The sequence below is a fragment of the Lactuca sativa genome, chromosome 3 (assembly GCF_002870075.4).
Source record: "Lactuca sativa cultivar Salinas chromosome 3, Lsat_Salinas_v11, whole genome shotgun sequence".
Lineage (NCBI taxonomy): Eukaryota > Viridiplantae > Streptophyta > Magnoliopsida > Asterales > Asteraceae > Lactuca > Lactuca sativa.
In genome coordinates this window covers 22,947,221-23,019,309 of record NC_056625.2, presented here as the reverse complement: position 1 = coordinate 23,019,309, position 72,089 = coordinate 22,947,221, and the positions used below count along the sequence as shown (strand labels likewise).

General features: G+C 37.1%; 1 protein-coding gene and 1 long non-coding RNA gene across 4 annotated transcripts; one reads left to right on the top strand and one right to left on the bottom strand.

The window, feature by feature from the left end:
* Nucleotides 1-32,287: 32,287 nt before the first annotated feature.
* LOC111907360 (uncharacterized) lies at nucleotides 32,288-34,263 on the top strand. The gene is made up of 4 exons (XM_023903132.3): nucleotides 32,288-32,446; nucleotides 33,206-33,361; nucleotides 33,495-33,605; nucleotides 33,702-34,263. Exons 2-4 carry the CDS (start codon nucleotides 33,245-33,247, stop codon nucleotides 33,933-33,935), a joined length of 462 nt encoding a protein of 153 aa, XP_023758900.1. The 5' UTR covers nucleotides 32,288-32,446; nucleotides 33,206-33,244; the 3' UTR covers nucleotides 33,936-34,263.
* On the bottom strand, nucleotides 32,307-33,206 carry LOC128132580 (uncharacterized). 3 transcript variants are annotated; one of them, XR_008230664.1, is made up of 2 exons: nucleotides 32,589-33,206; nucleotides 32,307-32,515 (listed from the first exon to the last, which is right to left on the bottom strand). It is a non-coding gene; the product is annotated as an uncharacterized LOC128132580 (long non-coding RNA). The 3 variants fall into 3 exon arrangements; XR_008230666.1 differs by having other exon boundaries at nucleotides 32,307-32,506; XR_008230665.1 differs by having other exon boundaries at nucleotides 32,307-32,478.
* Nucleotides 34,264-72,089: the final 37,826 nt, after the last annotated feature.

Sequence of the window (72,089 nt, the reverse complement as noted above, 5' to 3'; positions counted from 1 at the left end):
GCCATAAACTCCTCTTCATGGAGAGTAAACTCAAGTTTGTGTGTTAAAAATGCCCTTAAACACACCATTGGCCTTGGAAAAATACCTTGAAGCAATACCACCATTGTAGAAGCCTTAAACTTCAATAAAACTAGGGGAGTAGGAGTTCACGGCCGTGAACTCCCATAGGGGTGGTTAATGGGCCGTAAACTCCCATTTAATGCCCAATTGGTACCCTAAACTCCCTATTTGACTTGGAAAAATGCTTAGGAAATTACCCTCTACCACTTAAGCCCTTAAAACACCAAAAGAAAGAGTGTATAGGAGCTTACGGCCGTAAGCTCCCTTGCTTAGGGCTGTAAACTCCTCAAAGGGTCCTATTGATGCTTTAAACCCATTCACACATTTGATATTTGAGTCTAGCAAAATTCCATAATTGATATGAAGCCTTTAAGCACCCTAGAACACCCTCACCATGAGTTTACGGACGTAAACTCATGGGGAGTAGTCCCAGGGCCGTAAAAACCCTATGGAGAGTTTACTCTTGGAGAGTAAACTCCATTCCTAAGTCATTCAAGCCCTTAAATGTTACCCGGGACACCCCAAACACTTAACCAAAGTGTTTTCCGCTCCTTAGGGTGCGTATACTTGTTTAATTAGTACTATATATACTAATTGTATGTGAAAATATGTTATCATATGTTAAATAGGTCACTAAGTGTGTTCAAGTCTTTATTTGACACCGAGCACCCAACCGGCGCCTTCGTCGGATCCACTTACACCAGGTGAGTTCATACCCCTGAATGAACATTTTAAATGTTTTTACATGTTTTATAGGGGGAATACAAGTTAAACATGCCAGTTATCATATCAATCACACGTGATTGATAACCCGCATGCACAAGGATTTACCACACTATAAACTGTTTTACCGAGTAGGATACTATAAATGGCTTTCCAAAAGGTTTTCACTTGTACAAAACTCTTACTTATACTGTTTTATCAAAGTTCATTTTAAACTGGTTTATGAAAAGTTTCCAAAGAATTTCTAAAGGTTTTCAAACTTATTTTTACCAAAGAACACCAAGTTGTGATTTTCTCAAATATAAAGGTTTTCTTCCATGTTTTAATACTCCTTCCTAGTTAAAGTTCCTACTTGATAACGCTTTCACTTTGTGATGCGCCTATACCTGTTATTACCTATACTTTGCTTATACTTGTGATAGCTTATACCTGTTAGACGCTCTTACTTCACTTGTTGTCGCTTCCACTTCGTGATACACTTAGACCAGTTAACACTTATACTTCACGATCCGGTTATTCCACACTGTACGGTTATACATCACGATTTGGTTATTCCACACTGTTCGGTTATACATCACGAGTCGGTTATTCACACTGTACGCTTATACTTCACAATTCGGATAATCCACATTGTACTCTTATACATCATGATTCGGTCATTCCATACGATTTGATTATACTTCACGATATGATTCCACTTGTTACACACTCAAGCGTAGTTAGATGTATGTATGTGCTTGTTTAGATGCATATAAGTAATGATTGAAGGACTTAGGAAGGCTTGTCCGCCCTATTTCCTTTTCTTCGTTGAGATGTGGTCTGGTGGGATCGGATGTCCATCCGAAGGTCGTTTGATTCATTAGTTATATATTATGTACACAAGCATAGACATATGGGTTTACTTTAGTTAGTTCAGTTATGAGTCTCTACCCCTAGTTCAACACTGTATTGGAAACACACTACCCACTATTTGGGATGCATCTTCGGGACACGACCTTCTCCGTCGTCTAGTTGGTAACCAGAGGCTCCTGTAGGGAGAGCGGACATTGTGTGTATAGATCTATACGGGATTGACACCCCCGGACCCTGACTGCTATCTACAGTCCACGGCCTACCAAGCCAATGGGTGACAAATGTCATATTCTCTAGACGCTTGTAGGGCGTCAGGTACTCTAGTGTCGGTTAGTATGGTTACGAGTATCCCAGGTTACCTTATAATTCATGGCCTTAAGGTAATGGTTTTTCACCAGCAATTTACACTGTATGCTAGAACCCACTCTCGGAGTCACACTGTTTTAGACCTTGCTAGACGTATCATTCATTTGATACTGTCTGGGGTCTGTATTCACTGTATTCACTGTTTTAGACCTTGCTAGACGTATCATTCAGTTGATACTGTCTGGGGTCTGTGTTCACTGTTTTAGACCTTACTAGCTGTACCTTTCATTTGGTACCGTCTGGGGTCTGTGTCTCTTTCTGTCAGACTGAGCCAGGCGTGTCGTTCATTCGATACTCTCCTGGAGTCTATGATTCATTTGCCTTAGTCAACAGTCCTCACTGCTGAGGCATATGTTATTTCCCTGAATTCTCATGCTTTCTTAATAATCAAATTCTGTATTTTGATAATGATAGAGATTAAGGGAAAACTACCTTTTTACCACATAACTCCGTCCAGTCTTGGTAGAAGACTGCTTTTATTAAAGAAAATATAGGATTTTCTGAAAAAGACACTAATGTAATGGATACACTGAAACTACCACTTTTATTAAAGTTATTTGAATAAAATGTCACTAAATGCTTATGAACTCACCAATATTTGTAAAAATGCTGATACTCGCTTTTCAAATAACTTGTATTCTCAGGTCAGCATTAGACATGTACAATCCAGGAGCTTCTGTTGAAGACTATTTTGTGCCAAGCTGCACTTATATTATTACTTGTATTACCTTTATGTATTATAAAGTAAACTATGTAAAATTATTACTATTAATGCAATGTTTTGTTGTACTTTGATTACTATAATGCCTGTGTTGTGATACTTGACATGACGTCATCCACCCCAGAACGTTTCCGCCGTTCCGGTTTTGGGGTGTGACATATTTAATTTTCCATCTTTAACGCTTTATATTTAGTTTAATTTATTTATTTAAATTGAAAACCTAATTAGCCAGTTGTTAAATTGTTATGGTACGGGTAATATTAGGTTTAAATCTCTAATTATGAATTTTAAATATTTAATTGTGCTCGTAGGGATTAATTGCAGATTTTAATGATTTAGAAAAGGTGTATTTTGATGGTTAACTGAAAACCTATTATACTCTTCTTCATTGATGATGAAAAATTTGGTAATTCGAAGGACATTACATACCTTTCTTGTTTAACGGTGGAAACCGAAAAACAACATTCTTTTCCTTTGGTTTATAAGTTATTAAAGTTGACTATTGTTTTTCCCGCCGCAACGACAACCATTAAAAGATGTTTTTCCGCAATGAAGCTCTTGAAAACTGATTGCGTAATAAAATATGTGATGACTTTATGAACGATGCTTTGATTTGTAGTGTAGAAAAAAAACATTTCGGATGTTAAGATCGAACACGTGATGTAACGCTTTTAAAAATGGGTGAACGAAGATGTCAACTTTGAAATGGAAGACTTTTGCGGTAGTTATAACTTAATGGAAGACTTTTACGGAAGTTATAATTTCTATTGAAATTGTAATTCAAAAGAAAAAACATCTTATTGTCATTTATCGGAATTTTTTTGTACAACCCCTTGAAAAAAAATTTGTTCTGCCGTAGTACATTGTTTAAGGTAACGTTGTTGCTCTTAAAATATGCACTAAAAATCAATGATGGGGTTATGGTGTTTTTTGTGTGTTGGGGACGTTGATCTGGGGCAACTGACTTGCCTCCTTCATACCCTAAAACATGATTTAGTTTAGACCAAGCTGCTTGCTGTTGAAATTTGAAAGCAATTTTTTGATACACATCAACTGTTCGATGAAATTCTTGAACCAGGTTTATGGATTTTCTTTCCAAAGTAGGTTTTCACATTTATTGTAGACTAACTTACTGAAAAATATACATTAAGAATTATATTGTTTGATTGAATAGTAATTTATTCTAAAATATGTAGGATGGCATCATTAAGACCATATTCACAATGATTGAGATGACATTAGGATTATTTGAAAGAGGCTTCCTCTTAACAGGAAATTTCTTTAGCCATCTACAAGTATGATCAGTATATTTCATAATATTCCACGTAACATTAAAGTTTTTTGGAAAAATATTACAATTTCATTAATACTCTTTTATCAGGTAGTGTTGGTTTATCGCCATCGGAGGTAACCATATTTTTTCCTCACTTTTTGATGGAAATTCCCTTTGTAGACCTCAAACTCCTATGTTATAGCACCTACCTGTCCAAATCAATGTGGTTTTTCCATGGGAAAATCCATAACTCTTTAAGGTTTTATGTGGCTTTGGATACTCCTTTATTTTTTGATGTACTTTATATACGTTATGCTTTAACATGGGACTTTGATCAACTATTTGTATGAATGATAGGGAATATGGCGAGTTAGTTCAAGAATTAACCATTTGCATTGCTTTTGTACCAGGGAATATGTATTGATCGAATAAAAAAGAAGAATGTTCCACAAACGCGGTGAAGAAGAATGACACTGATCGTAACGTAATTGGCTTGGAGAAAAGTCGATTGGAAGAGAGAAAGATCAGTAACGGCAGTGCAACCTGTGATTGCGTGACATAGACGATTGAGGGATAACAATTGCCAACCTTTAAAATTATGTGGCAAAAGTGTAAACCCCATAAGAGAGGAAGGACTAAAAGCGGCGATCTCTACAAAAAGGTGTGCCATTTGACAAATTTTAATGAGTTTTCCACCCACAAACTTCTATGTCTCTAAATTTGCAATGCAGTTGTTGTGGCATGCTACCTTAACGCGACGCATGTCATTCCAAATTTTCATTTCCATAGCATTTGGAGTGATCCCAGGTTTGTAAACGTGCTCTTTTACTAATTACTATAATTGCTTAATGTTATATATACATATATTTGAAAGTATTTATGTGTTTTTTGTTGTATTGCAGTTAGTTTAGTGACATATATGATGAAGAAATTTTCGTTAAAACATTGGAAAATGACGTACGAATAGTTGACACTGTACCTGGATACATGGGTGGAGCTTTATTAGGGTAGGGGGTAGTGCCCCCACCTGATTTTTTTTGTTACAAATAGCCCCCTGTACTTTCATTTAATACATATTAGACAAAAAAATATAAAAATTTGACGGTGGCCCCCCTGTTCTCCGATTTTTATACATATTATATTTTCGCCCCCCCCAAAATAATATGTTGAAGTTCCGCCCCTGGATACCTAATGGAAAGGTTTGACTACATTTGACCAATGTTTTCAACTTCAAAATAAAGGTTTAGGCACCTATACAGTACTACAACAAGGACACAGTTATTCCAAGCCTTCTAGAAGAAAAGTAAGTTTTTATTTATTTATTTATTATTATTACTATTTTTAATTACGTTATTATTTACCATCTAATCATATTTTAATGTGTTAAATGGGCCTTAGGTTTATAAGAATTTTACCATTTGCAATCCGCTTATCATTTGATGCACCTCCTGATGTTCGACGCATTCCATGTTTGACAAATTATGTAGCTTTAAGATTTTCAAGCCCTTTATTGACAATGGGTCAAACTTTAGTTCCAAGAATGAAAGACCGCAGTAAAATCACATCTACGCTTTCAGGACGTCTCTACTCTTTATCTTTTTATATATTTTATATAAGTTCATTGTTTCTAGAATAATTTAAAAAAATAGTCCCTATGGTATATGCTTTTTAGCGGATTTAGTTTGAAACTGAAACGTTTTGCAATTTTTCTTTTCATAGCAAGGTTCTATATTGATTTGTTTACTGTGTTGTTAACTTCATCTTCTTTTTTGGTCCAATCACTGAAGGGTGTATCGTTATCCTCCAAGATTCTCAAACCACCACCATCCACAACACAAATACCCCTCACAAAACGAAAATGAAACCACAACAAATGGAAACCATCCTTAATACCCTCATTGCCCATCAAGAAGTCGGGAAACTGTCACTGACGAAGATGGAGGAGAAAGCTTCAGAACATCAAAACTACAGAAAGGAAGAAAGGAATTGATGGAGCATGTGATAACCCGAAACTTTTTCCGTTATCTTCAACCAAGTTCCGTTAATAAAATTTGAATTTTATTGGATTTCCGTCAAATTCCTTGGTGTGGAAAAATTATTACGAATTATATAATTAAAATTATATGCGAGTCGGAACCAAAAATCACGCGAAAAACCAAATAGTTTTCGGCCTGAGCGAGTTTACGGTCGTAAACCTGTGTACGGCCGTAAACCCATATGCGGTTGGTGTCAGGTGGACCCCACCACCGACCATACCCCCAGCCTATATATACTAGACCCCCACCTTCGTTTTAACCTTTCTTGGCCGAAAACTCTTTCCTTCTCTCTCTCAACTCTTGATTGTAAACACCAAAAACACCATTTTTCTTCTGAAAATCATCGAGAATCGTCATTGGGAGTTGATTTGAAGCATCTAGAACATGTTTTTCATCGAATTCAGCATCCTTGTTCTTGAGTGTACGGTTGTACACCCTTCAAATCTACAAATCTTTATTGACCGTAAAAGAGTTCATGGTCGTACATACTTCAAACCTTCAAAGGCCGTAAACCCTCTTCACGACCGTAAACTGTCTTTACGGCCATAAACTCATTTACACCGTGAATCTTGACTGTAAACCCACTTTTCCTATTCAGTCAAGTCCCGGTAACACATCTTAACCGAAAACAAGTGTTTTTCTAACACTTTATCTAACGAAATCGCTAATTTAGATACATATATGTATTTAATTGTTATTAGGATTCCGTTAAGTGCCACATACAACAACTCGAGGGTCTTCATTTCCATTTCGTTGATTCGACGCTTGCACACAACTAATTGTGAGTTCATACCCCTATATTTTTGAGTTTCAATGTTTTCGGGGGGGGGGGGGGGGGGATACAAGTAAAAGCACAATTAATCTTGTGTTTAAAAATATAATTTGGTTTATTATATTTTCCTATCATTAGTATACATCAAACATAGAACTTACTAAACATGATGAACATAGTTGCTACTAGATTTACGGACAGTTTATAAACATGTTAAGATACAAACATTGCAAATACAGTTTTCAGAACAAAGGAAACAAACTTATGAATTATAAGATAAATGATATTATGTTATAAGGTTTCATGTTAATAACAAAAAGGGTTTTCTTAGTATTATTCGTGGATTCATTGAGAGAACTACAGTGTGAGACGCCTTGTAACCAGAGTCTTCTGAAGGGAGAGCGTGAGTTTGTGTATAGATCTATACGGGAGTGACAATCCCGCACCCTGACAATTAGCTACAGTCAACCTAGGGTGAAAAACGTCATTTTCACGACGTACGTCCGAGTACGTCGTAATGTTGATCGTCCATAGTATAGTTATAAGAATCCACAGGCGAAACAACGACTCGTTCACGTAATAATATACCTAACAAACAGTCAACAGGGTTAGTAACTATGTGATGACTTAGTATGTACATTAGGGTAATATGAAATTAACATCCGACTTGCAGTGGGATGTGTGATCTCCGCCTTATTTCCTGTTCCTTGTTTGGTTGTGGGCTTAGGGCAGAATCACCCAATCGACTGTTTGTTCGATCTAGATTTCTATAACTCGTATGTACTGAGTGATCATAGGAGGGTATTAACAAAACTTTTAGGATACAAGACACTACATTTTCAACTAGTTTTATTTATGTAATAAGACTAATATACATTACTGGTGGTAGCGAGGGTTTCATACAAAGGTTTTCAAACAGAACAATACATAAACAACATAAGTATGGTAGATACTTGTACTCTACGATTTGGAACAGATAATTAAATAACGTACACTTAGGGAAAATATAGGATTTTCCAGGATAAACATCAGTACTCTAAAAACGAATGGTTCATTATTCAACTAACGAATATTCATTATTAATTCCATGACTCCTTAGTTTATGCATTACGGTTACGTATGAAGAATACCTGATAGGCTGTGGAATGTGTGGTTTCCATCTCATTCCCTGTTCCTTGTTTGGCTGTGGGTTTAGGGCAGATCCACACAATTAACTGTCTATCCGATATTCTTTTATACGTAACTAGTATAAGCTACGAAGTCCTAAAAGGAATGGGTCAATCATACTTTACATAAGAAAATATTGGATTTTCTTAAGGAACACTTTCAACAGATATCAAAGGACCAATACAATTAACTTTGTAAGTATCTAGTGAATACTTCAGGATTATGTACATGAGGATCCGAAAACCACTAGAATGTGTGGCATGCGCCTCATTCCCTGTTCCTTGTTTTGGTCTGGGCTTGGGGCAGAACCATATAATCGATTGTTTGTTCGATCTAGATCGTATATGATTTGTATACACTAAATACTCGCAGGAAGAACTAGTAAGAATCATTTTTACTTAACATTTATTACATTAGAAAATGTAAGGTTTTCTGGAGAAACATAACATACATTCAAAACCTACTTTTATTCTCAGGACACTAGTAGACAGGTACACACACTAGTGTCAAGAAGATGGGGCATAGTAGCTTTAAGCCCTGACTTGTTATTTACTTTTGGAGTCAATCGTGTATGATTCAAATACAATGTAAACATTATACTATTAATACAATGATTGTTGTTGCTTTGATTGCTGTTATTCAATTGTTGTGATACTACACATGATGTCCTCCGCCGTTTCGGTTTGGGTGTGTGACAAAGCAGATGGACGCCAAACCATCATACGAAAACTGTAACGACCAAAAATTTCAACCAAATTAAAACATTTTAATTCATTCAAAAACCGTTACGATCATACATCCTGTTTTCAAAATAGTTTAACCATTAGAGTATTTTCCCCATAATCATATTACATAAAGCATAAACATAAGGAGCAGTACGATCACGCCTTTGCCTTGCCACGATCTCCTGAAGCACCTGAAACAATAAACCATGACTGTAAGCCCGAAAGCTTAGTGAGTTCCTCCAAAGTACTCATACACACATAATCATACGCATACAGCAAGAACAACATACTTCGGGTCCAATCAACCTTCTGGTTGGAATACCCCCGACCCTTAACCATCGGGTTGGAATGCCTACATAACACGAGCCCAATCATCCTACCGGGATGGAATACTCTCGGCCCACAACCATTTGGTTGGAATGCCCATACACCTATACGTACAACAATAAATACTATGGGTCCAATCATCCCTTGGGATGGAATACCCCAGGTGATGGGTTTTAGCCATATGAACATCCCTGTGTGCACATGTAACCCTAATGCTTGGATCTAGGTTTCTCTAATTGATCATACATTGAATCCAAGACTTCTAATGGCTAATATACAATAATAACAATATGAAATCAAAGATTAGAAGTTTACCTTGAATCACTTGCTTGATCTTGTTGTCCTTGAGGCTTTAGAGTCACAATTGTCACTCCTCTAATGGCTTACAAACACCAACTAGCAAGAAGATGATTTAGGAGAGAGGAGAAGGGAGGAAGAATTCGGCCAGGGTTTCCTTAGAGACAAGTGTGTCGAATTCCCTCAGCCCAGAGGGTCTATTTATACTAGTAAGACTCCTAGGGTTTCACCCTTAAACCCTAATTGGATAACTTAAGCCCTAAGCAATCCAAATCCTTTCCATGATAAGCCTTGGACGAAATCTAACCCTATCCAAAGCCCTAGAATTCGTTCCCCCTTATCCCTAAAGGATTTATAGCCCAAAGTACAACTATCAAACAATTGACAGTTTATACCCCTTTATTTAATTAATCTCTTTAAGTCACCAAATTAATTCCAAATTAATTTATGACTTATGTTAATCAAATAACAATATTATTATTACTTATATTATTCTTATAATATATTAATAATATTCCTTCTCTCATTATAAATCATCCTGTCAAGTTGCTATGGTGAAGGCAACCCAAAATGACCATGCTTAACCGGGTCAAATACTTGCCTAATATAGTTGTAGCCTTAGACACTATTCCAACAGTCTCCCACTTGGATAAGTCTAGTAACTATATGTACAAGTATATTCCGATTAGCAATCGTAGCTCTCAAAGACGCTGTCAAACTCTGATCTAATCAATCTTGTCCTTTAGATAAGGGATCGTACAGTCCTCTGTATAGACATCATGCTGACAATTCTATGGAACAATTTGTCTAGCATTTGGTTTCTCGATCTCCGATTTATTTGACATAGAACTTAATCGAACACATCAATTCAGTTCTGATCGGGCCCGACACATAAGTCAAATCAAATCATCGAGCGGCCGAGATATCGCTTTTACCCTCTTGAGATAAAAGTAACATATAAACTTTGACTTATATGCATTTACTTATTCATTAATCAACTACACACAATAATGCGTTTTATAACATCAAGTTACTAATGCGGTTTCGCATTATCAATGTACAACCAATTAACAAATAACAAACCATATATCTAGGTTTTAAGACTATATGATATTATTGTCTTGCGATCACCCTTTTATCATATTTCATAAGGTGATTCCAGCAAGCGCGGGTTTGTTCCAATGCTCAAAACTAGTTCATAAGCACTCATGAATGTTGCAGCAAACTTTTGCTATGTCTAATACCATTCAGAGAATCTACACACCAATTCATGACAATCTTCATTCATATCTACTTCCAACATATGAACGATTGTGGATAATTTGAATAATTCGATTATTCTTAATAAACTCAATTATTCTGGAAGTCAAAACATGCAAAATGAAACAATAGTTAAACAATTAACATAAGACAGTAACATTACTCATAAATAATACTCTTTTATTTAATCATCAAATGTTAATTACATTTATCTATTACACGTTTCTACTACTATCTAATCTATACTAATATCATCCTTCAGTCCGATACTCCAAGCATGCTGCAAGTGCTTAACCCTACTCAGTCCCTTCGTAAGCGGATCTGCTGGGTTATCTTCTGATGATATCCTCTTCACTACGAGTTGTCCTTCTTCTACACGATGTCTAATAAAGTGATATTTTCTGTCGATATGCCGAGATCTACCATGATCCCTTGGTTCCTTGGTCAAGGCAACCACTCCTTCATTATCACAGAAAATCTCCATGGACTCCTTTATTGCAGGTACAACTCCAAGATCACCGATGAAGTTCTTTAACCATATTGCCTCCTTCGACGCTTCGCTCGCTGCAATGTACTCTGATTCGCACGTTGAATCAGCTACAGTTTCCTGCTTGGAACTTTTCCAAGTCACTACTCCTCCATTCAAGGTAAAGACCCAGCCCGACTGCGAACGATAATTGTCCCTGTCGGTCTAAAAGCTGGCGTCACTATACCCTCGCACCTTCAAGTCATCACTCCCTCCGAGGACTAAGAACCATTCCTTCGTCCTCCGAAGGTACTTAAGGATATTCTTAACCGCAATCCAATGGGCTCTGCCAGGGTTCCCTTGATATCTGCTAACCATGCTCAAAGCAAAGGCTACATCAGGGCGAGTACAAGTCATAGCATACATGATTGAGCCAACTGCGGAAGCGTCTGGTACTCGGCTCATTTCTGCTATTTCAGCTTCGGTACTCGGACTTTGAGTCTTACTTAACTTGGCATTACTTTGTATCAGTAATTCTCCCTTCTTCGAGTTTTCCATACTAAAACGTTTTAGTACCTTATCTAAGTAAGTGTTCTGACTAAGTCCTATTAGTCTCTTACTTCTCTCTCTTACTATCCTTATTCCCAAAATATAGGAAGCCTCTCCGAGGTCCTTCATAGCGAAGCACTTCCCGAGCCAGGACATAACCTCCTGCAGAGTCGGGACGTCGTTTCCTATGAGTAGTATGTCGTCGACATTCAGAACGAGGAAGCTTACTATACTCCCACTGGCTTTGACATATACACACGATTCATCTTCGCTTCATACAAATCCAAACTCTTTGACTTTCTCATCGAAGCAAAGATTCCATCTGCGAGACGCTTGCTTAAGTCCATAAATGGACTTCTCAAGCTTACACACTCTATTCGGATGCTTTGGATCGACAAAACCCTCTGGCTGATCCATGTAAACATCCTCGGCCAACTTTCCATTAAGGAAAGCGGTTTTGACATCCATTTGCCAAATCTCATAATCATGAAATGCGGCAATAGCTAGCATCACTCTAATAGATTTTATCTTCGCAACTGGTGAGAAAGTCTCATCATAGTAAACTCCGGGAGTTTGAGTAAAGCCCAACCAATCACGCTTTATATGTGTGTACGTTTCCATCCACGCCGGTCTTCTTCTTGAAGATCCATTTGCACCCAACGGTCTTACGTCTGGGCACATTATCAACCAAATTCCAAACTTGGTTGTCATACATGGATTGGATCTCGCTGTCCATCGCCTCCTTCCATTTTACAGACTCCGGGCCTGCCATGGCTTCCTTATAGCTATTAGGTTCATCTAGATTTATTAGTGTACCATCACTAATATACGTGTCCCCTTCGGTAGTAATATGAAAACCATAAAACTGGTGTTGAACTCTAACTCTTTCAGAACGTCTAAGAGGTAAGGACTCGTCAATTGGTTCAACCGGAGTTTCCTCCTCGGGTTGATTGCCAGCGGTAGAGGTTCCTTCATCTATCGACTCTTGAATCTCTTCAAGCTCGATTTGCCTCCCACTGTCTCCTTGGCTTATGAGTTCTCGTTCTCGGAAAACTCCTCTCCTCGCAACAAAGACAACATTGTCCTTTGGTCTATAGCAGAGATATCCAAAGGATTTCTGCGGGTAGCCGATGAAAATACATCGCTCACTACGAGGTTCGAGCTTGTCGTGAGTATCTCGTCTTACGAAAGCCTCGCAACCCCAAACCTTGATATGTGTCAACGAGGGAGCTTTCCCTGTCCACATCTCGTGAGGTGTTTTGGCAACCTTCTTAGTAGGGATTTGGTTAAGGATATGGGCGGTAGTCTCTAAGGCATACCCCCAAAAAGAGATAGGCAGTGAAGCACGACTCATCATAGAGCGAACCATGTCCAACAAGGTTCGATTACGCCTTTCTTCCACACCATTCAACTGCGGTGTTCTAGGTGGCGTCAATTGTGAAACTATTCCACACTCCTTGAGATAATCGTGGAATTCAAGACTTAGGTACTCTCCTCCTCGATTGGATCGAAGCATCTTGATTTTCCTACCCAATTGATTCTCCACTTCATTCTTGAACTCTTTGAACTTTTCAAAAGTTTCTGACTTTTGCTTGATTAAGTAAATATACCCATATCTACTATAGTCATCGGTAAAAGTGACATAGAAGCGGTTCCCATCCTTTGTGGTTGATCTAAACGGTCCACATACATCGGTATGTATTAGGTCCAATAGACCCTCACCCCTTTCACACGTATTTGTGAAGGGTGACTTAGTCATCTTTCCAAGCAAACAAGACTCGCATGTGTCATCTTCCCTAAGGTCGAATGACTCCAACACTTCATCTTTTTGGAGTTGGGCTATGCGCTTCTTGTTGACATGTCCAAGACGACAATGCCACAAGGATGCTCTATCCATACCATTGGAAGAATCCATGCATAAAACATCATTTCCTAAGTTATCTACAATCATAACGGTTTCATAAATTCCATTACATGGTATAGCTTCAAAATATAAGACACCATTTAGATAAGCAAGAATAGAACCATTCTCATTATTAAAAGAAAATCTAAAACCTTGTCTAAACAAACCATGAAATGAAATGATGTTTCTAGCCATTTCTGGCGAATAGCAACAATTGTTAAAATCTAAAGATAAACCATTCCTAAGCACTAAAGAATACACTCCAATCTTGGTCACAGGCGACGATCTTCTGTTCCCCATGATTAAATTTATTCTTCCATGCTCCACATCCCTATTTCTTCTTAGTCCCTGCAAATCGGAACAAATATGGTAACCACAACCGGTATCAAGGACCCAAGAATTAGCATGAGATGAATCATTAGATTTAATTGTATAAATACCTGCGAAAGATGGCTTGATCTTTCCTTCCCTTATGTCTTGCGGGTAGTCTGGGCAGATTCTCTTCCAATGCCCTATTTTATGGCAATGATGGCACTCTGCCTCCTTAGGGTTAGGTCAGGGTTTAGCAGGATCAACTTTGGTCCCACTAGAAGAGGAACCATATCGGGACTTTCCGTTGCGGTGGCTCTTAGACAGAGCCTTCCTCTTCTTACCTCTTCCTTGCCCAATGGCCAAAACAGGAGCAGCGGGTGGATTGGGAGTGGGTGCAACAGACTTGTCCTTTAGGTTGTTTTCAGCAACCCTAAGGAGACCTTGGAGCTTGCTTAGGGTGACCTCTTCCTTGTTCATGTGGTAGGACATCCTAAATTGATTGTAACACGGGGGCAAAGAGTGAAGCACCATGTCGATCGCCAAGTCTTCCCCAAAGTCAACATTCAACTTGCGAAGACGATCGACATACCTTTGCATCTTTTGCAGGTGCACGGTAAGAGATTCTCCATGACCCATTTTAGCGGAAATCATGTTTGTGAAAAATCTCATAACGTTCTTGCCTCGCGTTCTGGTGGTATCTCTCCAACAAGTCTTGGTGCATTTCGTATGGATACATGTCCTCATAGGACTTTTGGAATTCGGCATTCATGGTGGCAATCATGATGCAATGTACCTTCATTGCATCATGCTCGTGAGTTTCAAAAACGGTCATTTCAGCCGGAGTAGCGATTTCAGGGTTGATCTTCTCGAGCTTCTCATCGAGGACATACTCCTTGTCCTCATAGCGAGCAATCGTGCGAATGTATCTTATCCATTCGCTAAAGTTCGTCCCATCGAAAGTCACCTTTTGACAAAGGCTCATCAATGTGAATGAACTAGCAGCAGCGTTGTTTGCGTTTGACATCTACAAATAGAAAGGACAAAGATAGACTAGAATATGAATCCCTAATTATCACCCAATAAGAAAATTAGGGCTAGGATCCAACAAAAATATTTACATATTAGAAAAGGGATGTCGTAATCTAACATGCAAACAAATTGAAGGTAAGTGAATGACGATTCACTAATTCTCCACCACAAAACATAACTATAAGTTCTAAATGTATTGAGAATTCCTAGGTTTGGATGAGATTCATTGAAACTTTTCAATGGCATGTTTAAATCTCGATATGCCCCTCTCGTTTGTGACTGGGATACCGAGGATCACAAAGTGGGTGTGAGTTACCATGCAAATTTACATGGTGCCTTCATTGTAACGATCACCTATTCGATGTGTCGGTAAACCACACACGCTCCATCGAACTATGATAAACAATGAATCACCCTTTGCCACCTTTGCTTATAACCAATTAGTGTGCCGGTAAACCACACGTGCTCCACTAACTTCTTAGCAATGGTGCAAAGTGTAATTTCATGGGATTGCATCAATTCACTTTTCCTAAAGTAAATAAGATTGGGAAATTTTGAAAAACATGTAGTTACTTTGCATTTCGTATTATACTTTTAATGAAGAGATGAGGTTGCCCTATCCTACCCGTTCGGCTAACGACCCTCCACCGATCAAGCAAGCGGTGGGTGTGAGTGTACACCCATTAAGCGCCATTTTATAGGCAGCAACCTTATACCCACCTTATAGACCGACTTCGTGAATGAGGCCTACTAACGGTAAGACTAGCATTTTAATTATACATACATATATATATATATATATATATATATATATATATATATATATATATATATATTAATCTTGTAATATTATATTAGTATAGGGTTGGATTTTAAACTTGTAAAATTCTAGGGTTTGAAATTTAAATTGTCTAAATTAAACTTTTAATCACAAAACATAAATTTCAAAACTTGAGGGCATATTTTAAACTTTTAAAACATAGAGGATCAAATAACAAATAATCTTAATTAACAATTAATTCCATAATTATCCATATTTTATTTATTTAATGATTTCTTGCAAAATAATTTACCAATTCAATTAAATTAATTAATCAATTATCACATAAGGAAACAAATATTTAATTAATTGATAAATATCTTCAATTAGGTCAAGAATATACTCATATATATCATAAAATCGGATTTATATTGATCTAATATGATTAAGGCAAGTATCTCAAAGATAAACAGCAAGAAATCCTGAAGTTTCCTTTTTCTGACGCTCGAACTCGCCGAGTACCCAGATGGACTCGCCGAGTTGAGCCTACTCGCCGAGTACCACCATGGGACTCGCCGAGTTCATCAGCCAGAGGACAGAAAAAACGATTTTTTTTTCAGCAACAAACAAGCAATCAGAGTATGAATTCAATAAAAACCAATCTAGGCTCTGATACCACTGATGGGTTTTTGCCATATGAACATCCCTATGTGCACATGCAACCCTAATGCTTGGATCTAGGTTTCTCTAATTGATCATACATTGAATCCAAGACTTCTAATGGCTAATATACAATAATAACAATATGAAATCAAAGATTAGAAGTTTACCTTGAATCACTTGCTTGATCTTGTTGTCCTTGAGGCTTTAGAGTCATAATTGTCACTCCTCTAATGGCCTACAAACACCAACTAGCAAGAAGATGATTTAGGAGAGAGGAGAGGGGAGGAAGAATTCGGCCAGGGTTTCCTTAGAGACAAGTGTGTCGAATTCCCTCAACCCATAGGGTCTATTTATACTGGTAAGGCTCCTAGGGTTTCACCCTTAAACCCTAATTGGATAACTTAAGCCCTAAGCAATCCAAATCCTTTCCATGATAAGCCTTGGACGAAATCTAACCCTATCCAAAGCCCTAGAATTCGTTCCCCCTTATCCCTAAAGGATTTATAGCCCAAAGTACAACTATCAAACAATTGACAGTTTATACCCCTTTATTTAATTAATCTCTTTAAGTCACCAAATTAATTCCAAATTAATTTATGACTTATATTAATCAAATAACAATATTATTATTCCTTATATTATTCTTATAATATATTAATAATATTCCGTCTCTCATTATAAATCATCCTGTCAAGTTGCTATGGTGAAGGCAACCGAAAAGGACCATGCTCAACCGGGTCAAATACTTGCCTAATATAGTTGTAGCCTTAGACACTATTCCAACACCAGGCCCCTCAACCATCAGGTTGGAATGCCAACCTACTATGAGTCCAATCATCCTACCGGGATGAAATACTCCTGGCTCACAACCATCGGGTTGGAATGCCCCACTTCCTATACATACAGTAACTGCTACTACTACTACTACTACTACTACTACTACTATGGGTCCAATCATCCCTCGTGATGGAATACCCCAGGACCCACAACCATCGGGTTGGAATGCCAACATACTACGAGTCCAATCATCCTACATGGATCGAATACTCCTGTCCCACAACCATCGGGTTGGAATGCCAACATACTAGCAAACATGCACACATAACAGGCAACCACATAACGCTCTACAAAACCAACACACTAGGGCCCTATCATCCTACCGGGATGGAATACCCTCTACTACTGCTCAACATACATAACCCGCAGGTATCCTCCTACCAGCGTACATAAGGCAAGACCAACTACCCGTCTATAAATAATCACTACCCAACTACCAGGGCGATGATCCAACAAAACTAGCCGTCATACAACTATCCATTTCTCTAGGATACTAAGCTAACAAGCATATCCTCATAACACCATCCTGTCTACCAGGATACTACCAAGCATATCATCACATAACATAACGACTCTATCAACAATTTAAAAGGGTCGACCTTGGTGCCTTAGACCCCTGAGTACACTGAGGAAGACTCACCTTGCAACTGCTGGAATCCTGCAAATCTTTGATTGCTGTCTCACCGAAAAATCCCAACTATCATATGAAAATCATCACATAAGAAACCATCACAACTTGCTAGACCAAGGGCCCACAATATTCATTAAGTCCATCATCCTCTCATTGGGCCAAGACCCAAAGTCAAATCCTCTTGCAAAGCTCAATATTGGCCCAATTTACTAAATTGGGCCTACCTCACCAAATGGGACTAGATCCAAGGTCCATAATAATTATTGAGCCCAAAATACTCCATCCATAATATTCAGTCACGGCCCAAGCCCTATTAACCTAATAACAGCCCAACCACTTAAGGCCTAAAGTCACAACCCAACAGAAGGAGTACGTGGGGCGTACCCTCTTGGTACGCTGGACGTACACCAATGTTCGCGGATTGGAATCGGGACACAGACCCACTACGCTGGGCGTACTACCATTTATGTTGGGCATAACCTCGCTGAACTACAATCCTCCATAAGTTCTTAATGACTTAAGCTCTTAACCCCAAACTTCAGATCCATAGACCAAATATGCCTAGGATTCATAAAGTCTCAAACTTTATTACTTGGGACGCCCATAAAGTCCTTAACCCAAGGTCTTAACCCATTAAGACCCTCCTACTTCTTACATGGGACAACCAAAACCATTGGGACCTCATTTTTCTCACTTAAGACCTCTCCTAAGGTTTGGAAGGACAACTAATCTCGACCAACTCACATCATGCATCAAGATGAGGTTTTTGGGACAAGAATGGTGTCAAAACTCCACAACACATAGATCTACACAATATGATTGTCAAGCTAGAGACTTTATAGCTTAAAAGGGCTCCAAAAGATGATGCCTTTCCAGATCTACGAGCTCCAGCCATCTCACTCCTTCCTTGACAACTTCCTCCTTCTTCTTCTAGGCTCTCCTTTGCCAAACCAAGCTTTCCAAGGGCAAATACCCACAACAATGGAGAAATAACGGCTTCTTAGGGTTTCTGAAGGTAAGAGGGCAGATATGGAGGTTGGGGTTGGAGCCATAAGGTTCCTTATATAGTGGATGGCCCTAAAATTAGGGTTTCTAGATACTAGACGTATGTTGGGCGTACATCCTGTACGCTGGGCGTACGCCCCCCAACACCCACGTTCATTTAATCACTCTACGCTGGGCATACCCACGCATGTCCCTTGCATGCATGGCCTTTCCTTGCCAACTCCTTCTAATAAGTGCCATAAGTGGCAATACCTTCAAAGTGCCATAGCTCTTTTATTCTAAGTCCGTTTCTGACGAACTTTATATCCATGAAAAGGTGGCGAGAAGCCCTACACTTCTAGCAACACACCCTGACCCGAAACCTTCTCGAAGAAAAAACCCATTGCCCATAAAAGACCGAAACGCCCTTACTCTTTTGATCTCGGGGAACAATAATTAACTACTCTTAGAACGATGCGTTACAAAAACTACCTAAAGATGCAGCAACTCGTCTTTGACAACAATTATGAAAGCACAAAACTGCTCAAGACCACGAACGAGATGCAAAAGAAATATTAAGCCCTTATTGAAAATCTCAAAAAAGAAGTCAAAAACCTCCCTGACGACAAACATCCCTACTTCTAATATGTTTGTATGTTTAATGCATTTTGGTTTAAATAATCTTTTGTTGTGTTAAACCATCTTCATTTTCTAAATATAATGTAGTGCTTTCTATGTAAGTCGTATGAAGACCCCTTCTGTATATGTAATATGTTTTCATTAATATTATAGTATGTTCTATCATTTGGTACAACTTGAAATAAGGAAAAAAACAAACACAATGCCAAAGGCGCATGCAATTCCCCTCTAGTTTCTTTATGGATTTATATAAACGGAAGCAACCACATCAAATGGTAACACCTACCTTATGTTGGATTTTATATAGGCAGTTGGAAACTATTTTATCAATTTCCATTAATATAAGAGATTGTTGGAAAAAAGATGACTGATAAATTAGTAACCAAAGTTGAGGGGTTGAATGGTGTATAATCAAAAATTGTTGTTTATTTTTCGGTTACAATTTGTAATTAAGAACAATATTAAATATAATGTCGATTATGAACTGTGTTTTAATGTCAATCTAATTATAGGTTATGGTTATATTGTACAAGTACAACTTTTCTACCACAATTTAAAAACACCAAAAAAGTGATACTCAAGGTAACATCCAGGCCTAGAAAGGTTCGGGTGATCTTAAAGAACCGCTTGTAGCTGTTGTATTATGGGAAACAAACGTTCAATTGCTGACAAACTTATTTTAAGGACATTATGTTAAACAAATACATTAGCTTTTTGTATTTTTCTGTTTCATTTTTGTTTATCTCGTTTATAGTTTCTTACAATATACCCATCACACCTCGACCCCCCCCCCCCCCCCTAAATATTTGCGACATAAAATATTATGAATTAACTTTCTAAAAAATATTACTAATGATAATTAATTAAAGTTAATTATAATCCGTAATAAATTAATTACAAGAAACCTGTTGAATTCATCAAAGTTGGGTATCAAAGCCAAATACTCCTTTATAACATACTGTTTAGCCAACCGCCCATTGAAACCCTTCTCTAACAGATATAAGACACGAATCACATCCTCGTCTGATAAGTCATTAAGTGAATGCTCAAACACATTCTTCACATCGTCTAATTTGACGACAACATTCCTCGCAGCCATAGGAAACACACAGGAATGTAAGGCGGCGTCGGAACCGGACGCAGGAAAATAATCTCCAAAATGGAAGACGATGACAAGACAATTTTTTTTCAGAAAGACAGATCGTAACCTCCAATCTCAAAAACCAATTTCTTCGCTTCACTTCGGGGGTCCATGATAACTTTGTGGTAAAATACATATTGTAGAAGCAAATGATCCACATCTACATTGTGAATGTCAAACCACCTCCTAAAACATGAATTTCGGAACACAGTCTCGCATGTCGGTCTGTCTGTCACTGCTACAAGAATTTCCCTTTCGATTTTGGGTTTTCAGTATAGTGTAATGGATGCATCAAAAACCTTGTCTTGCTGCACAAATAAAAAAGTTGTTATAACCCAACTCTGGAACGAAAACTGACCAATATTCCGAACCAATATTTCAGACTAGTTCGTCGTGTTCCAAACCAAATTTTCACATTTCGGAATGTTCCATAACGAAATTTTATATTTCGGAACACTACATTTCGATGTTAACTAACACTATCTAAACATCTAGACTACTTTTGGGTTGGTTCTACTTCAATGACATCTTTAATTAAAAACTTCAGAACGTTTTTAGTTCATTCTGGAGGTGTTCTACACACTCCAGAACAGTAGTTCTTGGTGAATATTCACGTTATACAAACAAGCAAACTAGGTTTTTGGAGTGAAGAACTTATCCATAAAATAACCATGTCATAGTGGTCATCTTCCATATCGGAGTTATGTGTCGGAGATCGGAATCGAAATTGAAATTCTGTGTCAGAATCGCATTAGAATGTCGGAGCAAGATCCAGGTTGAAGTCGAGAAGTCGAGGGTCCGAATGTTTTCAAAATATATATCGTATTTTGAAATTCAAATTTACGATCCGGAACACGTGCGTAAACTCTGAAATGGGCATTCCGGAAGCAATGAAATGGGCTGACCCACCTGAAAATGAGTTTGAAATACGTTCCGAAACAACCTATTATGGAGAATGTGGTTATTTTGAAAAGAATGAGTTATATTTTTAAAAAATACGCAAAAAGTGGTTAGTTTACTCAATTTCCCTTTTTTTTATGTCTCAATATCATTTACGAAAGGAGGAAAAAAATTGAGGTCTATTTTTTCCGATTCCTGTGATCATCTCCTGCCTATGCCTTCTTCACGACAACTTTTTTGTTGGTAATTTGATTTCTTCTCACACTTGGTCGCTTGCTCGATTACAGACTCATCATGAAACATATATTATTTAATTTTCCATCTTTAACGCTTTATATTTTAGTTTAATTTATTTATTCAAACTGAAAACCTAATTAGCCCGTTGTTAAATTGTTATGTTGTGGGTGATATTAGGTTTAAATCTCTAATTATGAATTTTAAATCTTTAATTGTGCTTGTAGGGATTAAATGCAGATTTTAATGATTTAGAAAAGGTGTATTTTGATGGTTAACTTAAAACCTATTATACTCTTTCATTGATGATGATAAATTTGGTAATTCAAAGGACATTACATACGTTTCTTGTTTAACGGTGGAAACCGAAAAACAACGTTCTTTTCCTTTGGTTTATAAGTTATTAAAGTTGACTATTGTTTTTCCCGCCGCAACGACAACCATTGAAAGATGTTTTTCCGCAATGAAGCTCTTGAAAACTGACTTGCGTAATAAAATATGTGATGATTTTATGAACGATGCTTTGATTTGTAGTGTAGAAAAAAAAACACTTTGGGTGTTAAGATCGAACAGGTGATGTAACGCTTTTAAAAATGGGTGAACGAAGATGTCAACTTTGAAATGGAAGACTTTTGCGGCAGTTATAATTTAATGGAAGAATTTTGCGGCAATTATAATTTCTATTGAAATTGTAATTCAAAAGAAAAAACATCTTATTATTGTTTATTGGAATTTTTTTGTACAACCCCTTGAAAAAAAATTGGTTCCGCCGTAGTAAAAGAAAAATGTTAATTATACAATGTCAGTAGATACATAATCGAAAATTAAGTAACCAAAATTGAGAAGTTAAATAATTTATTTAAAACCAGTGTAGCTACCCATGCTTCACATGGGTGAATGTATTCCATTTTTTGTTCTCTTGTTTCTATATGGTAGTGTAAGTTGGGTTTGAAGATAAACGTTCTTAATATTAGAACGTCTGCAAACTGGTGTTGGTATAGGAACATTGCAAAAACCATCTAACACATGGAAAACATTGAAAAAAGAAGACAGAAGTGAGTTTATGTTCTTATGTCTCCTCTTGTATGACTTCCTGCATCTCTTCATACATTTTGATTTCTTTTTTGGTGAGTAGGATTGACATACGGATGCACCTCAAACCCTCTATACCTGCACTTCGTAAAGTCGATAGGTGTTGTAGTGTGAGAGATTGGGAGATTAATGAGAGTTGGCATGACATGCTGTTTGTTGTTTTACCTTTTCTTTGGAGTTGTTGATAGATCTTTGCGTAAGTAATTTCTAATATGTTTTTGGTTTGTTGATGTTGCTGAATGAGATTTTCTATTGAAATTCTCATGTTTTCCTTGGCTGGAGCTTCTGGTTTCTTCGTGATGGTTCACCCCATCCCCATCCCAAACTTCACCAACTTCACCCCATCCTCATGTCATGACCAATATGTCGCTGCATCCAAAACTAATAAAAAAGGATTAGTTTACTTTTTGCACATTTCTTATACCCAAATTTGACCAATATGTCGTTGCATCCAAAACTGATAAAAAAGAATTAGTTTACTTTTTGCACATTTCTTATACCCAAATTTAAATCATGCACTACTATTGATACATCCACATATATTAACTTTACAAATATTAGACAAAATGTAAACATAAACTAAGGAATATTAAAAAAAAAACTTCATTAGATGTAATTTTCTGGAAAATTATAAAGTTTCAAAGTTATAAACTAAAATCTCTTTTATCACCTACCCAAAAAGGAAGTCATAATGTTACGTGGTGTTAGTTAACTATAGAGACTCCAAAGATTAAGTTGACCATTTTGCCCTTGGTGCTATATTGATGAATCTGTGGGTAATATTATTAGTGATGTTGTTTTATCTGGTGCTTTCGTTGGGGATACAAATTTGTGAATAAGCTCATGTGGTAATTCATCCATATGTCTATGAGCCTTCACAAACAATTTTAAGAAAAACAACAAACACCCAAAGTCAAATCAGATCTACATCACCATCATTCATTAATGCAAGTAAACAAAAAGGGGAAGTTAATAATATAATTAATATAAAATGGTATAAATTCTACTGACAAAAAGAAAAGGTAAGCATATAATCATCATATTGCTTAACTAAACTTCATTTATAAAAGATTAACAGCTTATTAAGAAAAATAATACTATAAACATCCATATTGATTACATTAGCTTACCATTAAATGATAAATAAGATTAAATCTTTAAAAGGTGAAAGATAAAAGAATTTCCTTGTTTCACTTCTATTCACAACAAATGCATTACCCTCTTCCCCATTCTCATCATAATGTTGCAGCCCTTCGTACTTACATATAATATTATCAATCGATTCTCTAAAATTTGTTTTTTCTTCCTTTCCATGCTTCAACAATCATTAATTAAAAAAAAGTCAAAATAGACAAAACGAAACATGATCAATAATATTATTTTTAAGGACCAAAAAAATGTCATTGTTTCGTGGTTAGTTTTCTAATAATACTTGAGTCGATGCAGAGATAAAGAAGTGAGTCCATGCTACAATGTCTTTGTACCGTTATGATTGATTTGTTGCTGAGTAAAAATGTCTAAGGATCGATGCAGAGATAAGATAACCAACTTACCAAATTGTAAGCATGTGTAAGCTTCGGAAATCTACTAATAGATTTTTATTAAAAAAAAAAAAGACAACCTCAAGCAATGATCGTAAGCAGAAATATGGAGGTGTTGACACAAAAAAAAGTCATACTAGGCATCCCCTTTCAGTGACAACTATAAAGTGCATATCCATACTAATATATAATTGAAAATTTGTAGCAATAGACCAAGTTATGAGAGACTATGTGTAATACCATTTTAGATTCTAGTGTGTGGTTGGGGGAGAAGGTATTTTAAGTTTAGGTTCTACTGATCTTCTTGTGGTATTGTTGGTAAGTTTCTAGACTTGCTAACATATCACAACCATTATAGGGCATGTGCTAATCACTCCTAGGACCAGCATAGTTGATCAGGCTATGCCATTCCCAGGACTGACCATACATCCTCGAACTTACCTGTGATATTTAACAATCGTAATACTTTTGTTCTTGTCATTGTGACACTGATTTTAGTATGAATGCAGACTAGTATACTTAATTAAATATTTTAATATTTAAAGTATAGACTCTTGGTTAGAGTGTTTTAATCCCAAATGGGTTTATAGTTAGTATATCATTTATGGGTTGATATACTTAATTCACTATAAACAATGCTCTGATACCAATCTGTCACACCCCAAAACCAAGAACGGCGGAAATCGTTATGGGGTGGAGGACGTCATGTATAATATCACAACACAGTATAACAGTAAATAAGTAAACAACATCATCCATTGCATTAAATATATAATTTTAATACAAGTGTGTTCTGTACAGTTATAGACACTAAAAAGTAAATCAAAATAATAAGATGAGTCTTGGATGCGCTCCATCTTCTCAAAAGCTGGCCTCGGTACCTGTCTACTGTCGACCTGAGAATACAAGTTATTTTGAAAGAGTTTATCAGCATTAAGCTGGTGAGTTCATAAGTATTTAGTGTCGGTGTTTGTTATCAAAACGTTTGAACATGTCTTAAGTGTAAGTTTGTAAAATGTATGTAAATGTTTGTAAGTGTTTGTAAAAGTTTGAATCTCTCAGAAAAACCTATATTTTCTAGTAAAGTAGCCTTGTACCAAGGCTTAACTGTTTTGTATGTTCGTTTGTTGTAAAAGTGTGTAATTTCCCAAGTGTAACTATCATTAACAAAATATAGTTTGTACATTAATGTTTAAGTGAATTAATCACTAAATATATGTAAGGGGTAAATTATTGTAGTACTGTAGTGTTGTATTATAGGAACTACTGCTGTACTAACTACCTTAAACCGGATTTATATTAAGGTATCATGTGATTAATTGTACCATACTATCGACTGGATAAACAACGACAAATGTAGGTCGTAAAAAGAAATGACGTTTGGCACCCACAGACCGGCAGGTCCGGCTGTAGCTAGCAGCAAGGTGTAGGATAGTCAATCCAGTACAGATCTATACGCAAACTCACGCTCTCCCTCCAAGAGAATTCTGGCTACAACTCGGGCCATGACATTTAAGGCATGCTCTGATACAGTGGATCACAATTGTTAACGTATTCATGTATATGTTATGTAATGTTACTTGTTCTAGTATCGTTGTATATGTTCTCTTCCTAGTATAGTTGTATATGTTCTCTTTCTAGTATAGTTGTATATGTTCTCTTTCTAGTATAGTTGTATATGTTCTTCTCCTAGTATAGTTGTATATGTACTCATAGTAATGTAATGTATATGTTCTCATAGTAATAAGTATTGACTCATGAATGAACTGACTCATTGATATAGCAATAGTATAAGTATGATCCTGTGCTACCCCGATGGTAGCTTACTAATGATGTAACTAGTACGCATGAATATGGAAGCACTTTTATGTTTATATATGTACACAAGATATATAATCAATATTGAAACGACCTTCGGACGACTACCCGATATCCCACCAGACCACATCCAAATCGAGGAAAAGGAAACAGGGAGGACGACCTTCCTAAGTCTTTTAAACATTGCTTATATAACTATACATATACGGGCATGCAATTTATTATAAGTATAACAAAGTTTAAGTAAAAGTATTTGATAACTAAAAGAGTTTGTAAATCAGTTTGAAGTAAAACAGTTTGATAAACAATTTGAACGGAAATAAAATCATTGGTTTTGTAGTTATTAATCACATATGATTGATGTAATAACCATAAATATTCAACTTGTATTCCCCCCATAAAAGCATTTAAAACATTTAGAAGTATTTCAAAGATTAAGTAAAGGGATATGAACTCACTTGTGGTGAGTGGACTGGATTGAAGTGGCGGATATTGTGCTAGGTGGCAAACGGAGACTTGTTCACACGCACGAGCCTAGTTATCATATAATGAGCATATATATATATATATATATATATATATATATATATATATATATATATATATATATATATATATATAAATAAATAATTAGCCAAATAATAACTAATAAATTAAGTTGGGACACTCTAGAACATGAACACACTTTGTATAAGTGTTATAAGTCCTAAGGGTTGCCTCTAAGTTGTTGTGGGACAAGGCTAAAGGGGTTTAAAGTTCCCAAGGACCTTATACTTGAGTTTACTCTCCATATAGCCTCACACATGGAGTTTACGGTTGTAAAATCTTGAGTTTACGACCGTAAACTCCAAGACTTAATGTCCTTGGTTGTTTTGAGGTGTTAAATGATCCCTAGAAGTATTCCAACTTGGTGGTTTAATTCTTGGAAGGGTTTAGGGCATAGAAACACTCCTTTGAGGAGTTTACGGCCCCAAGGCCAATTCCTTTGGAGTTTACGGCCGTAAACTCCCTTGTAATGATGTTTTTGATGCTTTCAAGTCCCTTGCACATGTAGTATAGGTCTTAGACTTTTATCCCAAGCATATGAAGGCCTTAGTCACACTTGGGTGCCTTTGTTTGATGTTCACGGCCCAAGAACCTTATTAGGGCCGTGAACTCACTTTGAGGGGTGCCCTTGATGTTTTAAAGTCCACAAATTAGTTATGATAAAATAGAGGTTAGAGTCCAAGGCTTTAGGAGTGATTTAAACACTCTTTGGCCCTTGATTTTGGAGTTCACGGTCCAAGAACTTCTTGGGCCGTGAACACCTAGATCTTGGTGTTTTTGATTGTTTTCTAGTCTTAAATACACTTATAAATAAGCCTAATTCCGTCACTTATCATGGGGAAAAGACTAGGTAGCATTTAAGCCTCATATTGGAGTTTACTCTCCAAGAACGTTCTTGGGCGGTAAACTCCCGAATCTCACAGATTTGATATGTAATCTATGTTATTAAGCACATAATAAGCATTATAAGACAACTAGAGAAGTGTACTCACGATTTGGGAAGAAAACCCGAAGATCTGTGAGAGAGAAAATGGCTTTTCTCTAGTTGAAAATGCGAATAATGAATGAATTTGGTTCAAAATTCTATTTATAGTCCTGAGATATTTTTGGCAGAAAATATTTCTATTCCCGAAATGATTTCTAATATAACAGAGTGTTGGAATAACAGTGTTGCACGAAACCCTAGTGCATCCACTCTCCTGATATTTTCTGAAGTGTAAACCATGAAGTACTCAAACTTATATGAAAAAGTCTGAAAATTAACTATGACTTTTATAACTTCTATTGAAGTGATATTGTTTGTACAGAATGGAAATTTCGGGTTGTCACATCATATCAGTCCAAGAGTTGCATGAAGCGACCAATATGCCCTTATCATCTCTGCTAAGCCAAATATAGAAAAATAGTAAGAACATTAAATCTAAGTCACATCATATCAGTCCAAGAGTTGCATGAAGCGACCAATATGCCCTTATCATCTCTGCTAAGCCAAATATAGAAAAATAGTAAGAACATTAAATCTAAAAAATGGTTGTTATTCCTTCTAAATCCCATCAAAATCAATATTATTAATAATTTCCATTGGTTTCAATGCTCTATACGATTGTACACTTATAGTGTATACAATAAGTTTAGGGATGTTTGTAACACCTTGTTTCGAGTCATTTCTTAATTCGGGGCCATGACCTGAAGATCAATTGTTATAAGGCTTCAGGTTTTGGGAAAGATATGTTTGGACCCATTTGGATATGGATAATGTAGATTCTGTAATCCAATAGTTCGGTTTGTGCTTTTGAGCTCACATGTATAATGGTAAAAGTGATGGTTCAGGACTTTCTTAAATTAAGGATTTAAGTTCGGAAAGTTTTAAGGCAAAGGAGAGTTGACAGGAGTGTAGTGCTTCTCATTACCTTTTCGAGCTTATAAAGAACGTCGAAAATGAATTTGGAATGCGGAAGTAATGGCCATTAGAAGTTACGAAAATTTTGGGTTAAGCCAAATATGTTGGATGTACAGGGTGTACGCTGGACTTACTGGGCATGAGTGATCACGGATGACCAGCCTGGTACGTTAGGCGTACCAGGACTATGTTGGGCATACTTGAACCATACTCAAACCCTAATTTTGGGTCTTGGACCCTATTTAAAGTCCTTAACTCATTTCCAACCCTTCTTATCTTTAGCCTTTATCCTCTCTAACCCTAAACTTGAAACCCTAGCCTCCTTTGAAAGATTATTGAGCCTTTAAGATATTTTGGTTGTTTTTTGGTGCATTTGGGAGAAGAAGAACCCTTTGGAGAAGTGTTGGTTGTCTTGGAGCTTATAGATCCAGACCTTGTTCACCTTGATCTAGCCTGTGAAGGTATAAAGTTTTAATCTTGATGGCTCATTTATTATATCTTGCTTATGAGTGGGTTTTTTGTGCTTTTTTGTCCCATGAGTTGATTCTTGAGAGTAAATGCTACTCCAGAAGTTTTGAGTTGTTTGTTTTTGATGTTTTGATGTTTTGAGGTCCCTTATTCACGCAAACATGTTTTGATAACATTCAATCTTAAAGAAAAAAATCCCTATCATCAAACATAGGGTTAAACTGATACCCCACCTGAGAATTAAGATGAAGGCATAGGTTACGGCATTGCATTTTCATTTTCAATAGATATTGAAAAAAAAAACTAGAAAAGCTAACAAAAAACTTTGAACATACCTTCTCCTTGAAGTGAGTCTTCATAACATATTGAAGAAATCATAATTACCATCGATTGAGCAGTTCTTGTTAATGGCGGTCCATCGAAAGCGAGGGTCTTCAGCGATGATGGGTAAAAAGCCCATAATACGCCTTCAAAATACCGAGTGCAAGAGTGAAGTCACAAGGTAGAACACCGCCGATGTACTGTCCGGCGATTAGCAGCGCTGGTGTTGAGCACCACCACTTGTGCTGTTATGGTTGTGGTTCTGTGAATGACGAACAGAGACACCAGAACACACACAAATTTCTCGGGTGAAGTTGATGGTTCGATTCCGCCGAGAAGAACCAATGACATCGAAAATAATCGTTTCTTGAGTGGAGCAACAAAGTGGTAGAAAAGGAGAGAGTCAATTGTTTTATGAAGATCCAATGGAGTACATTCTAGAAAAGAAGAAGCCGATGAGATATAGATGAAGCACAATCGATGAGAAAGATAGTAAAAAACGGTGAAAATTAACCCTGATAAACAACTAACCTACAACTAACCTCACCGCCCAGGGTAAGCTACTACTTCATGAGAATGTGGTGATTACATTAATATATTAATCATTTGTATTCGACAGATAGTAATAGTAATTTTTTTTCTTGTCTTATTATTTTATTAGGCGAATGCCCGCGTGTTGCATATAAACACCTATATAGTTGAAGTCTTTACAAATATATGTTTTTTTTTTTAAAATATAACAATAACGTTGTTGTTAAATTTTATATAATAATTTATATACTAAATCGATATAATTTATTGATTATCTTGAATTATATTATAATATATACATCTATTATAACTGCATAATCTCAATCGTTTGAATGACATCTATCCGTGAGTTATACATGAATAAAATTAAATATAATATGATCACCTATATATATATATATATATATATATATATATATATATATATATATATATATATATATATATACATATATCATATTCTAGGCGAATGCCCACGTGTTGCGTAGAAACACCTATATAGTTAAAGTCTTTACAAATATATGTTTTTTAAATATAGCAATAACGTTGTTGGTAAATTTGATATAATAATTCATATATACTAAATTGATATAATATAATGATTATTTTGAATTAATGATAATATATACATCTATTATAACTATTATAATTAAATAATCTTAATTGCTTGAATGACTTCTATCCGCGAGTTACACATTAATAAAATTAAATATAATATATGGTTTAATGTTTTTATAGTTTTTGTTATTGTTAATTAATCTTTTAAAATTTATTTGCTTAATGTTTTAATTTATATCATTATAATTATTTAAAACATCAAACATTGTTTTTTGATTTTAAAGCTAACAATATAATCATTTATATAGAGTTATTTTTAACTATTGTTATTATAATTTATTTTAAGTTGCTTATTTGAAAATTTTTAACAATTATAAAAATATCTTTAGGAAATATTTTAGTTAATTACAATTTAGTTTTTGTATTTATCACTAAATTTTATCACTTTTAACTATTTACAAAATACTATTTGTTTTTTTAAGTGGAACTAAAATTTATATTTAAGTTGACACTGTAATATTATATTTAAATTAACAATTTAAGTATTTTGTCCAAACTGTTCAAAAGTTATAGCTTTAAACTGATAATTGTTTACATACAATAACATTTTAAATATAATAAGTTAAGTATAATATGTTAAAAGTTAAAGACATAACTTTATAAGTTATAAGTAGAAGCAAATATATTATTTTAAAATTGAAATTTAGTTTATTTATGATTACACTTTAGGTTTGATATTTATTTAACCTTATTAACCAACTTATAATCATTATTAGAAAGACACTATAATTTATCACTTTTAATTATTTACAAAATATTCTTTAGGTTGTTTAAGTTAAACTAAAATTTATATTTAATTTGACACTATAATGTTATATTTAAATTAACAATTTAAATATTTTGTCCAAACTGTTCAAAGTTGTAGCTTTAAACTGATAAAGATTTACATACAACAATATTTTAAATCTAATAAATTAAGTATAATATGTTAAAAGTTAAAAACATAACTTTATAAGTAGAAGTAAATATATTGTTTTAAAATTGAAATTTAGTTTATTTATGATTACACTTTAGGTTTGATATTTATTTAACCTTATTAACCAACTTATAATTATTATTAAAAATAAATTAAAAATCATTGAAGTTTCAAATGAATGTGGTGAAAAAAAATGCATGAAAATTTCAAATGAATATACTGAAATAACAAATCCTTCTTTATAGTAGGAGTGAGTGCGATGCGTTTATTGGCAAAAATCTCACCACTAACCGCAAATGCGGTTAATCCATTTTCAAAACCGTTTGGTGCGATTATTTTTGCGTTGTGGTTAGGCGGTTATTTTTGCGGTGCAGTTTTGTTTTTGTGTGTTTCGGTTATTAACCACATGGATTTGGTGCGGTTATGCTGTGTGGTTTTTAACCGCACTTTAGAGTTCAAACAGTTTTAAGATTTTAACATATTACTTGTAATAATAAAAAACCACAAGGTATAAAACAATTAACTTAAATTACAAACGACTAATATCTTAAAAATTTTAAATAACTAGTAATTAACAATAAATACCTTAAAATTGTCAAATTTCACCATTTTCCAAAGTTAAACATACAAAAAAATTAACACTTTTGTCTTCTAGAATTTTATCATTCTTTCATCCATGAAACTTGTCTTATTTTTAATATTTAATATATTAATAATTAATAAAAAATTGTATATAATATATGTAGTGCGGTTTATCGGTTTTTATTGCGGTTGCGGTTTATACGATTTTTACGGTTAATTTTAATTGCGGTGCGGTTTTTGTTTAATTTTATTTAGGGTGCGGTTTTTGTCTGAATGATATATTGAATGATATATGATTAATATATATTACTCCCTTTAATTTAGTTATACAATACCCATTTAACCCCATCGACTTCTCTATCGCTACTCTCACCGGTCACCTCGACGCAACTACGAACTGATATCACTGCATCTGGTCTCACCCTCGAGCCTCGACGAACTACTGCTGCTGATTTCTCTCTCGCTGTCTCTCGATCTTCTTGTCAGGTAGATCCTCCAATTTTCGTAATTTGTAAATCCTTCGTACGAAACAATTGAATGCATAAACTATAAAAACTGAAGTCGAAAATCATTTGAAGAATCGGTGAATAATGATTGAAAAACATGATTTAGGGTTATAATTACGCACCTGTACACAACACACACACACAGATACGCACAGTCGATGCCCTCCTGGTGCCACGAGTAATGGTTTTGGCGTTGATTGCTTGTATGAATCGTCAATTATCGCATACGACCTGTTTTTCCCCGCTGCTGTTTAAAACCAAAACCTCCCTTTAATTTCACGAGTTTCCCGTTACAAGATGCAATCTGTCACTATGCTTATCTTTATATTTTTTCGTACTTGGTTATTGAGGTTTCCAGATGATAAATAAATTAGGTATCCAGATTAGTCTCCAGTTTTACACGATGAATGCACTCTGTCACTACACCTGAAAATCTTCTTATGTTAGGAGTCAGCTTCCTCACCAAGGAGAAAGTGAATTATGATATACCCAACATAAACAACCTAGGTAAGAGTCCAACATGATTGATAGAAAGAATATCTTTCAAAGAAAAGCTGATCATAAAAGAATCATACAAAGAAACGATGAAAATGGACAGTAGTTGGATTTAGTTTAAGCTAATATCATCACTAACTATTACTTTATTAGGTATATAGTGGGTCAAGAAATCCTTTGTAAAAAAATACTGCAAGTTAACAGATTTTTATGATAACAAACTGATATGTATTGATGGTTTTAGTGTCATCAAGCTGATAAACTCAAGTGGCATTGCAAAACGATGAATAAGTTAATTGATTTTGGGAAGAAAGCTATGTTCTACGTTAGGGTTTTATCAGGTTATGAAGAACGCCGTATCAGATCTTATCGATTGGATCTTGAAAAACGTATTATTGAGGTAAGCACTTCACAGTCTTTTTTGAAATCTTTTCAAGTTCATAGATTTTAATGATAACAAAGTGATATCTTGTTGGTGATTAGTGTGATTTAGTTTCTGTGTTTCATCTTTTTCCTTGTATTCATTCCTGTAGGCAGAACGGAAGAAAGCAGAGATTAGAAAGATCCCTGAACAGCTTATTTTATCTGAGGTTAGACAAATGGTGGAGGAGATGAAAGCTGTAAACAAGCAGTTAGAGGACACGGTAGGTTTTATAACAAAATATCTTATGATATTATCATCCTACTTTTGATGAAAATATTTGGGAGTTATGTTTGAAGAGTTGGGTGATTAACTGCAGGAGGCTGCCATTAATGAATACTTCTCACCAGTTGATAAGCAAGCGGAAATGATAGTTGAAATGCAGCTGAAAGAGGAGGAGAAGACAATGAAGCAGATGATGCAAACCATGAAAGCACAGGCTTTTCTAGATCAAGAAGAAGCCCACAAAAATGCAAATCTCAAAATTTCTGAGACAAAACAAGAGACTCCAGACAATGATTCCACTAACATCACCAAAGCTCAAGCAGGATGATAAAACAACAATCATCAAAAGTGATCTTGGTATGTGTTTACAAGAAATTATGCACTGATGATTTTTATATCTACATATAATATATAAGATGGTGAGAATACAATTTCAAGAAATTGTTGTTATGAATGAACTTTCCAGCAATTGGAGAAGATTTGGGGCATCTGTTGGGGTAAAATCCGTTTTTTCCTAAACCTAGATGTTTTAGAAGTTGTGTTGATTAAGATGTTTTAGATGATGGTTTTGTTGTCTAGTCCTCTATTTTGGAGAAAGAGGATTTTTCATTGAGTTTTTGAAGGATTGTTGTAATAAAAGATGGTTTTTAGGCGTAGAGTGTTGTTACAATGTTACTAGACTAACTAACATAGGTGTTTTTAAGATGCTAAATTATGCCAAAAAGTGTTTTTGGTGTTTCTGTTATCTGTCTATGGGAAAAATGTGAACCGTATCAAAACCAAAAACTAAGATTTTAACCGGTTAGACGTTTAACTAAACCGAAAAGTAAAATGAAATAAAATAGAAAAAGATTCCTTTTACCAGAACTAAAGACTAGTAGCCTAGTAGGGTTTGAGGTTCATTTTTCAATTTCATGTTTTGAATAGCCTTGGTCTTGGAAGAAGGGGTGCATAGCATACTAGGATTGATGCACCACCACACGATTGACAAGGAACATGTCTCCACTGGTGCTCGGGACATTCGCCCACAAACCAAAACAACTAGTCCTAAAAAGTTCCTAATAAGGTAGGGAAGAACCTCACAATCTTATTAGAATGAATAAATTACATGAATGGTCCATGAGATTTGGGGCAATCAACATGTTTGATCCCTGTTTTTTTTAATCAAACCATTATGTGGCTTGGTTTTGTTTTGGATCTAGTCTCTACGATATTTGAAATGACATTTATACCATTTCCTATTTCTTTTATTATCTGATTAGGAAAAAGATTTTAAATAAGAAATACACTGCCGCTGAAAACTTCTTAAAGCCACCATTGACTGTCAACCATGCGCCACCACCTTTGTACTTCGCCGCATAAACCTCTCTAAAGCCACCATTGACCATCGAACGTCGACATCCTCCATCACACCTCTTTTCCGCCATAAACTTCTCTAAAGCAACCACCGAGCGCTGATATGCACTTTAAAGCCGCCACCTGCTGTCAACATTCACCACCACCTCTCTATCTCTGTACTGTGTCGGAAACCTCTCTAAAGCTACCATCGAGCGTCAATCTATACTCCAAAGCCATCGTATTTCTCTGAAACAGGTATCATTGGGTTTAAAAAACAAAGCATAGATCAGAAACAACCATCATCATCTCTCTCTCTCTCTCTCTCTCTCTCTCCCACTCGCTTTGTCGTTGGGAACATTTGAAGAAAGTGTTGACGAAGAACCGATGGCCTGCGAGCACCAAGATAGCTTTCAAATATCACCTGCTTCATTAATCTTCTTCTCAGAAATGAGATTTCGATTTCTGATTTCTAGGTTTCATCATCCATTGATTTTCAAATGATTCGAAGATTGCTAAAATTAGAGGCTTTTGTTGTTTAACTGGTTCGAATTTTAAGATAACAATGAAAAGGCTGTTTTGTTGGCTTTCTTGATTTATGTCTTTTTGTTAATTATGTTTTCCTAGTGATTGAATACGATTTTGAGGTGGTGATTAGTGGCGGTGGTCGGAATTGTTGTGTTGATGGTGGTTGTCGGAATTGTGGTGTTGATGGTAATTGTTGTGTTGATTAGTGGCGGTGGTCGGAATTGTGGTGTTGATGGTAATTATAGGTAGTTGTTGTTGAATCTTTGAACAAGTAGTGTGTGAGTGAGGATATGGAGTGAAATCAGTGGGTCCCAATAAATAAATAGACAAAATAAAATATATAAATAAATAACAAAAAGTAATAAAATTTTAAAAAAAGAAATGAATAAAAGAAAATACAAGTTAAAGTTTGAGTGATCATCCGAGTTGCTAAAAAGATGTTAAAAATCAAATATAAAGATTACTTCAAAACCTTACGACTGTCTGTAGGGCCCTACAAGTTAAAGTTTAACTTGTATGATTTTGTTTCTTGCGTTTGAATTTGTTCATCTTCTTCATCTCCCAGAAATATGAAATCGAAAAAGCCTTTTTCAGGTTTGATTTTACGGTTGAATTTGTTCACCTTCAAGGGATGTGTTGGAGATGAAAGAAACTGGAAAGATCGAATTTGAGAATCCGTTGATTGAATTTCATAAAATTTTATCTAAAAGTAAAATGAAAAAGGAAGAGGTGAGGATACGGATGCTAGAGAGGAAATGGAGATGGAGATGAAAACAAAACAGGAGAAATATGCCGACTAAGAAGGGATATAGGCTTACCCTTTCACCTCTCCTGTAAATGACCTTTTTAACCCATAATATTCAAGTTTATGCCTCTAGAAAGCCAAAATAAAACATGAGGAACTTTTAAATCAAAACACAAAAGTTTACAGGGTATTAGTGACATTCACCCTTTAATATATTCAATTCAAGTACATTAAGTGGTTAAAAACCCATATATATGATTTTTTTATATCTTTTAGTTTATGTCAAACCTTTTGCTAGTTTGTACTCGGCCGTTCTAAAATATTGATTCTTGGTTTGGATATACCTTCAAGGTAAGGGCTACATCGTAAATAAATAATTATTATAAAATAGTTGTTCGAAATTTAATAAAACATATCCATTTTATTAAACTTTGGATACGTTTAAGTATAAATAAATATTGTTTATATTATTAATCTTTAGTGAGTTATATTCTTCGTGAGAGCTTCAAAACAACATTGTGTCTAAAACAGAGAATATGTGAATGAGATATTGATGCTCAAATATGAGTATTTGAAAATAAAGTGGTTATAGGAGTGACTCTCACATAGAAAAATGAGCAAACTTTTAATGAGTTTATAAGATACATAATAAATTTATAAGCTTTTATGTATGGTTTTACTCCAAAACCTATGCATGCACAAGGATGGTGCAAATTATGGATTTTATAGACAAAAACCACCTGACCAGCGGGCATGAATGTAGTTCCGAAGGAGACCTGAATACAATAAGAAGAAAAATATAATATATATTATTCAACACATCTTTTCTTGTTGAAAGTGCATCCATAATTTCATTTTTTAAAAAGTTTTTCAAACAAACAACATATAATTTAAAAAGGGTAAATTACACGAATAGTTCATGATTCGTTCATGTGGTTTGGGGTAATCTGCGTGTTTAGTCCCTATAAAGAATTTTTAACTCGGACCATCTTGTTTTGTTTCGTGTTTGATCCTTAATAAAGTTAAAAAGAGTAATATACCCTTTTTAATTTCTTTTTGACTTTATTTATATTGTTTTCTAATTATTTATAAAAGTTATATATTAAAGTAAGATGGGCCCACCCATCATACGCAACCCGCACCCTCTATCCATTTCCTTCCTCTATTTCAGCTCCATGCCGAGATCACCTTTATCGTCGGCAGTACAAACGAAAAACATGGTTTACCGGAGAAAAATTAGTTTTCCTGGAGATTACACAAATTACTGACACCACCTCAATCATACTCACTCCTCAATCACCATACAAAGTACCTCTAGTCAACACCCTAGCATTTAGTCATCTACAAATTTGGATTTTAGAGGGTGTTTGACATTCCTTTTCAAATGACTTTTTGGACTTTTGGCTTTTTCAAAAAGTTAAAAGTTTAAAAAGCTGTTTGATTACTTCAAAAGTTCTTTTAAATTAACTTTTTGAGAAGAAGAAAAAAAAATTGTTTAAGAAGTCAAGTATTTGTGACTTTTAGTAACTTTTGTTTTTTTTTCCTTTTGTATTCTCAAAAGTTCATACAAACACATTTTAAAAATTTCTTTTTAAATCAAAAAGTCATTTTCTAAAAGGAATTTTTTAATTTAAAAAGCAATCCTAAACACCTCTTAGTTGTTTATGACTTTATTCAAGTTGAAGATCAAATTGCTAGATGAGGATTCATAAATACGAGAGCAAAATAATTCATCTTCTCATCCTCTCTGTAAAGAAATGCTATCACTGGAAAGACCACTACCGCCACCAACAAGGAGATCCCAACGATAAAGATAAAATTTTGATTTATGCGTCCTAGTTCATTGGGGGTTTCTGGGTTATTATGTCGATTAAAAAGCTTGTTTGCCAATTGGGTAAAAACCTAGTCTTTATGCCATATTTCGGTCTGATTTGATGCTGCAAGTTTGTGGTCGATTTTTTCCAGCGAGACCGGTGGTTGTGAAGAGATATGGCGGAGGAGGGGTGGATAGTGGTGGCAGGGGTGAAGGAGATCGAATGCAAATGAAGGGAGTCTTAATGATTGCTAGTATAAAGGAAGAATGGGACAACATAAGTATAAAACAAAAGGCGAGTCCGTGAGGGTGAGGGTTCACTAGAGAAGGTTTCAGGGGAGGTCGTAGGCGGTGATGAGGTTTCGAGCGAGGAATGAACGGTGATGAGCTTTAGCGAACATAACCTTTTACAATGGATGCTGGCAACTGCATGATGATGATGGTGATGTAGGGTATCTGCTGATTGAAGTGAGGAAGAAGAAGGAGGTGAAGTGAAGTGAGAAGAAGAGGGAGTTCTGGTAGTACATCGAATAAAGAGATAACAGACAGGGGAAGGGGTGGGGTTGGGGCTCACATATATTTCTTTATTTAAAATCTTTTTTTCATAAGATAATAATAAAAATAAGGGTATAAATATTATTTTGGGTTTGATAGGGACAAAATACCAAACAAAACCAAATCATAAGATTGTCCGAGTTAGAAATTCTTCGTAGGGATTAAAAACATAGATTACCCCAAACCATAAGGACCATTTGTGTAGTTTACCCTTTAAAAACGTACATGAAAACAGTTCCGAAGAAGAACTGAATGCGATAATGTATGCGATAAGAAGAAAAATATAATATATATTATTAAACACATCTTTTCTTGTAGAAAGTGCATCCACAATATCAGCTTTTAAAAAAATTTCAAACAAAAAAACTCTTATAATTTAAAAAAGTTATCGTAGGAACTTTCTCAAAACAATGTTTTAGTTTTTCCAATGAGTTTATCAATTAATAAGATGTATGGTTAAAAGTTTTTCACATATAATATTATTTTATTTTTATATGAATTATCATTGTATTTGTTAGGTTCGGTTTTATGCATCATTTTAGCACATTTTATTAATCATTGTCACGACATGTGTATATTTACCATGCATTTAATATATTTCTTTACATCTTAGTTTGAGACAATTTTACTCATTTAAGATTAATTTGTGCAAATTTATATAAGCGGATAATGACATATTTATGCACCAGTAAAAGTCACATGAAAAACCTTGCAACTATATTTGAAATCCGTAGCAACACTCATGATAAAACTATAAAACAAAGCGATTTAAAGATTTTTTGAAAATTTGACATCAATGTGCGATCTTCATAAAGTGATTGAACCGAGAGGAAAACATGGTTCGATCGAGATGAAATTTTACTGATGTCTACCTAACTTATAAATCTTTAATCTGAATGGTGGAGATCGGATTGCTCCTCATGGGTCTCGTCAACAGCAACGAGAAATCTGTCCAAAAAAATGGCCGCCAAATTTTTACGCATATTGTAGCCCATTTGGTCAATTTAAAATAACCCAATTGATATGGAGAAGGCTAATCACTAATTAGTTTTTTTTTTGGGCATTATCACTATTAGCTTTAGAGATGACAACCGGGGGGGGGGGGGGGGGGGGGAATACAAGGTACCACCTAGGGATGAGCATAGGCGGTACCCGCCTCATTTGGCGAGAACCGGAACCGACGGTTCCTAGAAAGTTAGAACCGGAACCGGAACCGCTCTAGGCAGTTCTTAAATGTTTGGAACCAATCCTGGAACCGACAGTTCCGGTTTCGGGAGCAGGTAACCCGGTTACATTAATTTTGTTAACTTTTGTCGATAAAACCGCAATTTAGTTCGATCCAAATCAAGGCAATTCAGACCAAAGACGGACAAAAATATTTTAAACCGATTTAAGTAACAGACATGTTTATATATATATATATATATATATATATATATATATATATATATATATATATATATATATATATATATATATATATATAAACCAGTTACGGCGGGTACCCAGCGGGTAGCGGTTCATGAAAAAACGAGAACCGGAACCGGAACTGCTTTATGGAACCGCCTTAAGCGGTTCCGGTTCCAAAACCGGCAGTTCCGAGGCGGTTTCGGTTTCAAAAGCGGGTACCCGGTTCCGATGCTCATCCCTAGTACCACTATCACCTTCCTTATCCTCATCCCCGAATCTCCATTCTAATCCATATCTCCATCGAAGAATATAAATAAAACCCGATCCCCACCCCCAACGGGGACTGGAGATCCCCAACGGGGAATCGTAAATTTCTTTTTCTCTTTTAATATGAAAACTGTTATGTAAAGAAAAACTCTAAATTTCAATTTTACCAGCATAAGTTTAAAATTTTTATAAAATATAAAAATATCTATAGATTGCATAAAAAATATAAACAAAATTTCTACCAAATTTAAATACACACATGGAAATCAAGTACAATTTTTTTTATCAGAGAGCGACATGTGAGGTGAGATAGATAAACCAAAGAGAAAAAGTATACACAAGTTTAATTAGATAAAAGAAAAAGAAAAAGTATAATTTCAACTAAGTAATTACTAGTGAGTTAGGTACTTGGATCAAATTTTATGTATTGTGTACTATAAATACATGTTTTGTATTATATATATATATATATATATATATATATATATATATATATATATATATATATATATCATATCCGCGCGCGGGGGGGGGGGGGGGGGGGGGTTGTCCAGGGTCGTGTATTAGGTTTATCCTCATCCCACTTTTTTATTTGGGGATTCCCCATCCCCGGTCAACTTGGGGATTCCTCAGTCGTAACGGGTACATGTTTCGGGTTCCCTATTAGGTATGAGGCTTTTTTTGCCATCCCTAATTAACACAAACATTTTTTTGGGAGACATGCACGCATGACAGTTGCAATAGGGAACATACGTCTTGAAGATTCTTAGCATCAAAATAATCCTATTTTCATTTGTTAGTCTATATCTTGATTACGTTTTTGTTTCCAGGGTTTAGCCATCTTAAAAGGCTAAACCACCGAGTTTGATATTTGAATTGGTTTAATCATTTGATTTTGTTTTAAATCGTTGTGTGTAATTGTTATTTAGATTTAATACACTCCTATCCATACGATTTCTGATTTTATAATTTCGTTGTTACAATTTTAGTTGGGCTTGAGCAACCTGGTTAGAGTTTTTAATAACTAATTACTAATCAATTAATGAATTCACAATTGTTCTTTTAATTGGTCTAAGTAGTAAATAATACATTTAATTTCAAGATGAATGTGAGTCTTGTATTATGAAATCATGTTGGTAAGATGTAAATTTTCTGAGCTTACGTGTGGGTTCATTGTGTTTGGTGTTTCGGTTGTGCTTTAATGTGGCTCACATCTAATTACAAATTGTCTGTTTGATAATTTTGTAGTGATTCAGTTCTAAATGAAGCATTTGTTTTAGTTAGATAAGTTCACAGCTTGGTTAAAGAGTTTGTTTTAATCGAGTGTCTGGCGAAATGTGTTGTCAAAGCTTACTGAAAACCACAACCAACTAGGAGTTGTATAAAAATCATTGCATGTAACAATCCATGATCACATGTCTAGATCGGTCTTTTGATGCTAATTCAATCATCAACTAGTTAGTACCTTGTAGTATTTATTATTGTATTTTAGTTAGCACATCCAATTTTGTAGTTTGAACTCCATTTTATGTAGTTGATCATATGATTTGATGTTAGATTTGTATTATATCTAGTGAATTTGGTTTTGTGTTAATTAAAAGTTTGGTTTAATTTTGATTATTGTTGGCCACTTGAATTAGCGTTAGATCATCCAAGATTTCAAGTTATTTGATGTGCAAAGTTCGTAATTGTTTTGTGAATTAAATCTAGTAACAAACATTAATTTGATTTCCAATGAATGATTTTAATGTAAACCACAATCACACATTCTTATGCTTCCGAGCTTGTGGGGAGTATTGGATGTTGTTGGGAACATTCACACAAAACTTAATGCAATCTATTCAGTTTAATTATTAGAGATTGTTTAGGTTAGATTAGAATAGTTAGGTTTAATTTATAGTGATTGTTTTGGTTAAATAATTTGGTGAATGAGAAGTGTTAGAGCTTGTTAATGCTTCCGAGTAGCAACTTTTAATTAAATTTGACGTCAATTCATCATTAACTTGTATCATTAGGTGAATAAAACTTGAAACCATATTGTTCTTACTATTGTTTCTAGTATTTCTTTAACTGCACTTCATTTTAGTTTTACTCGTTTTCAAAATCCTTCCCGCATATTTAGTTTTTATGCATTTGAATAAAAACATGACTATTTTGGTTTATTTATTGATTAAAACCGAGCCCGTAAGGATTGACCATGTTTGTCACTATCACTGTCATTTTTAAATTACATAAGTGCAAATAGGACTTAATGTTAATGGGTTCGACACCAATCAGTACTCATTTTTTCCAACAATTATTGATTATTTACTAGTTACTCGTTACAATATAAGTTTTTTTATTTAATATTCTAAGTGAATAGTCTTTCTGAACAAAAATTGACAGGTTTTTCTACGTACTAACACACGATTATGTGTAACAAAAATATACAATAATTTCTATGTGTCCATGCAACCTATAAGGATCTAAGTTTCATTATATTGTTGCAACTACTAGAGTAATAAAAAATAATTACACACTTCTTTTAACGTTAGGGATCTTCTTGCTTGAGATCTAGTTCTTGCGACCTTTGATTGAATGTGAGGATCCAAAGTAGAATCCTTGTAATGATTGACATCCAAGAACACCAAGAGAGAAAAAAATACCAAAACCCTAGGAGATAGGAGGCTAAGAATGAAAAATTCACAAAACCTAGAAGGGTTAGAATTTTCATCCAAGAGGGAAGGAAGGCAAGGGGATGAATTATAACATCCCAAAAATCAGAGTAAAATTTTTTGATTTTTCAAAAACAACCCAATGACCATAATTGTTTACAAAACATTGTTTCAAAAGTGATAACTAATAATAAGAGTATCCCAAAATCCAAATAACATAAAATCCGAAGGATGTGTACGATCACATCTTCGCCTTGCCACGATCATCTGAAGTACCTGAAACAATAAACTGAAACTGTAAGCCAAAGCTTAGTGAGTTTCCCCAAAGTCCCACCACACAAATATATAACCATACATATATCGGGTCCACAACCTCCTGGTTGGATTAACCCAGGCCCACAACCTTTCGGTTAGAATGCCCCGGGCCACAACCTTTCAGTTGGATTGCCCTGGTATGTTGATTGACAACACAAAGAACTACAATCTCAACCTCACAATACCATGTCGCCATATACATAACAAATAACATATATATCCAATAATAGATAATCATATAACGAATCAGCAGACAAACAGTCAGATCTACAGATCACTATCACATAGCAACATCATATATACCAGGATACAGATCTAACAAATCAATACAACATAACAACATCCTATATATCAGGATACACAATCTAATGAGCCGACATTGGTGCCTTCGACCCACGAGTACATTAAGGAAAACTCGCCTCTCAGTCTGAAAAGATCGCTGAACAGGACACTTCTCCGACTATTAGCTCTACTGGTCACCTATTCATTGGAACATGACCAAACTTAACTTATAATCAAAATACCCAAAATACCCTTAGGTCAAAATTGGTCAAACCTTGGTCAAAGTAAAAAAGTCAACAAAATCAGCCAAGTCAACTCGGCTGAGTACGTTGGGTGTACTCAGCTTGTACGCAGAGTGTACTAGAGCCTTGATCAGATGCGGGTTGTTGACCACATACGCACAACGTACCACTTGGTACGCCCAACATACACGATTGCCTCCTTTCATTCTATTAAGAGCTTAATTCCTTACGCTTTTCTGTCCAAATTCGAAATGTAGTCCTCAAATGGTGTTCTTAACCATAAAGTTTCCAACTTTATGGTCTTACATGGCTATTAAGTGCTCAATACCATAAAACCTAACTTCTAAACTCATTAAGACATCCTAGCTCATGCATGGAAGGAAACTAATGACCAAGATTACATTTTATGCTTCTAAACACTCCAACATGTCTGAAAGGACAGCTCATATGAATTAGAATAACCCATGCTCATAATATCAAGCTTATGGAAACAAAAGAACACAAATCCATGGCTATACAAGATCTAATCAAAACTTCATCAAGTTCAGAGCTTTTTACCTTCAAATGGTGTCAAATGACGATGTGATTCTGGATCCAAAGTGATCCACTCTTCTAAGATGGTATCCTCTTCTTTCTCCCTCCTTCAAGATCACCAAAAACACACAAAAGGTTCAAAGATGCTCTTAAATGGATTAGGGTTTGCAATGGGATCGAAATGGGGCTGGATACTGATGAAAGATAGAAGCTTTGAGAGTTAAAGATGTTTAAATAGTGTCTAAACCCTAAAAATTAGGGTTTGGGATTCTACCACGTAAGCATGCTTTGCCCAAAAATTACAAAAATGCCATTTTGGGCCAACTTTGCAAACAATTCTCACACATAAGGGTTAGAAGTGTAATTTACATGAATTATGAATGATACATGAATTTTTTAAGAGAGAAAGAGCATCTAGGGTTTAATCCCTAACTCCCTGTTTAAGTGTTTATAGGCTCTTAGTTTCTTAGATCCAAAGCAACTCAAAAACCTTGATTGGGCTTATATGAATTCGTGATTTATCTTTAAGAATTCTGGAATGTTCCAATTAATTAACATTCAGTCTCTCTATTGAATTAATTACATAATAATTTCTATTTAATTTATCAAAACATGAAAAATTAATAAACTAATTTCTCAAAAATTATTTTTTTCTTCTAATTGCTCAAATGATTCTTTAGGGCAACCGGACCATTTTATTATTAGAAATATTACCAATAGTTAACAGTATTGTACACTTTTTCTAACAAAAATCACATAATATCTATCAATTTCTTACTCTACATGATTGTCATTCATTTGTGGGTAATAAATAATAAATACATATATGAATGATAAGTAATCTATACATCAAATTTATATATGAATTCAAAGAAGTTCTGAACAAACTGAAACAAAAAAATATTATATATCGAATAAGATGTTTGTTTGTAGATAACGAAAATTATGAATTTTGATATATTAAAATTTTTTTGCGAAAAAGTAAACTCTTAAAATAAAAAATAATAAATAAATAGATAAATAAAATGATTTTTTTTTGTTATAAACTAAACAAAATTGCAAAAATGGTCCCCGTGGTTGTCAAAGTTATATGATTTTGGTCCAAAAATGTTTAGTGGTGCATCAGTTGTCCAATTTTGAATATCTTGTGTGATTTTAGTTCCTATGGTTGTCATTTTTTGTGGTTTTGGTCCATTCTCAACTTGAAATGATGAATTTGCCCTTATATAATTCTTTTTTAATTTCTTTTAGTTAATTTTTATTTATTTAAATAAAAAAACCAAAAATAAACATACTCGCCCCGCCCCTCCTCATTCTAACCTAACACCCCTTACGATTTACTTTTAAAGAAATTTATCACATCTCTCTCTCTCCGGACCACCATCGCCGCGTGCCGGACACCACTACTTTTCGAACACCACTACCTACCGGACAGTAGCACATGTTGGACACCACCACCTGTCATGGAAGAAAATTTTAAAGTCGTCGTCCGAAAAACGGGATCTGCCCTGGAAAGCTGAAAAACAGGATTTGGCACGATAGAACCCCCCCCCCCCCCCCCCCCAGCATTATCACCTACCTAAACCTTATTCATTGGCATTTCCCGCCGTTTTTCAGCGATGAGGATTTTATGCCGCCACCACTAACTTCTTCATTGTGTTTATATCTCCTAGCGCTGCCACACTTTTGATTTTCTAAAAACCCTAGCGCCACTACATTTCTCATATGGATGAGGGTTTTGGTTCAAGCTCTAGTTAAGATTTTCCATATGGATGGCGATGGTACCTGATGGGGATAGTCATTGTCGGAGATTGCCGAAACCCTAGTGACACTATTCTTCTGGTGAAGATTGTTAAAGCGCTATTGGTGGCGTAGATAGAGCTGAAGGTGAAGACGACGAAGAAGAACAACTAGGGTTTATCTTCATCTGATTTAGATCTACGACGGCGATGTGTGGTGGTGGTCCGATGATGTTTAGGAAAGAGGTCGAAAACTCCGACAATGTAGGGCGTCGGATCGATGAACATTTTCAGATGGGGGGTGGGGGCTTAGATTCCATTAACCTTGAAGAAGTGAGGTTGAGATAGGTGTTGTAGAGAAGAGAAAGGAGGGTGGGATAGGGTTAATTTTTAAAATGTTTTTAAAATATTTAAGTATTGTATGAATTAGAAAAATGGAAAAAAGTAATTATAAGGGTGTATGAAACATCCCAAAAATAAGATACAAATATTTCGTTTTAAATCATTAATAAAACCATAGTTAACAATTCATCACATAAAAATCATAAGTCATGTATATGAGAATATTATAAACATTTGTCAAACATATCAGAATAAAAACTGTTGGGTTTTAGTATACTAAAACATTCTATGGTGCACATACAACCCTAAATGCTTTGGATCTATGTTTTCTCTAATTATACATGCAATATTTTTTGTAAAGCATTAAGCCTACAACTAGCATACAACTGACATAAACAACATATAATTGAGTTATGGAATTACCTCTTTGTTGTAGCATGTAGTTTTGGCCTTTAAGAACTTAGCACCCCAAATGTGATGCCTCAAACGGTTCATAACACACCCTTGGACAAAGGAAGACTTGAGAGAGTTTTCTTGCACTAGAAATCAGCTCTATGAACTCTTAGAGCATGTCGGGGCCGATTTTAGGTCATGAGACATCATATATATATATATATATATATATATATATATATATATATATATATATATATATATATATATATATATATAGTTGTAGGATTCATGGTAAACCCTAATCCATACCCTTGGGCTTAATATGACTAATTTACACAATTAGTCCCCATTGATCTAATTAGTCTCTTTTGATCACTAAATTAATTCCAAATAAATTCTTGATAAATACTAATTAAATCATATGATTTCATATTAATATATTAGAACTTATAATATATTAATAAATCATAAATAGCCTCTTCTCAAAAGTCCATCTTATTAAATTGTCCTGGTGATATGCAACCCAAAATGGACCGTGCTACTCTCGGGTTAAGTAGATATTAATTATAGTTATGGGCTTAGACACCTAACTTAACAGTCTCCCACTTGGATAAGTCTAATAACTATTATTGCAAGTACGACTCCACAACCTGACTAGCAATCGTAGCTCTTAAAAGCGACTGTCGAACTCTGACCTAGTCAATGACGCGTCCATTTGATAAGGGATCATATATTCCTCCATTCTAGATATCGTATGGACATGATACATGGATTATAATCATTCTCTCTTTCCATTTGTTGTTTCCCGATTTCGAATTTATGACAACCGACTAATTGAACAAATCAAATCAGTCCAGGCTTGGCCAAGCACTTAGGTTTGTCATCACTAAATCATTGAGGGGCCTACAAATATCGCTTTTATCCCTCCAAGGGTAAAAGGAATGGATAAACCTCAACTCAAATACTTGCTTGTACTTACTCATCAAATTACACATAACAATATGTTTTATAGCACCAAGTTATTGGTGCGTTTACATATGTAAATGTGCAACTGACTTGTAAATTACAACTTACATGTCTTGGTTTCAAGAATATAAGATATTATCGTCTCACAATCACTCGTGATAAAATCCATGAAGTGATTCAGATGAGCGTGGGTTTAATCCAATAATCGAATCTTATTCGAACAGTACTCATTAACACTGCAGCAAACTTGTGCTATGCCTAAAACACCTAAAAAATCTACAGTCAGATTCATGACAGTCTTTCCTAAATACCTACTTCTAAGGTATGATCGACTGTGGATGGTTTGAATAACCTAGTTATTCGGGAAGTCAAAACATGCAAAGTGAAACACAAGAATAATCGAATCCAATATGGTCTCAGAACTTATGAATATAAATAAAACACCTTTTATTTAATCACCATATTGATTACACATTATTTATTGTATAATGTTTCGATTAATCAACTTAATACTTGAATTAGAACAATAGTTATCCCATGCTCCAAGCATGCATACTATGTTTGCCTATGGTCCTATCTTTGTGAAATAGATCAATTGAATACATCATCAATGAAACTCATTTCACAGTTCCAAATCCTTACCGTAAATGTAAGAATACCGAATTCTTGCCATTTATTGTAATCTATAGATTCTAAACTTATATGCAATGGTCCTCTTGTAATTAATATGCACAAAAGTCATAGAGACTTGGCAACAGACATTACAAAGTATTCCAATGGAGATCAATTCCATGGAAACAAATTCTCACATTGAAAGTACATTCCTTTGAACATCCTTCTTGCATTAAGTTTTCTAATCTTACACATATTTAAAGAATAACTTCCACTTATGGAAACATTTCCATATTCCTATTTTGACTATCACTTCTGAACAAGAGTTACCTCTTCTTAGGGTATGTCAATATGGTCCTTCCAAAATTCAGAATATACTTCTAACTGTCCATAAACAACCAATCTTTGGTAAACCTTAGATTGTCCTCGACAATTGCTTAACCATTTTAGTCATATCTCGTTCTAGTCCCTTTTCCCTATTAATGCCCTAGGCATTTGGAAAATTAGAACAAATTAATATTATAGCATATGTAATCGATCCTATACTCAAAGCATATGGGATACGATACATAATGTCTTACATAAAGACGTGATACTTTACCACTCTCTTGCTGTAACATTTCCATATATAGAATTTCCTTATGTCGAATCTTTTCAACATAACATTCATATATATATCGCTGACCAAATTTAATTAAAATCTCAATATGAGCTTTTAGATTTGAAATGAAGTATGAATTCCTCTCCCTTAATTATAGTAAAACAACTTTTCAAACCCTGCATCTTTGCAAATTGAAACTTTTGTTTTCTATAATTAAAATTGCTAACTCGCAACTCTTAACGTAATAATTGTGCTCTCACTAGCTGTAACACCCAAAGTCAGGAAGGCCAAGAAAGGAAAGGAAACCGTAAGTTTAAGGGACGAATCGGCGAGTCCGAGCGGGATCCGGGTCGAGGAGTAAGTAACCGAATCGGCGAGTCGGCCAAGGAGACTCAGCGAGTTTGGTCTGTGTGAGTAAAATCCTAAATCCGAGACTTTAGGCGCTATTTAAACTCCTTATTCTCTCTATTAGGGTTCCTGAGAGCCTCCCTCATACAGAAAACGAACCCTAAGTCTCCATTGTTGTGCATTCAAGCTTCCAAGCCATTTTTTGGGTGATTTGAAGGAAGAAGAAAGAGGGGAATCATTGAAGCTTCATGGGATGACCTTAGATCTGGAGTTTGTGGAACCTTTCTGAGTTATTGAAGGTATTAATTCGTTTCCTTCCTTTAGATCTTCTATGGTTGTGAGATTTGGGGCTTTTTAAGCCATGCTTAGTCATCCATTTGAGTTAGAAGCCGGATCTGGAGTTGCTACTTCAGATCTAAGCATATTTTGGTCTTGGGAAGCATAAAGTTTCAGCCCTTGAGTTGATATGGAGCCTCTTTACCTTAAACCCTAGTTTATGGTGTATTTAGCCTAGATATCCTTCCCTACACGTAAAGTTTGCAACTTTACGTGAGGAATAGGATTGGGAAGGGTAGATCTACTGTTTGGGGTCCATGCATGACTCAAAAGTCCTCTGCATGTATGTAGATCTGAATGGACTCGACGAGTCGTTTGAGTGGAATTGGCGAGTAGCATGAAGATTAGGAGGAACTCGACGAGTGGGATGAACAGCTCGTCGAGTCAGATGAAGTTAGGCAGGAACTCGACGAGTTAGAAGAACAATTCGGCGAGTCTGTTGAAGGTTGTCTTAGACTCGGCGAGTCTGTTCTTGGACTTGGCGAGTCAAGTCACGAAACCCCAAACCCTTCGAGTTGAGACTCGAATCAGTGAGTCCAGTGGAGACTCGGTGAGTTGGACAGGTCAGGACTTGGAAATCGGTAGACTCGGCGAGTCATGGGGGAGATAGTCCCCCAGATTACTGGTCGATAGGGCCGAAGGGGCGGTCATGCCTAGCCATGCTAGATAGATTATGTGATATATGTGTTATGTGGTAGTAGTAGGGGGTGGAATAGTCCCCAGTACTCAGTCGAGAGGACCGAAGGGGAAACCAGCACCCAGATATACTAGTCAGTATCCGGTCGATAGGACAGAAGGGGAGGCAAGCTCCCAGATATACTGGTCAGTATCCGGTTGAGAGGACTGAAGGGGAGGCCAGCTCCCAGATATATTAGTCAGTATCCGGTCGAGAGGACCGAAGGGGTAGGCCAGGCATCCAGATATGCCTGAAAATATATGTATGTTATGTGATTGTATGGTATGAGGTATGATGGGGGAACTCACTAAGCTTCGTGCTTACGGTTTTCAGTTTTGGTTTCAGGTACTTCCGGTAGCGGAGGGAAGAGCTCGGGGTGATCGCATGGCACACACCATAGACTAGACAGCCTGGGAATGTTTTACTATGATCTTGTGTTTTAGAAATTAATACTCTGATTACGTTCTGGATTAATGATTTTACTTTAAGTAATGTTTTATTAAAAGAAATTTTTAGTCTTGAATTTTGGGACGTTACAAGTTGGTATCAGAGCCTTGGTTTAAGGGATTCGGGCATACTCTCGGGTGTGCCTGAACTAAAACTAAGGGGTCAGATAAAAAAGTTTTCAAAATGAAAAGACAGTTTTGTAAAACGAGAGTTTTAGGAAAGAAAACAGTTTTAGAAAAGCAAAAAAAATTCAGATAGAAAAGAACTTTGAAAAGAGAAAAAGGGTGTGGTGCATGCACTCAGCCGAGCTCAAGTAAGTACCCCAAATTACCCATACAATTTTATGTTATGATTATCAGTTAGTAGAACAACATGCTAGATTAGGACTAAGGATCTAGGGAGGATGCCTTATGTGCCTATTATATGTGCTTTGAGCTGCATGATAGTGCTGATTAGACAGTAGTAGGATAGCCTGTTTAGGTTATGCCTGAGTTTATGAGTTGTGATGCATGCTAGTTTAGATTCTTGCTATGTGGATATGATTGCTTGTGTATGTTGTGGTTAGATTTTCCCCTTGTCTGAATGTTGCTTGCTTTGTGCAATATGGGATTCTGAGGGATAGGAGTTAGCCATTAGGTGGATACGTCACGTCACATGTGATCAGGGTTGAATAATCTCAGAGTGCTGAATTTGGCCCTATTTCGTAGCTCTCGTTTGAGTCCAACCGTTGTAGGGACGAGTCTTTTACTCGAATGATTATCTGAGCCTCGTCACATGTGATGGTATCCAGGTAATGGCTAATTGGCATCACAAGGAGACCTTCAGCAGCTGAGGACTGGTTTGAGTTGAGTCAGAGGTTTCCCTAGGGTAAGCCTAGGATGAGATAGTACTGGGAGCAGTAGTAGTAGTAGAAAAAGGGACCTGGTGGAGCCGAAGCAATTCCTGAGGAAAGTATGGATATATGTGGAAGGTAGTATGGGCCCGTACTACTGAAAGCAGAGGATCCGTACTCGATTCGGGAAAGGCTGAGGCAAGACCGGGAACCTGGTAGGGTGTGTGTTTGGTCTCGCAGCAGTGATGAGTATTCTGATAGTGGTTGTGATATATTATCAGCATGGTGACGTTGCGAGAGAGACCAGTTGGCGGATCAGGCGCCGGAGAGGGATCAGGCTCGGGTTCAGGAGCCGAGCAGCTCGAGGAGCGAATGAGGGAGTTGATATCAGCTGAGGTTACGCACAGTATTCTAGATCAGACTCCTGTGATCTTTGGCACGGTCAAGGAGGGTATACTGGAGATATTGGATGAGAGGTTGGGAGCCTTCCGTACCGAGATGATGGCATTGATGGGAGTGTGTACCTTGACATTTCGAGAGTTCAGGGCTTGCGGGGCACCATATTATCATGGGGCTAGGGACCCCATCGCTAGCAGCAGATAGTTGGCTGATGTTGCCAATGCATTCCGTACGAGCCGGTGTCCTGAGGGGGACAAGGTCAGACTCGCTTCCTGTCTTCTGAAGGACAGAGCGAGGGATTGGTGGGAAGATATTGGTCATGATTTGGGGGATGAGGCCGCGTTGGACGTGATGAATTGGAGCGATTTCTCGGCCAGGTTCAGGGCAGAGTTTTTTCCGATTATTGAGGTGCAGCAGTTGGCACAGGAGTTTCAAGATTTGACGCAGACCACTGAGACTGTGGCGGAGATCACCGCCAAGTTCAGGGAGAGGGCTCTTCTTGTACCGCAGTATGTCGCGGATGAGGAGATGAAGAAGGCCCGATACCATGAGATGTTGAGGGATGATATCAGGGAGTTCGTGAGCAAATCCAACTATAAGACGCTGGAAGATATGATTTCTTGGGCTAAAGAGAGGGAAATCGATTTGGAGCAGATCCGGAAGAGGAAGCCGGATGAGGTTCAGGTAGCCGCAGGTTCGGGCAAAAGGCCCAAGGGATCGGATCCGAGATCGAGGGAATATCGGGACTGCAGTCGGTGCGGGAAGTGTGGTAGGGCACACGGGGGCGCGTGCAGGAGTGGTAGTGGTGGTGAGTCTGGCTGCTTCAAGTGTGGTCGGACTGGTCATTTTAGTAGGGATTGTACTGTTACCACCACTCAGGGATCCGACTTGATATGTTTTCATTGCAATCAGCGGGGCCACAAGAAGGCCCAGTGCCCCAATTTGTTTTCAGCAGGACGGGTGATGGCTCCTGCCCCTGCAAATTTGAGGATCACGGACGGCTGGCAGGGCCGGGCAGAGGCGCCTGCGGTGGGAGGCAGGGCTTTTTAGATGACTACCTTGGAGGCGCGAGCAGCACCGTACGTTGCAGGTATGCGATTTCCGTTTTCAGTTCTTTTATTTGTGCATGATTATATTGTTATGGTTCTGCATCATTATCGGTATGAGTATTTTATTTTGAGCGGTTGATTGTGATCGAGTTATATGCCATCTGCATACCTTGGATATTTGAATGATAGTTAGGAGATGCGCCCTATTGGAGAAGGTTTCATAGGATGCAGTAACTGTAGCATGCCTGGGAGGGACTTGGTATGTCTCGCTGGATCGGAGTTGTATAGTGTTAGAGATGGATTGGTTAGATCCCTAGCTATGGTGAGCTTGGGTTCCTCAGCAGCTTGATTATGGAATGGTAGAAAGGATTGGGATTTCTTTTTGAGTATTGAGCAACAAGGGTTAAGCAGGATCGAAGTGGGGGAGAATCCTTCGAGTGTGCAAGGGTAAGAGCACGCATATCCAGGATGAGTGCACGATCTCTGAGAAGGAAAGGAGGTAGTACAACATTTGATGGATTTGGGATTTCAGGGTTGGGAGTTTGAGAAAGTCCCCATCAGCTAGTACGTGTGATGGTGATGGTTAGTACGTGGTTGGGAATTTAGGTTGTGGATCACCTATAGGACTCAAGGGAGTCGGAATGAGGATCTTGAGAGCTAATGGCACATGGGTGCCTTCATATTAGCAGTCAGTGGTAGAAAGTGATGTAAGACTACGGGGCAGCCATAGCATTCACTAACAGTCAGTGGTAGAAAGTGATGTAAGACTACGAGGCAGCCGTAACATTCACTAGCAGTCAGTGGCAGAAAGTGATGTAAGACTACGGGGCAGCCGTAACATTCACTAGTAGTCAATGGTGGAAAGTGTTGTAAGACTACGGGGCTGCTGTAACATTCACTAGCAGTCAGCGATGGATGGTGATGTAAGCCTACGGGTAAGCCGTAGCATTCCTTAGTAGCTTCGTTAGCGGAGTTGGGGCGAGGCCCTTATCTCCTAGTGATCAGTCAGGGATCAGGAATGGGTAGTGGATGAGAATGATAGGGAGTTGCCTGTATAGCCCTAGAGAGGTGAGACCTTGGGAGAGGCCGCTCCAGGATATAGCTGGGTGAGACCCATGGGCGAGGCCCGTATAGGAATAGCAGTATAGGTGAGACCTGAGAGCAGGGTTGCTCAGTAGTATGGTCGGGTGAGACCCGTGGGTGAGGCCCGAGCGAGAGTGGTTAGACAAGTAGGACTAGAAGGATAGAGGCGGGTGGGACCCTTGGGCGAGGCCCGTGAGTTTTAGCAGCACAAGTGGGACCTGGTAAGGACCTTAGTGTCAAGATAGGGGATCGGGGATCCCAGGATTGTAGTGCCTGAATGGCAGAATAGATTGAGCAGTTATAGGTGGTCGAAGTTTCTTCGGAAGTCGCTGGGAGTGACTAATGGTGGTGTTGAGACTAGTTTCCGGTGGGAACTGGTAATCCAGACAATGATAGGTTGGTAGGGACCATGGTGGTCTCAGTTCATTCGGAAGGCAGATGAGGAATAGCAGAATTTTCAGTCAGTAGCAGTGCGAGTATGCAGTGAATGGTGGAATTCAGTTAGTTGATCATGGGGTGCTCGACACCAAATTATAGTGGAAAGAAATGCCCAGTGGAATCTGGCGATAATGACCCGTACTGGAAGTAGGGGAATAATGGATTTGGTGAAGATAGGATCTTCACAGAGACAGAGGAAATAGTTGGTTATGGAACATCGCCTTGGGAAGGCAAGGAATTCGCGCAAGGAAAGAAGGGGGTGAACCCCTATAGGTTCAGTACAGTACTCGGTGAGTACCAGAAGGATTGTCGGTTGAATAAGTTGTGTTTCCAGGACGTTCAGGGTCAGGTTTGACCCAAGGCTATTATCCGCAAGGATTGATGTTAGTCAGAATGACCGGGCGGAAGACCAGCGAAGGTAGGCAGCTAGTGTTGGAATAATTTGTAGAGTATTGGAAGCAGATCGTAGGTGGTTGGCCATAGAAAACTTCGAGGACAAAGTTTAGTTTAAGTGGGGGAGAGTTGTAACACCCAAAGTCAGGAAGGCCAAGAAAGGAAAGGAAACCCTAAGTTTAAGGGACGACTCGGTGAGTCCAAGGAGGAACTCGGTGAGTCCAAGCAGGATCCGGGTCGAGGAGTAAGTGACCGACTCGGCGAGTCGGCCAAGGAGACTCGGCGAGTCTGCTCTGTGTGAGGAAAACCCTAAATCCGGGACTTTGGGTGCTATTTAAACTCCTTATTCTCTCCATTAGGGTTCCTAAGAGCCTCCCTCATACAGAAAACGAACCCTAAGTCTCCATTGTTGTGCATTCAAGCTTCCAAGCCATTTTTTGGGTGATTTGAAGGAAGAAGAAAGAGGGGAATCATTGAAGCTTCAAGGATTGACCTTAGATCTAGAGTTTGTGGAACCTTTCTAAGTTATTGAAGGTATTAAGTCGTTTCCTTCATTTAGATCTTCTATGGTTGTGAGATTTGGGGTTTTTTAAGCCATGGTTAGTCATCCATTTGAGTTAGAAGCCAGATCTAGAGTTGCTACTTCAGATCTAAGCATATTTTGGTCTTGGGAAGCATAAAGTTTCAGCCCTTGAATTGATTATGGAGCCTCTTTGCCTTAAACCCTAGTTTATGGTGTATTTAGCCTAGATCTCCTTCCCTACACGTAAAGTTTGAAACTTTACATGAGGAATAGGCTTGGGAAGGGTAGATCTACAGTTTGGGGTCCATGCATGACTCAAAAGTCCTCTGCATGTATGTAGATCTGAATAGACTCGGTGAGTCCTTTGAGTGGACTCGGCGAGTAGCATGACGATTAGGAGGAACTCGACGAGTGGGATGAACAACTCGTCGAGTCGGATGAAGTTGGGCAGGAACTCGGTGAGTTGGAAGAACAACTCGGCGAGTCTGTTGAAGGTTGTCTTAGACTCGACGAGTCTGTTCTTGGACTCGGCGAGTCAGGTCGCGAAACCCCAAACCCTTCGAGTTGAGACTCGAATCCGTGAGTCGAGTGGAGACTCGGTGAGTTGGACAGGTCAGGACTTGGAAATCGGTAGACTCGGCGAGTCATGGACTGACTCGGCGAGTCGAGTCGCGAATGGAAGGCTCTGAACTTATGAACTTGGCGAGTCAGTAGGTCGACTCGGCGAGTAGGGTTGACCTGGGAGGTTGATTTTGACCAGGACCTTGACCTTGACCAGAGTTGACTTGGTTGTCTTTCGGGGGTCAGTTAGACTAAGTGTTGCATTGATATTGGTAGCTCGGTGAGCTAGTGGAGCAGGAGTTCAGAAAGTTGTCGGGCAGCAGCTAGTGGGATCATCAGTGCGTTCAGCCAGTGCAGGTGAGTTTCCCTATTATGTGAATGGGTCTTCGGCCACAATGCCGACCCATGTAATTATGAGTAGAAGACCCGGTGGTTTGCCCTAGTCACAATATGCTAGTATGATATTCAGAACGAGGTCCAATGATAGCGGGCGGGTGCCCAAGGAATGGTTTATGTGATAGTTTATACTTGTTGTTTGTGTGATACTTGTATGTGCCTGGTAGGGAGGTGAGTGTGGGCGTGGTCCCGTATCTCACCAATAGCAGAGTGTGGATGGTGTTCCACATCTCACTAGCAGCAGATCAGGGGCGTGGCCCAAGTTAGGGAAAGAGTGAGTGTGGGATGGGCCAGTATCTCACTATCAGTAGGAGCATGGATGGGGTTCCATGACTCATCAGTAGAGTTCGGTTGTTAGGACCGGAGGGTAGTCAGACACCCCAGATACGTCTGACAGTATGTGATGTTATGTTTACATGCTAGCATGATCTGTTATATGAGTTAGAGGCAGTAGGGGAGATAGTCCCCCAGATTACCGGTCGATAGGGTCGAAGGGGCGGTCATGCCCAACCATGCTAGATAGATTATGTGATATATGTGTTATGTGGTAGTAGTAGGGGGTGAAATAGTCCCCAGTCCCCGGTCGAGAGGACCAAAGGGGAGACCAGCACCCAGATATGCTAGTCAGTATCCAGTCGAGAGGACTGAAGGGGAGGCAAGCTCCCAAATATACTGGTCAGTATCCGGTTGAGAGGACTGAAGGGGAGACCAGCTCCCAGATATATTAGTCAGTATCCGGTCGAGAGGACCGAAGGGGTAGGTCGGGCACCCAGATATGCCTGACAATATACGTATGTTATGTGATTTTTTGGTATGAGGTATGATGGGGGAACTCACTAAGCTTTGTGCTTACGGTTTTCAATTTTGGTTTCAGGTACTTCCGGTAGCGAAGGGAAGAGCTCGGGGTGATCGTATGGAACACACCATAGACTGGATAGCCTGGGAATGTTTTACTCTGATAACGAAGATGTGTTTTAGAAATTAATACTTTGATTACGTTCTGGATTAATGATTTTACTTTAAGTAATGTTTTATTAAAAGAAATTTTTAGTCTTGAATTGTAGCACCTGGTTCCTGGTACGTACTCCTTGTGATTAATATTTTAATTTTATGCATTTTTGCCTTGGACTCGGCGAGTTGAAGGACCAACTCGCCGAGTAGGAGAGGGATAAGGCGCGGGGTTTGAACTTTGTACTCGGCGAGTAGACCCTGTTTGGACAAAAACCCTAATCCGATCGTTTGCACCCTATTTAAACGCTCTAACTTGGCCTCCTTAGTCCCTAACACTTCCAGAGAACTGTAGAAAGAAACCCTAGCCCCCATATTGTTCTTGAGAGTGATTTTGGCTTTGTGGAGAAGGTTTGGAGCTTAGAGGAAGGAAAAAGAGGTTGAAGTGTGCAAGGAGGGGAGGTAGATCCGAAATCTACACTGTGAGAAGCTTCCATTCAGGTAGAAAAGCTCTTACCTTGATCATTAGTTCATTAGATCCCCTTTTTGTCCCAAATTAGTGGTTTCAAGCCCTAAAACCTCAAATTCCATGTATTTCTGCTTTAAGTTCTGAAAGGACTTCAGATTGGGATCTTATGGACGTCCTAGAAGTATAAAGTCTTTGTGGTTGGAGTTATTGAGGTCCCTATTGAGTGTATGACCCATTAAAGAGCTTGAATTTGCCTTCTTGAGCTTATAGGGCCATGCATGCACGTAAAGTTTGCAACTTTACGTGATAAGCATGCCCTAGGAGCATAGATCTATGGGTTAGAAGCATTGCATGTCCCACTTTTGGTCTGTATGGGAAGTGGGTCGTAGAGACTCGGCGGGTCCCAAAGTGGAACTCGACGAGTTCTATGAAGATGATCTTAGACTCGACGAGTTGGATGAACAACTCGACGGGTCCTATGAAGATTGCCTGGAGCTCGTCGAGTTGTTCTTCAAAATCGGCGAGTCATATGAATTTTCACAGAGTAAGAGGGGTTTAAGTGTTGAAGGTCCAACCCTTCATATCTGCACGCGGAATTAGTAGTGTAACGTAGTCCCAAAACCCCAAATCCTCTTGCGGGGTGTTCTGGTGAGGATTGGAAGCGAGTAGGAGATCTGCTCGTGGAACTCGACGAGTTGCTCGCGGACTCGACGAGTCGGTCCCATAGTCCCGAGTAGTGAGTCAAGGGTGACTCAGTGAGTGGAAAGAGGGACTTGGCGAGTAGGACCGGGTTAGTAGGGGAAGGACTCAGCGAGTCTGTGTCACGACTCGGCGAGTCCAGTCAACTGGAAGTTGAATTTGACCAAGGAGTTAACCTTGGACCAGGGATGGGTCAGTCAATTGACCTAAGGGTATTTATGAGTGGCTAATCTATGTTTATGGGTTTGTAGCCGAAAGATTACCGGTGCAGCAGCCAGACGTCTAGCAGTCAGACTTTCGGTAGCTACTCTTCGAGGTGACTTTCCTTTCAGTAGTAACGGGTCTAAGGCACCAAGGTCGGCCCGTATAGACGATATGTTAGTGTCGGAGTGTGGGCAGAGCCCGTATCTCATAGTTGAGTTTGATTATGATATATGCTAGTATGATAGAATTGTTTATACTCATTGTCTGTGTGATACTTGTATGTTATGGTTGAGCAGCTGAGTGTGGGCGAGGCCCGTATCTCTCTGATAGTGGAGTGTGGGCGAGGCCAGTATCTCTCAGATAGCAGAGTGTGGGCGAGGCCCGTATCTCTCGGATAATGGAGTGTGGGCGAGGCCCGTATCTCCCAGCTAGCGGAGTGTGGGCGAGGCCCGTATCTTCATGAGTGTGGGCGAGGCCCGTATCTCCTAGCTGTTCATTGTATGTTTGTATGGTATGAGGTATTATGGGGGAAATCACTAAGCTTCGTGCTTACAGTCTTCAGTTTTGGTTTCAGGTCCCTCTTCTCCGAAGGGGAAGGAGCTGGCGCGGTAGCAGCCCATCACACACATGCCTCGTATTCCGCACTATGAGATCTTCCTGGGGGATTTGTACTCTGACATTTATTCTGTTTTATGAAAATGTTTTCCAGACATGCGATATCTTTTGTGAAATGTTATGATCGGTGAACGTTTTATTTCTAATGTTTTACTAAGTATATGTTATAAAAATGAAATTTTTGGCTCGTATTTTTGGGATGTTACAAGTTGGTATCAGAGCCCTGGTTTGAGGGATTCGGACACACCTTCGGGGGTGTCTGAACTCAAATCGAGGGATTAAAAGATTTTAAAGAAGAAAATGTTTTCTAAAAGCTAAGTAAAGAGTTTTAAGAAGGAACGAAGTGTGTGATGTGCACGACCGGCCGAGCTTAAGTAAGTAATCCCCAAAGTAGCCATACAAGCTTATGTTATGTTTATCAGTTTCAGTAGAACAGCATGCTAGAATAGGAATAAGGATCTAGGAGTGATGCCTTATGTGCCTACTTTATGTGCCTCAGTGTATGAAAATTACATGCTAGAATTGAGTAGGCAACAGTAGGATAGCCTGTTAGGGTTATGCCTGATAGTGTGAGTTTAGCATTGTATGCTAGTTCAGTTCTCTCTATGAGAGCGGAGTTGCTTGAGATTGTTTCCTTTTGTCTGAATGTTGCTTGCTTTGTGCTTCGTGGGACTATAAGTGATGGGAGTTAGTCATTAGGTGAATACGTCATGTCGCATGTGATCAGGGTTGAATAATCTTAGAGTGCTGGATTTGGCCCTATTACGCAGCTCTTGTCTGAGTCTAACCGTTGTAGAGCCGAGTCTGTTATTCGAAGGATTATCTGAGCCTCACCACATGTGATGGTATTCAGGTAATGGCTAATTGGCGTTACAAAAAGACCTTCTGCAGCTGAGGACTGGGTGGGGTGGAGTCAGAGGTTTCCTAGGGTAAGCCTAGGATGAGTATAGCAGTGATCAGCGGTAGTGAAAGGGACCCGGTGGAGTCAAGGCAGTCCTTGGATAAGGTACGGATAAATGTGGAAGGTAGTATGGGCCCGTACTACTGAAAGTAGAGGATTCGTACCTGAACTAAGGAAGGCTGAGACAAGACCAGGGAACTTGAAATAAATGTGATCCCTTTAGGGGTATCAATATCACTAATGGTTGTCTATGTGTATTGCAGAATGGTGGTACTACGCTAGAGGCCAGCTAGTTGCAGTTCTGGAGAGGGATCGGGTTCAGGATCAGGTTCCGAGCCAGTAGATGAGCGACTACGCGAGTTCATCGCGTCAGAGATCACCAGAGGCATCCTTGAGTCGACTCCCATCATTTTTGGGTCGATCAAGGAAGAATTAGTCTTAATTTCCCAAAGATGAAGGTTCTCATTCATCACACAATACAAGTTGCATGATTCCAAGTTTCTATCCAACTGAAACTTAGGTGATGAGAATATTTCCTTATTTGGTAAATTATGACACTACCACAAACGAAAGAATCAAATCCATTTTCAATATTGCTATGAATGGAAACTTATAAGCAACAATTTTCACAAATGCCATTGTAAGGAAACTTAAAATAAGATAAATTTCAAAAAATTTCTATATTTATAAAAATTGCGGAAAACTTATCCTTACAATGCAAATAAACATGAAAACTATGTTGTTATATATTCCTAAGCAATCTATCATAACTCTTAAGAAGCAGCTCAAAATTCTGATCATCGAACCATGCGATCGAAATCCATCTATTCACAATTAGAATCAACTTACTCTTTCTTTAAGTTTCCTTTCATTTCTTTGATTCTACAAAACATCAAAATGTAATTACATTACATCATGTATTAAGAATCTCCAATTAGTAACTTAATAGAGTTAGATAGTGGACTTTACCTGAAGTAGAGTCAAACTTTTGACTTTACCATCTTTGCGATCTTTCAGGTAAATATGGAAGCTTCGCAACCAATGCCCCTTCACATGACAATAGAAACATATGGACTCTTTGGGAATGGTACACGGGACAATCTTAGACTTAGCCTTTCCCTTTACCTTGGAAAGAGAAATCTTTTCTGGACTTCCAATGTTTTCAGTGTCATTGTCCATGGAAGTTTGGGGAGTAGATATTCCAATCAAATTTGCTTTACCAGTGCGCCAAATCATTGCTGATTCAGTAGCAATTAGCAAATAGGATAGATCGATAAGGGTCATGTCATGGTATGTCATATAGTAGTCCTTAATGAACTCACTATACGACTTAGGAAGTGATTGAAGAACCCAGTCAACAACCAACTTCCTGAAGACATCGACTCCTAACATTCCCAGCCTGTCAATGTGTGACTTCATCTCCAAGACATGTGCACACTCCAACCTTTCATCTTGGTGTTTGCTAACCAATAGGGTTTGAGTGACCTTGAAATTTTTAAGTCTTTGAACTTGTGGGTTAGGAGAATTATTGGAGGAGGTGGAGGAAGTGAAGTTCCACTACAACACGGAGAAGGGATTAATATTTCACCTTGATCGTCTTGTGGAATATCATCTTTATGAAGAAATCTTTTTCCAAAAGGATGAGGAAGACCATAGTTGTCAGAACTAGACATCTATAAGGGAGAAATTCAAGTTAGTTGATTTAAGTCTTTAATATAACACCCAAATGAAATATTAAGACTAGGACCCAACACAATATTTTACATTTCGGAAGAGGGATGCCATAATCCAGTTGCAAAATATTTGAAGGTAGGTAAATGATGATTTACCAATTTCCACCATGAAAAATGAAATTGATTATTAAGTTTTAAATGAATTGAAATTCCTAGATTCTTTGAGATTCATTGAACTTTTCAATGACATGTTTAAATCTCGATTATGCCCTTCAAGTTTGTGACTGGGATGTTGAGGATCACAAACAAGGTGTGAATAACCATGAAATTAGCTTGATACTTTCGATGTCATTTATCACCTAATCAATGTGCTGGTTAACCACACATACTCCATTGATCTATTAAAAACATCGAGCTACCCTTTGCTACCCTTGTTAGTCCAAGTTAGTGTGCCGGTTAACCACACACACTCCACTAACGGCTTGGCAAGGTGCAAAGTGCAATTTCATGGGTTAGCACCAAATTTACATTTTTCCTAAGTAACTAAGATTGGGAATGTGTAAAACATTTAGTTACTTAAAATATTCATTATACTTTTAATGAGAATGTCCTATCCTACCTGTTCGGCTAACGACCCCCCACCGGTCAAGGAAGCGGTGGGTGAGAGTGGACACCCATTAAACCACCATTTTATAGGCAGTAACCTTATACCCCCTTATAGACCGGCTTCGTGAATGAGACCTACTAACGGTAAGACTGACTTGTCTTATACATATATATATATATATATACAATTATTACACTTTTAATATTATAATAGTATAAGAGTGCATTTTAAACTTTTAAAATACTAGATGGTTTAATCTATTAATAAGTTATACTCTTAATTTCATTAAACTTAAACCATGTCATTATGGAATTATTAATTCTCTTTTAATTAAACACTTTAATTAATTTAATAAAGACCATAAGGTGCAATTTCAACTACTCAAATACTTCAAGGTTCTAAATAAAAAATTCAAAATTAAAGCTATTAATTAATTTTTTTTTTAATTTATGAACCCAAGAGTTACACCTTTTTAATTACAGGAGTTTCTTAATTTGAGACTTTTCAAATAACAAAACTTGAGGGCAAGTTTTGTAACTCTTGAAAAATCTTTGATTTCCATAACCCATGAGTTTAATGTGGTTTTTATGAAAAAACTTTTCATGTTCCATAACTTAAGGACAAGTTATGAAGGACTTCTAAAAACATTTAAGTTCAAATATTTCAATTAACAAAATAATTAAATAATTTATCTATGATCAAGTTAGACTCATAAGTCAAGATAATTCATAGCAACGATTTGCAAAAAATTAGCCTAATCATATAAACTAATACAAATCTTGAAATTTTGACAATTATCTTTTAATTGGATAAGCATGATCACTACCATATCAACAAAATCAAATTTTATGAACTAAAACATTTTGTGGTAATGATCCTAATCCAAAACAGGCCAAAAATCCCGAAATCTACCATCACAAGCAGCAACTCGTCGAGTACATGAACATGACTCGCCGAGTTGACCTTATACTGAGTGGACTCGTCGAGTCAGCCGGTGGACGCGGCGAGTTCATCAGTTAGAGGCCAGAAAATCGATTTTTTCAACTTTGAAAATTAAGCCATGCATCAAATATAATAGAAAATAATCCTAGGCTTTGATACCATTGTTGGGTTTTAGTATACTACAACATTCTATGGTTCACATACAACCCTAAATGCTTTGGATCTCTGTTTTCTCTAATTATACATGCAAGATTTTTTCCAAAGCATTAAACCTACAACTAGCATACAATTGACATAAACAACATAGAACTGAGTTATGGAATTACCTCTTTGTTGTAGCCTGTAGTTTTGGCCTTTAAGAACTTAGCACCCCAAATGTGATGCCTCAAACGGTTCACAAAACACCCTTGGACAATGGAAGACTTGAGAGAGTATTCTTGCACTAGAAATTGGCTCTATGAACTCTTAAAACATGTAGGTGCCGATTTTAGGTCATGGGACATCATATATATAGTTGTAGGATTCATGGTAAACCCTAATCCATACCTTTAGGCTTATTATCCATGATCCCTGAATCAAGTGGGCTAACTCTTTATGGATTCTTCCATAAACTTAGTCCATCATGTATCATAAGCCTAAACTATATATATATATATATATATATATATATATATATATATATATATATATATATATATATATAGGAATGAGTTCTATGGAAAATAAATAACTAGGGCAACATCTACCGGAACCAATAATCAAATGACACGTGTCCATTTCTTTCTTCACAAGTAATGTATTGTGGAAGTTATTGTAGAAGTGATGTGTTGTCATGTTTTCATTGGTTCAAATATGTGTTGCCCTAATGATTCATTTTCCATATAACTCTTCCCTATATATATATATATATATATATATATATATATATATATATATATATATATATATATATATATATATATATATGACTAAGTTACACAATTAGTCCCCATTGATTTAATTAGTCTCTTTTGATCACTAAGTTAATTCCAAATTAAATCTTGATCAATCTAACTAAATCATATGATTTCATATTAATACATTAGAACTTATAATATATAAATCATAAATAACCTCTTCTCAAAAGTCCATCCTATCAAATTGTCCTGGTGAGATGCAACGCAAAATGGACCATGCTACTCTCGGGTCAAGTACATACCAATTATAGTTATGAGATTAGACACCTAATCCAACAAAAACATCACATGCTAAACAAATGGTGTGTACTGTGCAGTCATCCCGAGCTCTTCCCCTTGGTACCGGAAGTACCTGAAACCAAAACTGAAAAGTGTAAGCATGAAGCTTAGTGAGTCTCCCCAAACTACCACATACCATACACATAATCACATATACTGGGGCCGCGCCCCTTCATCGGGCCCCGCCTGACATCGGACAGTGTCGGACATCAGGCCCTGCCTGTCTCTGGTCCTCGCCCGCTATACACATATAAACAATAACATATAATCATGCTAGTACATAAGGAATCATACACAATACTATATATTCTAGTCCTAAAGACTCACCTATCATGTGCCTCGCCCCTACTATGCTAATGATGAGATATGAAACCGCGTCTACCCTCGGCTAGTGATGAGATACATAACCCCTCCCACACTCACCTCCGTACCAGGCATATACAAATATCACAAAGACAACAAGTATAACTAGACATGCATTCCTTCATCGGGTAGCACCCGACATCGAATCGTAGTTAGGAAGCATACATATAAACATTCCTCGGGCCCCACCCGACATCAGACAAAAAATCCGGAAACATAATAACCTACATCGGGCATGTCCCGACATCGGACCTTAGTCCGGAATATAATATCATACATAAACGGGCCGACATTGGTGCCTTCGACCCGTTCATACTGGAGAAAACTCACCTCACAAGCTGAATGTAGAATCCTACAGATAAACCTCTGGCAGCTAGCTGGTAGATCCCCAAACTGCTGATCTCTCGACTCCCGAGTTACTGATCATCATACAAATTATATAAGTCTGAGATTCTCATAACTTAACCATAAGTCCTCAATGGGGTAAAAGACCACTACCCCTCACATACTCTTGTCCCAAATTGAACTCTACCCAAACCTTAGCCCAAAAGATAAACACTTCCGCAAGGCCCAATATATGGCCTAATTTTCATCACCAAATTAATTCTAAATTAATACTTGATCAACACTAATTAAATAATACTATTATTAATACATTAAACTTATAATATATAAATAATCACAAGTTTCCTTTCTCTCATTTAGTTTATCCAAGTATTGCAATGTCATGCAACCCAAATGGACCATGCTGGGTCGGGTCAAGTACATACCAAATAAATTTATGGACTTAGACACTATATCCAAAAGTCTCCCACTTGGATAAGTCTAATAACTATATTTGCAGATATGACTTCAGGATCCAACTAGCAATCGTAGCTCTTTCAAAGTCTCTCGGAACTGAGATGATAATGATACACCATTTAAGATAAGTGATCATATAATCCTCTGCTCTCAAGATATCAGCCGGACAAACACATGGAACATGGTCCTAGTTATTGTCCAACATTTTTTTCTCGATCTCTGATTTGTTTCGACATAGAACTAAATTGAACACATCAATTAGGTTCTGACCGGGCCCGGTACATAAGTCAAAACCAAATCATCGAGGGGCCCAAATATCGCTTCTATTTCTAGAAGGAACAGATAAACTTCGACTCATATGCTTGTACTGACTACTTGTTGAATTATGCACAAAAGCATGTTTTATAACATCGAGTTACCGATGCGTTTTCGTACAATCACTGGATAACCAACTCATATTCAACAACTCATATCTCTAGGTTTGAAGATTTATATGATATTATCATCTCACGATCACTCGAGATAAATTCCATGAAGTGATGCAAGTGAGCGTGGGTTGAATCCAATACTCAGGACTTATGAGCACTCATGAATGTTATAGTGACCGTTGCTATGTCTAATGCACCTTAAATAGATCTTACAAGCCTAATTCATGACAGTCTTGATTCATATCTACTTCCGAAATATGACCGACTGTGGAGAGTTTGAATAAAATAATTATTCTGGAAGTCAAAACATGCAAAATTGAAACCATGGTAAACGATTAACATAAGATAGTAACACTTTACTCATAAATAAATAAAAAATTTTATTTAATCATCAAAATGTCAATTACATTTTACAAGTTTCATAGAACTATCTAATTATTAAAACTAATATCATCCTTCAGCCCTATGCGCGTCGCATGCTGTAGATGCTTAACCCTACTTAGTCCCTTTGTGAGGGGATCTGTTGGGTTCTCATCCGATGATACCCTCTTTGCCACGAGGAGTCCTTCTTCTATTCGATGTCGGATGAAATGGTATTTTCTGTCAATGTGCCTAGATCTCCCATGATCTCTTGGTTCCTTAGCCAAAGCAAACGCACTTTCGCTATCACATAAATTTTCCATTGGATCCTTTATAGCTGGTACAACTCCAAGGTCTCCGATGAAGTTATTTAGTCATATCGCCTCCTTTGCTTCTTCACTCGCTGCTATGTACTCTAATTCACAAGTAGAATCAGCTACTGTCTCCTGCTTGGAACTTTTCCTAGTAATTGCTCCTTCATTTAGGATAAAGACTCAGCCTGACTGAGAGCGGAAATTATCCCTATCAGTCTGGAAGCTAGCATCACTATATCCTTCCACTCTCAAGTCATCACTGCCACCGAGGGTAAGGACCTAGTCCTTAGTTCTCCACAGATACTTGAGAACGTTCTTTACCACAGTCTAATGAGCCTTGCCAGGGTTTCCTTGATATCTACTGTAAGTCCCTAGTCTGCCTGTGTATCAGTCAGATCCGTTTGATGGTGCGGAATACCAATCAAACGGATGATGTTAGATAAAAATAGAAGAGAAGAAGAAGAAGAATATGATGAATCTATGTATGAATTGATTAGAATTATGATCCGGATACAAAAGATTCACACACACAATTTCTCTCTCTGGCCGTAAACTCCTTCTAGTTCATCAAGTTCATCAATCATTACTCCTCACCCTAACACCTCTATTTATACTTGAATATGGGCCGGACACACATGGGCCATAAATGAGTTTACGGCCGTAAGGTGTTTACGGCCGTAAACTCAGCCGTAAACTAGACCGAAAATTCATAAATATTACACAAAAATATAATTGCCCAGAAAAGTAAAGTATAAACCATATTTTGACCTAACAATCTCCCCCTTGGGTTATAGCGTTCTTTTCTTAATGACCCAACAAGCTCCCCCTAAAAAGTAGCTGACTTTCTTGATAATCTTCATTAGGAACTTGGCTTCAGCATTAACCTTCGATTTCTTCACAGCATCAGGATGAACATATGAATCTTCAATGAATGACTTCATCTTGAGCAGTTGGTCTTTTCTTCAGAATTTGGCATTGAACGCACGTTGGGTGAGGAGGCTTGATGTACTGATTCTTGAAAGATAGCGCTTTCACCTTGAGAATCTTCAGAGAGAACATCAGAGAGAAATAATCTTCTGGATCACTTCAGCAGGTACAAAGATAGCAGCGGACTGATTGAGGAGGCTTCAATGCAATCCTTCACATAATCTTCAATTGCAGCTTCACCTTGCTTATGGGGTCGAAGGATTGAATGTTGAAAGAATAATCTTCATTTCTTGCTCCTTCGAATGCGAATTCTTCGATGCTCACAGACGAGGCTTTGGCTCAGAAATCTTCAACACAAACTCCATGAGTCTTATCTATACCTGAAATCACTTTTCAAGACAAAAACAAAACTAAAAGAAAACCTAGCACACAAATTAAAACAGAAACAACAATATTTTTTGATTTTTGATTTTTCTGAACAAGAAATAAAACATAAATAACACTATTTTCTTTTTGATTTTTCTTTGATTTTTGAATTTTTTTGTTTTTTTTTAATTATTTTTTTATTTTTTTTATTTTCATTATTTTTAATTTATAGTTCTCCCCTAATATTTGAATTAGACGAAACTATGACAAATTTAACAAAAATAAAAATGATATCTAACTTTAAGAGTGATTTGGGATCAAAGTTTTTAGACAGCCTTTATCCACTTGTCGGTACCTTCCATATTCACATCTTTGTTTGGTCGATCGTCGGTATTGTGGTCCACTTAAACACGAAAAATTTGTGACAGATTTAGGACATACTATTTGTTACAAGACAGGTGAACTTAAGTTCCTAAAAAAATATATCTGATCCTAATTTCTTAGATATTATATCTTAAGGACCATTCATCTGACGACGACCAGGGATATTGTTGTCCACCTAAATTGAGCAGCGAGATCTACAGACAATCTGTATGAGTTCAATTTTAAGTGTACTGGAACGTGTTTCCCGCTTCCTGATATGCCCCAGCCATCAAGAACTTCCAGAGTACTCCTTACACCGGGTGAGCAGACAACCATTCAGAGAGAGAAGAGATTCAGAATTCTATTGCTAACTACTTCAGAGGGGTTGAGAAGAAGAAGGTTGCATATGCTGTGTACCAGGTCGGATTAGAAGTCGCGCAAAGGAGACAGCATATGGCTAACAGATAAGAAGTATTTCACACATTTATATATAGCCTGCAGAGAAATAGAGTTGCATATGTTGTGTACCAGGTCGGATTGGAAGTCACGCAAGACAACATATGACTAACAGACGAAAAGAAAGAAAATGATATTCTACAGACCTAATTTATCGGAATTTACCAGTCTCCCCATCCAACCGGAATTAAGGACAGAATTCGCACATCGAGGAAAAGTTAAACCACGGTTCCAAGTACGGGTTCAATTAATGTGACGAGTAGATTCCCATATATATCTCCCTGCTCAACCTATCCGAGCATCATATTGTCAGGCTGAATGTATCTAACTAGGTCAAGATTTTTCAAGTCTATAAATTTCCTAAGTTCAACTCTCCCTAGTCAAGTCCATTTAAAAAAATTTCGTGCCTACCGACGCATCAAGTTAGAGCATAGACCCTTCAACTTCGGGTACGTTACGCAGACTCAGGTTGCCTGTTATCACTTGATAATATCACTTCCCAAAACATCCCCCTCAAGCACATACTCATAACCAATATTTTTTTTTGATTTTCTGATGTTTTTGGATTTTTTAAAATTTTAAAATTTTTGTTTTGTTTTTATTTCTCCCCCTAAATTTGTGCATAGGAGAGAAACGAAAGTAAATGCGCAAATTTAAACTATCCTAAAACAAAAATTAGTCTTTAAAGCGAATCAGGTTAAGAAAAACTTAGGAGTATAGAGGAGAAAACGCAAACCGTAATTCACCGATTGAATCTGCATCCAGAAGGTCTGAGAACAGCAAGCGTAATCTCAGAACAGATCCGAAAATTCTTCACATCGTTAAGCACAAACCCCGTAAGTGATCTCTTCCTTTCTTCCTTGCCCGCAAAAGGACACATGCTCTCAAACAATGTTCTGAGTGTTGTACGGTTGAGAGATGTCCCCAATCATATGCTAGGAGCAGCCACTACCAACAAACCGAAGTATGATGATATGCCTCCATGACTGCTCCGACACAGAGCAGGATCAGTTGGTCTTTGGAACCCAGTCCATTTTGAAACTGGGTCGACCTTTGTCACCCTCGCAAGGTACTTTCTCCCATGACATGTCCTGTTTATCACAAACAGAAGACATAGAAATATTAGAATCGTTAGTTGATTTGGGAGATTGAGCCTTCGGAACCCATTTGAAGTTGGGTTTAACCCATTTCTTTTTCGATCCTATGGGTGGCTTAGTACTTGATTTGGAACTAGAAGCCGACTGCCGAGATGACTTTGACCTAACCGGTCTTGGCTTCATAGGAGCATGTCTTGAACTAGACTTCTGGGCCGACGTTTCCTTCTTTCCCTTGGCATTCAGATTCTTGGCCTTCTGCGCGTTCCAGTCATCATGGTCTGAACGTGACTTTGAGGGGTTTCTTTTGAAAAATCTCCCTCTTGGCGCGTTCTGCCAGCCTTGTGCATAGTAGGGAACATATGCGTGATTAGGACAATTTCTTGCAATGTGTCCAGGTTTTCCACAGTGAAAGCAAGTCTTTTTCTTCACTGTGAAGTTATCTCTTCCTGCCCCTGGTGGCGTATCCTTGCCTTGTCTCTTGTTGTTCCCACATGCACACTTGCCACAAGAACTCAGTTGCGTTGGAATTGGAAGCCTGTATTTACCAACAACAGGTTGATCAGAAGTAGTTGAGTTCGAAGCAACAGACTCAGAGCTCAAAGAGACATTTGTTTGTTCAATAGTGTTCTCCTTGTTCTCATCTTCTGCTACTTTACCTGCACATGAAGTAGCAACATTAGTATCTTCAAAATTAATAACTCCTCCTGACACAAATCCAGCTCGTTTTCCATATTGAAGATGTGCCTCCCTGTCAATTTCTTTCTTTGTCATGGGGATGGATGTGTAGTTATGATTGAAAGGAGGAGGAAAATTATCATATCCTAGACCCTTGTTTTGATTCCTTTTAAACAGCATGCTTTGGTCTATCATATTTGCAACCACCTCACTTGAGAAATCATATTTTCTAACATCAAGTTTGGCGGTTTCAAACTTTCCTTTCAAAGATTCAACTTCAGCCACTAGCTCAACATTTTGTTTGACTACATAATTATAGTTTTCACATTTGTTACTATAGTTTTCCTGAAGTTTCCTAAAGTCCTTGGTTTTAGCTTCTAACTCAACCTTCAGGGGTTTCTGTCCTTTCCTGAGTTGATATCCTTCATATCTCAGGTTATCAACTTCTCTTTTAAATAAATCAATTTGATCCCGAATGAATTTAATAGTATCTTCACATGATTGAGAACATGAAACTTCACATGAATGAGAACATGACACTTCATTGACCGGAAGGTTTACAGAACTCTTTAAAGCGTCAAGCTCTTCAATTACTTCAACAGTACTAAGACGATTGAGATCTTTTGTCTTCTTGATGACAGCTACGTTCATATCCCACGATTTCGGAAGTGAATTTTGCAGCTTTTTGTTTATCTCTGATTTGGACAAGAAGATCCCAGCTATATTCATCTCAGTAGTGAGTGTAGTAAATCTCTGCAATTGAGTTTCAAGGGTTTCTCCAGGGATATAATCGAAAATGTTGAAATTTTGTCTTAACATATCCTGACGACTCTCTTTCATGTTTTCAACTCCCTCGTAGACCTTAAAATCAATTAATTAAAAAAACAACTAGAAGCAAACGTCAAATTTAAAATGCCTTTTTTTTAATTTTTTTTTAAAACAACCTTAAAAGTCAAATTTAAAAAATCAAACTCAAAAGTCGAACTTGAAAAGTCAAACCGAAAAGCTAAATTTGAACATTTAAAAATTAAACGAAAAAGTCAAAGTTTAAAATCAAAGGTCAAACCTGAAAGTCAAAATCAAAATTTGAAATAATAAGTCAAAAATAAAGAAAGAAAAAAAATAAAAACAATTTATTATTATTATTATTATTATTATTATTATTATTATTATTATTATTTTAATTTTGGATGAAAAAGGAATTTTAAAATAAAAGGAAATT

What these genes read in the sequence shown, in the direction of transcription:
- LOC111907360 (XM_023903132.3), top strand. Translation starts at nt 33,245, where the DNA reads ATGAATAAGTTAATTGATTTTGGGAAGAAAGCTATGTTCTACGTTAGG. An exon ending in TTGAAAAACGTATTATTGAG is followed by an intron (nt 33,362 to 33,494) that starts GTAAGCACTTCA and finishes TCATTCCTGTAG; the next exon opens with GCAGAACGGAAGAAAGCAGA. An exon ending in ACAAGCAGTTAGAGGACACG is followed by an intron (nt 33,606 to 33,701) that starts GTAGGTTTTATA and finishes GATTAACTGCAG; the next exon opens with GAGGCTGCCATTAATGAATA.